The 72,089-nt window shown below is 41.4% G+C and overlaps 1 protein-coding gene and 1 long non-coding RNA gene across 4 annotated transcripts in view; both read left to right on the top strand.

Annotated features, from left to right (window-relative positions):
- LOC135092388 (uncharacterized) overlaps positions 1–3,947 on the top strand; it is a 120,149-nt gene extending 116,202 nt beyond the window's left edge. For all 3 annotated transcript variants that reach the window (XM_063990853.1, XM_063990851.1, XM_063990850.1), the window contains one exon: positions 2,253–3,947. In XM_063990853.1, the coding sequence (XP_063846923.1) occupies positions 2,253–2,306 (54 nt within the window). In that variant the 3' untranslated portion in view covers positions 2,307–3,947. The remainder of the gene's footprint in view (positions 1–2,252) is intronic.
- A 16,110-nt stretch (positions 3,948–20,057) lies between these two features.
- LOC135092387 (uncharacterized) lies at positions 20,058–48,016 on the top strand. Its single transcript, XR_010262835.1, has 2 exons — positions 20,058–20,334; positions 47,410–48,016. It is a non-coding gene; the product is annotated as an uncharacterized LOC135092387 (long non-coding RNA).
- Positions 48,017–72,089: the final 24,073 nt, after the last annotated feature.

The raw sequence follows: 72,089 nt of genomic DNA, 5'->3' as shown, positions 1-72,089 counted from the left end.
AATACCAAGTTTGCTCTGCCCCAATCAGAAATTTTAGAAAGATCAGAAGTCAGGTGTTCTGTGGCTTTCCTGTGTGAAATGTTTACTTCCTGAAGGGTTGGATGTCTATGAAAAGATGTGGAAAAGTGCAGGGTGGTATCATCAGTGTAGGAGTGGATAGGACAAGAAGTTTGTTTTAGGTCATTGGTGAATAGGATGAGAGTGGGTAACAGGACAGAATCCTGAGGAACATCACTGTCAATAGATTTAACCCGTAAACTGCGCCAGACATCTTAAGATGCTGTTCGACCAACTGCGCGAGACATCTTAAGATGACAGGTTTTCTAAGCTGCATTTCAAAAGTTCCCGCACAGCCACCGTAAAATCCAATGAACATCATTTGGCAACATCATCTCTCTTTCGCTCCATATAGGCATTATTGTCTCAGTCAGCCTTAGGCAGTCATGGAAGACTGGCCAGCATCTTCCGATGCTGGCCAGCCTCCTGGCTCCCACATTCATGGCCATGGGGGAGGCAGATGTCGTAAAAAGAAGAAGATAGTAAAAAGAAAGCTTGGACTAGGCCCTGATGATGTAGATTATATACAGCAATCAACTTCTGGTGCTGTGAGAAAGCCCAAGAAATCCCGTAAACACACTCCTGCCTCTCAAGGTCAGGAGCACGCTGCCGCTGCCTCACTGCCAGGCAAAGCCCGTAATATGCCATTGACACCATCAAAATTTTTACCATTGATAGAAGATTCTGAGGAATCACTCTCAACACTTTCTGATGATTCACACTGGCAGAAAGAACAGGAAAATGACAGTGGAGGTATAGGAGAAGAATCAACAGATGAGCTGAGTGAGGAAGAGATGTCAGCTGATCAGAGAGAGGAGGAGGAGGAGGAGGAGGTGGTAGTGGTGGAGAGGGAATGGGAACCTCAGAGTCGTGAGACGATGCATCCGTCATTCATCTGGTCTGATGGATCAGATTTTGTGCCAGATATCCCTGACTTTGATAGAAATATATCTGGTGTAACTAATGACTGGCCTCTTGATGATGATGCACAAGAAGCTGATTATTTTGAAACATACATGGATAACCAAGTAATGCACATTGTTGTGTCAGAAACAAACAGGTACTATAAATACACTATGGAACATGAGACATTCACCCCTAAGTCACGTGTTCATCGCTGGTCAGACACAAACAAAGAAGAAATGTATGTTCTTTTTGCTCTCTTACTGCTGATGCCACATATAAAGAAACATGTGATAACTGATTTTTGGAGAAATGATCCTTTGATTCCAACACCAATTTTTGGTAAATTCATGAAAAGAGACAGATTCCTTTTATTGCTAAGGTTTATACATTTTGAAGATAATGATATGGGTGATAAAAATGATTGCTTGTGGAAAGTTCGAAGAGTAATTACCATGATTACTGACAAATACAGACAATTCTTTTATCCTTTTCGCAAGCTTGTCATAGACGAAAGCCTAGTATTATTCAAGGGAAGACTTGTGCAGTATGATCTCTTTGACACCTTCCCGGCTCCCGTGTCGCTGGCCCCCAGCCACTTCCCAAAGAACTTCAGCCATCCATCACTGCCACACAATGTATTTTTTTTCATTTTTTATTTCACATTTCAGTGCTCTACTTGTCTCCTTTGAGTTTCAAAAGATCAAAGATAGTTTTCAAGCAAGTTGATTTTTTGCCATTTATTTTAGCTATCCTGAAATCATAATTGCGCAGTTTAAGGGTTAAGAGAAGAACAGTGACTGTCTGCCACAACAGCAATAGGCTGCAACTGCATTTTGTGTCAGTGTGACATGAAAGAGACATGGAACACAGGAAAGATCAGCAGCAGGTTTGCAGCAACCCCTCTCCCCTATGCATGCACCTCCTTGGGAGTGACAGCTGTTGGGTATATATGTTTGCATATGTATGTAATGTATGATTGATTATTTTCATAATTGTTTAATAAATAACTTTTGCAGCATATTTGCTATTTTGTACATTATCAGTTTGCATTTTCAGATGGTGTTATTATTAGTTGTGATTCCATAGCTTTTTTTATTTCTGAATTTGAGGAAACTGAATCTGGCAGTAGGCTTGTCACATTTGTAATTAAATAATGGTTTCTGAATTAGATGTCAACAAGAGATCCTTACCCATTAAACCTAAAGGTAGACACCGTTATAAAGCAAGATTATTTCATTATGGCAGTATTTATTCTTATACTTCTAAGACATGGCTTTTTTTCTTTCTAGGTTTGTGCTGAGAAGGTGAAGCAATACATTGCAAAATTTGCAGAACTGAAGTAACCCAGCAAAGACATGCACAAGGAAATGAAAAATCTACATTCAAAATTGTTGTTTAGATGAAAAATTAATCTTGTTAAAAATAGTATTTTTCCAGTAGGGCATATATGTTAAAAAAAAAAGTACATTTCAGATAGGGTATAAATAGTACATACAGTAAACCCTTGTTATATCAGACTAATTGGGGGAAAGGCACTTACAATAAAAGTGAAGACCCGATAAAAGTGGCAATGTGAGTAATTCTACTTCATAAAATAAACTAATGGTAATAAATATAAAAAGATTGATATAGTTATGACTATTAATAAAAATTTTAATTTACCACACTTTCTTTCTCATGAAAACAACTAAAACACTATATTTAGGCAAAAACGTACTTAAGTTAAGCCACACACCCATGTATATATGGCAATGATTTAATTTTCACTCCCAAACCCCTCCCTCACTCCATTCTTGACTTGCTTGACCCATGACTCACCACTTAGGAACTTCCTTTTCTGCCCTGACTATCCATAGGTATGAAAATACAGTACAGTAACAAGATTTCATAAAAAAAAATATATATATATATATATATATATATATATATATATATATATATATATATATATATATATATATATATATATATATATATATATATATATATATATATATGGCATATGTTAGACAATGTATGGCAGATGGCAGACAAACACCAAATTATGACAGAAATACCACTATTATGCCAGACAGAGCAACCCTGGTGGGTGCATTGTGTGCTCACCACAAGCAGCACCACACTCTCCCTCCCTCCCTTCCACCTTCACTCACTTCCTTGCCGCTGCCACTGCTGACTGGAAGTTCTGCCTCATTTACTGATATTTGTCTGATAAATCAGATGGATGTCTGTAGGCCATATATGTACAATAAATGCAAAATCCAACATGATGGGGTCTGATGTAATGAGGTTTACTATATTAACAAAAAGTAGTACATTTCGGGTAGGGTATAAATAATATATATTAACAAAAATAGTACATTCTAGTAAGGGCATAAATATTGGCAAAAATGGTGCATTCCAGGAAGAGTATATAGAATTTATATGGTACTGAGGTTGTGTTGATGGTGCTGTGAGAGGAAGTAGTGAAGATAGGCATTGGCAATGCTGTAGTGGGCTTCTGTGTGGTAGTGTTGGTGATGGGCCTGAGATGCAGGTCGATGTGGAGGCGCTGGTTTGCTGGAGTTTGCTGTGAGCCAAGTCAATGTGCTGCCAGAGAGACAGTGAGAGAGTGCCTGTTCCTACCTACACAACACTGACATTTGCCACTTCCCACTCTGTGACTCTGCGCCCCAAAGCACATTGTGAGGATTACATGTGCTGGCAGGTTGAGACAGCAACTGCCTGAAGTTGTGCACAATACCTATGTAGCCTGTGATGGTGCAGACTGCAAGTGGAGGCAGTTGTGCAACGCTGCCTGCATGGTGCGATGCTACCTGTGTACTGTTATGCTACCTGTGTGGTGAGACACATTACTCTGCGATACTGGATGCTGTGCTCTGGTGAGGCCATTGGGGTGTGTGTTTTGTGTGTATTGTGACGTATACTGTGTGCCATGTGCCCTGTAGTGCTGCTCTGTGCTATAAATAAAGACAGGATTGTCAGGTGAAACTGTCTCGTTATCCTCCTCCCTTAGTTGTCTGTTGAGTCCAGACAGTGTGTGCCTGCCTTTCACTTTCTCTTTGCTAGCCAAACAGATCCGACTATGGTGTGAATTCCTGTTGTGTTCTAACTGCCTCTTGGCTGCTGATGCTGCAGTGAATACCTGAAGGTGCCTGAAGGCAGCCAACACAATATATATATATATATATATATATATATATATATATATATATATATATATATATATATATATATATATATATATATATATATATATATATATATACAGAGTGTAACATGAGTTTCGGCAAATACTGAAAGAGGTGAAAGAATGTGTAATTCTAAGTAGAAAATGTTATATACACATATGCATTTCAAGGCTTTGTTTACCTGTCAGAGGAGTTAAAAATGTATGGGTGTGCTCTGCATGTAGCTATAAGGTAATGGACAGATGGTTGTATTGTCGCAGCCTCGGAGGTGCCACTTGCTCAAATTACAAATGGTTTAATCTTATTTTTTGCAGGCTGCAGAATATTACAGTATCTTGTAACAAGACAAATGGTATTAAAAAGCATATAATTTACCAATAAGCAATACACGACAACATTATTGTGGTGATTAAAAGTACTCCTGTAGAATGCTAAGTGGCATCATCACTCAGCTGTCTTCAAGATATATATATATATATATATATATATATATATATATATATATATATATATATATATATATATATATATATATATATATATATATATATATATATATATATATATATATATATATTCTTGCCACTGGCATGACAAACGGCTGAGTAGGGGAACATAAATGGTGTTGCAGCTTGGGATAAACCTGTGTGCAAAAACATTCCTAAAAACTCAAAAACTAAGTGAAAAACATGGGTGAGTGAAAACACCAAACATTGTGGAACGGAGTGAGTGAACAAAGCATTAGAGAAAGTGAGGAGTGAACTGGTAATGAGAACCACAAGCAGTACTATTTCACTGTGGTTAGCACAACATATTCAAAACAGTGGCCTTGTTTACCGCTCGAGGGGTTCCACTTGCACTACTCTCACTTGACGAGATTAACCCTTATAAACTCTCTAATAAGTGCTTCTTTCCCTCCACCCCACCGCCCATGGCATTCCACAACCGCACATACGGTGCCACACCTATCTTAACCTACAAACTCAGTTTTGTATGGAGTAATTTACTGCAAGAGGATTGCGGTCCTTGTGTAGGAGTACATAGATACACCATTAGAAGTTCGAAGTAGGTTCCAGTAATGCGGTTTACACCTCGTTGGGTACTGCCACGGTCTCGGTCATCTGGCTGACTGGACACCTACCTAAAACACCACACACTCACGCCTGCAATGGTTTTCCTTTATTGTGATTTAAGCACCACCTGGAGTTTGGGCCTCTGTTGTATACTTGCTGTGACTGTGTCTGGGGAATCTAACTGCGCCTGTGAACAGCGCCCGCAAATAAACTCACGGCACCTGTCTGGAAGTTTCTGTACCGATCCCTGCTCTACAAGTGGTGACCCCGGAGTGACCAGACGTAATGTGATCATCGTGGAGCAGGGACGGCCTACGGACTGTGGTGATTGGTGGCAGACTATAACTACACAGTGACTATATGCTGGTCGTCCAGGTACTCTATTATTTTACTTTTGCCCTGTTTGGAATCTATGCCCTTGGAACTAAGCCGAACCAGGATGAGGGTTCGCTACTTACATCGCTGTCTGGTCAAAATGCCGGCGTTACAAAATGCCAACACCGGTATTTTGACTCAACAACAACGTCGGCATTTTGTCTCAAAATAATAAGTCGGCTAGACCAAAATGCCGATGTCGGCATTATGACAAAGGGATATATTTTTAGTAGATATTTATTTCAGTACATATTTATTTAAACTCATTATGTCTTATTATTTAAAAACGTATATAGGATATACATATGACAAAGCAGGGATATTTTTAATCAGATATTATTTAAACACAGTCTGCTGGTCTGATGAAGTTGGAAAGCTTCCTTAACATGTTTGTAGGCGTTATTTCCTTCATTCTGTACTGGTCCCACAGTTCAAAAATCTTTTGTTGGTGTTTTATGTAGGTTTTTCTCTGATACCGGCGTAATTTTTCATCAGCCACTAGTTGGCACTGTGTGGAAATGAATGTGCACTCTTTGTGCAAAGCTTCAATTAGCACATATATATTTACATTTTCACGTGCACATATGTGGTTCAAGTGGTAATGCCAACCTTCAACGTCGTTGTTGGTCCTCACACTTTGCCCAAATACGCTCCAGCTTTCAGGTGTCCACACTGGTCCATCGATCCATGTTTCTTCAATGTACTGTAGAAGCTGATGGAGTGATTGTGGATGGTGAGGCTCAAGAAGATCCAAAAATTCTTTAAAAACTGGTGGGATATGTTCAAAGGGAAGAAACGGTAAACACATTAGTTCCCGTAAAAACTTATGCGTGCTTCGCTTCTCTCTATAGGTTGGTGCCAAACCTAAATCTTGGATCTTCCTCCAAACGGCTTGCCCCCAGTGGAAGCTGCAACCACGCAAGATCACTCCTGGAAAAACTGATCTGAAGGCACCCCATACAGCCGCCTCAAAGTCCATGACGACACACTGTACAGATGAGTTAATCAAAATCCCCTGCAGATAATTAAGCACACTCATGTAGTCATCTTTCATACAGCGAGACATCAGTACAAATACCAGTGGGATCTGTTTCATGGCATCATTTTGCTGAATAAATGCATGGATACTCCAAAGTTGCTGAAACGGCTTCTTTACAGCTTTAAACATGGCATCCACGTACCAAGTTTTTTGCATTAACAAATAAATTAAGCAGAAGTGTAGTGAACATTACCACATGACGTGCTGTGCCAACTCTCAAGTCCTGCTGTACAAAGTTCTCTGGTAATGCTTCTTGCACCCAATCGAAGGAAAGGTCAGTGGGATGCTTTGGCCATCTGATCTGCCGTTGCCGATTTGTTGACCGTACTAGTGCTCCCATAGACGGCAGAGAAGTTGTAGGTGCATCTGACGGGAGGTGCTTCAGCAATGCTTCTTTTACTAATGTTGAACCAGAGGCAAACGGTCGAGCTTTACTTTCCTTCTTTAGGTGAAGTTTTATTTTGGCAGTATGCAGGGCAGATTCTTTAATTGGACAACTATGCGGTTGAGCGCCCCTTTTAAATTCATTGCCGTTTTGCATGACTGAAGCAAGACACTTCACTGTCTTGGTCCTGATGCTACATCTCCAGCGTTGTTGGCTGTTCCTGTTTGGTTTGCCATCTTTGACAAATGTGTATCCTTCGTTTTCTACGAGTATATCAGATCCCTTTGCTGATCCACCTTTGATAATTTGAAATGTGGGTGTGTCTGGTGTGTCTGTTATGTAAGTGGCCGGACTAGGAATGACTGCTTCTAGGTTCGACTCCTGTATTGAAGGGTTTTCAGTAAATTCACCTAGGTCTCTTGCTGGTAACAGGTTTACATCTGGTCCGTTGGGTGAAGCAGAACTAACACTCATTGGTGAGGTATTCATTGAATGTGAAGACTCTTCATCAGAGTCATACAAGGGTTGTTGAGGTGGAGGCGTAACTGGAGGATCTAGGGTCGGTTCAGGGGAAAGTGAAGTGAATGCAGTTGATGCAGCAACAGAGCAATCTTTGCAGACCCAGTCGATTGTACCGGTTTTAACTGCACTCCTGTATTGCACCTGACTGACTGCAGTATCGCAGGTACGGTGCTGCCATCTGCAGCAGCCATCACATTGGAGTGCTTCTTGTCTTGCCCTTACTTCACGCAAGCATTTTATGCAAGGAAAGGGGATAGCAGACCTGCAAAGCGAATAAAAACGAGTCTTAAAATCCCTTACACTACCTTAAAATCATGAGTAAACTCCTAAAGCAAAATGAATAAAAACAAGTCTTAAAATCCCTTACACTACCTTAAAATCATGAGTAAACTCCTAAAGCAAAATGAATAAAAATGAGTCTTAAAATCCCTTACACTACCTTAAAATCATGAGTAAACTCCTAAAGCAAAATAAATAAAAACGAGTCTTAAAATCCCTTACACTACCTTAAAATCATGAGTAAATGGTGTGGGTGTAGTGAAAGACAAGGTGTAGTAATGGTGTGGGTGTAGTAAAAGACAGGGTGTAGTAATATGGTGTGGGTGTAGTGTAGAAAGGGTGTATTTAACTATCATTATAAACAAGTAAGTTACCTGGAGTAGTGATCAGCTGTGGGCAGTTTAGGGCGAACAGCGCGATGACTTCATGTTTCCATGATGAGGCTTTCCAAAATGATTCCACCAACAGACCTGGTCTTGACCTCACCTATAGTTGTTCTTTTGACCTAGCATTTAAATCAATTAACCAGCAAACTGGCAAACGAGGTTTGGATTACACCTAGATATTTGTACACACACACACACACACACACACACACACACACACATTGTAATATACTGATTCATACATATTTATCGAAAAATGCAATAAATGTGTCATATCAGAATTTTATTACAATTATTAGTTACATTTTAATATGGCATTAATTAATTTAATCAACCAGCAAACTGGCAAACAAGACTATCTTGTTCGTCAAACTGGCAAAAGAGGCTTGGATTCGACCTGTTTGTAAACACACACTGGTTCCCTCAGGATTAGGCTAAAGCACCAAACTTGAACAGGTAGGACGAAATTGTATATGCTGTGTTAACTGAGAGGTGACTATTAATGTGTCTGATGTTCCATTATCGAGTAGAAAAATATATATTTGTGAGACAAAATGCCGACCCGTAAGACACAATGCTGACCCGTGAGACACATTGCCGAAAGTCAAAATACCGGTACCGGTATTTTGACATACCAGCATTCTGTCTAGCAAGCCTTACATCTAGTGCGTCACAGGATAGTATTTCTTCCGTGACCGCAGGTGTTGCCGTCAAACCACCACCCTTTGATGAGACTTCAGTAACACACTGGTTTACAGTAATTGAATCACAGTTTGTTCTTGCCAAGATCACTGTTTCAAGTACTAAATTTCACCATATATTATCAAATTTGCCACTTAGAGTAATCAATCAATTGAGTGATGAAATCATCAATTCTTCAGACTATGATGAATTAAAGCAGTCTTTGATATCTCTTTTCACCAGGTCAAAACCTGAACTTTTTGACTCTCTTGTAAATCAAAATAACATAATGTGTGACAGACCTTCACGTATTTGAGAGAGTTGCGTAAAGGTAGGCGCACACTTGTTCGCATCGTACGGACGGCACGCATCGTACTCATCGGATTGTTTTTGGGGTCAGTGCACATTGGTTCGCATCGTACGGACGGCACGCATCGGACGGATCGGATTTTCTGCGCACATTGTCGGCATTGGACCATTCACCACCCGCAGTTGTGAAGCTGAGCTCTCTCTGGAAGGACATACTCCATCCGCATCGTTCGTACGCATCGGATTGAATGCTCTTTCGGGGATCCTCGTCGGCATTGCCGATGTCCGATGCGTACGACGCGGTCAAATGCGCGCAGACCCATTTGAAATAATGTAAAGAATACTAAAATCCGATGCGTACGATGCGTGCCGTCCGTACGATGCGAACAAGTGTGCGCCTACCTTAAAATAGCTGCTCAACTAGGGGTGGATGATTCCTTTATAAAGTTAAAATTTTTGAAAGCATTACCTAGTAGCATCAGACCTCTCCTAGTGACATATGAGGAGAGCTCTCCACTAGAGGAACTGGCTCGTGTAGCTGAGACATTATTGGCCTATGGTTCAAGTAATGCGAGTGTAAACAACAGCGCTAATGTTTCCATGGTGGAAGGTGGACAAGGGTTCAGGCCTGCGAGCCGGAACAGAGATAATGATAATAGAGGCCCAAATTTCACTTCAGCTTGTCAGGATAACGTATTTTCTAGAACTTGTGTTCCCATTGGAGTGCACGCCTTTCATGAAGGTCAGCGTCCTCAGGTGTGCAGGTACCATCTGTATTATGGTAACAGGGCAAAATCATGTAAATGATGGTGTATACTTTCTTCTACAGCTTCTAATATTTTGCCAGATTCTCGCCCTAATTCTCGTTCTTCTTCCCCCGCTCGCGTATTCCACCAGGCGGGAAACTAGTAGGGCAGTCCGTAGAAATATCAGTTGCGACCGTTGGACTGCCACTTAGAGTAAGTGCCACAATCGGTTGCAAGAATTACCAATTTTTGATAGATACTGGTTCATCACTTTCGCTGCTTCCTAATGAATCAGAACTTACTCCATTCCTCAGGCCAACTGCTGTTACTCTTACTAATGCTTCAGGTAAACCCATACGTTGTTATGGTGAAGTCGATGTAGACCTTGGGATACGATGTATTAGGCGTTCTTTCCCTTGGTCTTTCGTCATTGCTGACGTTATGCATCCAATTTTGGGAACCAATTTTCATGCAGCTAACTCACTAATAGTAGACTGTAAAAACCAGTCGCTAATAGGCTCCCCTACCCAATGTAAGATTCCTCTTGAAGTTTCTTATTCTCCTATTTCTTCATATTTGGTTAATTATAATGGGGTAGACTCAAAAGCTGTTGAACTCCTTTCTCAGTTTCCGGTTCTCACTCCACCTTTGCAATTGTCAGCTACTACACCTCCTGTGGAAACTATACACCATCGTATTGATACAGGTGACTCACCTCCTATACATTTCAAAGCAAGACCTTTGACAGGTGAGAAGTTCAAAGCGGCTAAAGATGAATTTCAGTTTTTGCTTAATGCCGGAATCATTCGGCGCTCTAACGCTCCTTGGGCGTCTCCTCTGCACCTCGTGCCTAAGAAGGAGCCCGGTGCTTGGAGACCTTGTGGTGACTGTCGCGGACTCAATAACGTAACTGTGAATGATAAATATCCCATACCACATTTGCGCTGTCTCACCATGTCACTTAAGGGTAAGACCATATTTTCAAAGATCGATCAACAGCGTGCATACTTACAGATCCCTGTGGCCAAAGATGATGTACCTAAGACTGCAGTATGCACACCGTTTGGTCTGTTTGAATTTTTGTATATGCCCTTTGGTCTAAAAAACGCAGGTTCCACTTTTCAGCGCTTCATTGACACCATATTGGTTAATGTTAAGAACACTTTCACCTACTTGGATGACATCTTAGTAGCTAGTACAACTCTTGAAGAACACATTGCTGATGTTAAGACTGTTCTTTCTACTTTAGCAAAACACAACTTAAGACTATTTATAGATAAATGTGAATTTTTCAAGTCCTCGCTCACCTTCCTTGGCTATGAGGTCAGTGCTCATGGAATTAGACCACCTCAAAACCGCGTCACTGCAATTTCAGAGTTTCCTTTACCTCAAACTTCAACTGCATTGCGCCGTTTTATGGGGATGCTAAATTTCATTAGACCAATGATCCCTAATTTTGCCGATGTTGCTTATTCATTGACAGAACTCTTACGGCATAATCCATCTTCTAAATCTCTCTCATGGACAGATGTTGCAAGGGGCTCCTTCAACAATTTGAAGCAAGCCCTAGTCACTTGTCCTACCCTCGCCTATCCCTCTCAGAAGGCAACTGATTACCAGCTTGTGACTGACAGCTCAAGCTTCGCAGTTGGCGCAGCTCTATACCAGATAATAGATGACACGCCTACGCCTTTAGGATTTTATTCCAAAAAGCTCTCTGACACTCAGAAAACCTATTCCACTTATGACAGAGAACTCTTAGCTTCTTATTTGGCTGTCATTCACTTTAAAACACTCATTGATGGCCACTCGGTCACCTTGTTCCTTGACCATAAACCTTTAGTTTCTGCCTTTCATTCTAAGTCAGTTGCAAAGTCTGATAGGCAACAACGGCAACTTTCTTTAATCTCTGAATATGTATCATCAGTAGTGTACATCCGTGGGGACAACAATGTTGTTGCCAATTGTTTATCAAGACCATCATGTGCAATTTCAGTTGATTCTTTCGACTTGTGTGGCATAGCTCGTTCCCAGGAAGGTGACACCGAGGTCGGTTTGTACAAGGAGAGATTATCCAATTATACCTTGCCCTCTAATCTTGCTCTATGGTGCGACACATCTACCAACGCACCAAGACCGTTTGTTCCTTCTTCTCTTAGGATAAATGTCATTCATTCATTACACGATCTATCTCATCCTGGTATTAAAACCACTGCTAAAATAATTAAACAACGTTATTTCTGGCCTTGTATGGACAAAGATATAAAGGAATTTGTATCGAATTGTCTTAAATGTCAACAAGCTAAAACACACAGACACACAATATCACCAGTTTCTCCTATTTCTACTCCTACTGATCGCTTCCAGACTTTTCATATAGATATTGTTGGACCATTGCCTCCTGCTACTCTTCCTAACTACCCATACTCTCTCCCATACAGTTACCTTCTCACTTGCATTGACAGAGCGACAAGATGGACGGAAGCTATACCTGTAATAGATACCACCGCGAGCTCCGTCGCTATTGCATTCGTGGCTGGTTGGATTTCTCGTTTTGGAGTACCGCTACAGGTAGTGACAGACAGAGGTGCTCAATTTGAAAGTGAGTTGTTTTCCGAGCTTTCCTCAATTATTGGCTTCCATCACATGCGAACAACTGCTTATTATCCTCAAGCAAAGGGTATCATTGAACGCCATCACCGCTCTCTAAAATCAGCGATACGTGCTAGACAAGAGAACTGGTTTTATGCTTTGCCCATAGTCTTACTTGGATATCGCTTGACACCTAATATAACCAGTTACTCGCCATTCACTGCTGTCACAGGAACTCATATGTTGTGTCCTTCTGCAATTATCACTAAAGACTCGCCAATATCAACGAACAAAGATACTATACACCGCTTGATTAAAGAAATGCAGGCCATTGATTTTTATAACGTTTCATCAGGTGAACGTCACTCCTCATCTAAACAATATGTTCCTAACGTTCTGTTTTCATATTCAAAGGTCTGGGTGTGGATTGACAGAGTTCGCAAAAGTTTAGAAGCTCCTTATTCGGGATCTTATGAAGTAATACAACGTGACCCAAAATATTTCATCCTCAGACTTCCTCAGGGTGACAAGTCTGTATCTATTGACCGTTTGAAGCCAGCTTATATACCAATCACCAGACAAGCACCATCTAATGATAGAGATGACCTGACTACGCCTACCTTAGACTCTAATTCATCTCCTTTGCCTGATATCTCTGCTTTTACACCTTCCCCTTCTGCTCATTTCCAGTCTGATCTTCCTCGCCATACCATACCTAACTTCCCTCGTACAACTCGTTCAGGGAGGACAGTGTATTTCAATCAACACCCTCACTATTTATATTACTAGGTGAACTCCGTTCTTGAGGGGGGAGTATTGTAGGAGTACATAGATACACCATTAGAAGTTCAAGGTAGGTTCCAGTAATGCGGTTTACACCTCGTTGGGTACTGCCACGGTCTCGGTCATTCGGCTGACTGGACGCCTACCTAAAACACCACACACTCATGCCTGCAATGGTTTTCCTTTATTGTGATTTAAGCACCACCTGGAGTTTGGGCCTCTGTTGTATACTTGCTGTGACCGTGTCTGGGGAATCTAACTGCGCCTGTGAACAGCGCCTGCAAATAAACTCACGGCACCTTATTGGAAGTTTCTGTACCGATCCCTGCTCTACACTTGCTTACATGAGGTGAGGACCTGGGAGGCTGTATGAATTCACAAGGGAGAACGAGCTGTCCTGTCTACCCTGCCTCGCCTCGTGGTGCGGCTTCCATTCCTGGCACCTGGACTGCCTCGCCCCATGTCCAGTTCTTGCCATCCCTGCCTCATTATACCTTGTCCATTCCTATATAATTTTATTTGCCATGCCATTGATATTACTTTACTTACTTTCGCATACTTTTGAAAATTCTGCCCGTTAACGGCAGGGCTGAAGTCGGCTTCCGCCCGTCCCCGTCGATCCCACTGTCTCTTCCCTTTCCTGTTCCTGGAGTACTTCAGGCAAGGTGTTGTGGTGGCAGCTGGGGTATCCTGGTATTGGTGGATGGTCTGGTAGCCCTTCTAACTACTTATCTAGGTTTCTTTTAAAGGTTTCAGGGCTAGTTCCACTCAGATCTCTGAGTTCTTGGGGGAGGCAGTTAAACAGACGAGGTCCATTGTGGGTGAAGGAGTTGTGGGTCAGTGTCCTCACTCGTTGTATGGAGCCTTGGACACCCTTGATGAAGCAGAGTCTCCCTTTCCTCGGATGTTGGTTTACTATGATCCCCACGTTTGGTACTCTGTCCTCTAATATTTTCCACACGTACAGTATACAGTATCGCTCCCTTCTTTGCTGTAGCGAGTACAATTTCAGCTCACTGAGCCGTTCCCAGTAGTCCAAGTGCTGTACCTCCTGGATTCTTGCAGTGAAGGCTCTTTGGATGGCTTCTAGGGTAGTAATTTCTTGGATCTTGTGTGGGGACCAGAGTTGACAGCAATACTCCAGCCTTGGGAGTACCAGAGATTTCCATAGAGTCTTCAGGCACTGCCCATCCCTGGAGGCAAAGGTTCTCAGCACCCACCCACTCATGCTCTTTCCTGCTTCAGCTATTTTGTTGATGTGGTGGGAAAAAGTTGCGTCGCTGCTCATATGGACTCCCAGATCCTTGACATGCTCTTTGTCTTCTATTGGCTGATTGTTATATTCATAGCATGTTGAGTTTTTAAGGACTTCGTTTCTCCCGTAGCGTATCAGTTCAAATTTGTTGCCATTAAGGAGCATGTTGTTGGTTGATGCCCAGTTGAGTATTTTGTGCAAATCTCCCTGAATATTGTCTGCATCTTCTGGGCATGTTATTTGATGTTTTATCCTGGTATCGTCTGCAAAGGAGGATGCTTCAGCGTGTTCCAGGTTGTCGTCAATGTCTCCTACATGGATTATAAATAGGAGTGGTCCCAGCACTAAGCCTTGGGGCACTCTGCTCCGTACAATGCTCAGTTCAGAGAGTTCACCTTGGACTGATACTTGTTGGGTCCTCCCAGTCAGAAAGCTGTGTAGCCATCTTCCAAGTGGGCCCACTATTCCATGTTTTCGGAGTTTGTACAGGAGTATCCTGTGGTCCACTTTATCGAAAGCTTTCGCAAAATCCAAATATATCACATCAGCATTGTGGCCATCTTGTATACTTTCTAGGATCCTCTCATAATGTTGTAGTAGCTGGGACAGGCATGAGCGGCCCTGTCTGAAACCATGTTGTCCATTGTTAAAGGCTTTCTTTTTGTCTAGGAATTCCACCATCCTCTTCCGTACTATTCTCTCACAGATCTTGATGAGGTGGGATGTCAGGGAAACTGGTCTGTATTTACTGGCTAGGCCTCTGCTGCGTCCCTTGTGTATGGGTGTGATGATGGCAGACTTGAGGGCTGCAGGCACTGTTCCAGATTGCAGTGAGAGTGACCACAGCATTTGGAGTGGTTTGGCTAGTTCCTGGCTGCAGTTTCTTAGCAGTTGGGCATGAAAGCCGTCGGGTCCAGCTACTGCATCAGGGGCTATGGCTTTTATTGCCTCTGTTATGTCCTTCTCACTGATGCTGATTGAGGAAAGTGTTTGGGGGGTGTTGGAAGAGTCAGTGAAAAAAGGTCCTGGGCTGGTTATCCTCTTTTCCTCATTTGGGTTGCTGAAGACACTCTCATATTGGCTCCTCAGTATATTTGCCATTTGTTTGGGGTCTGCAGTCGGTTCTCCATCCACTCCATAGTGGTCCAACCACCGATTTGGCCTTCAGTTTCTTTCTTGCATAGGAGAAAAAGTACCTTGGGTTCTCCTTAATATGGGATACTGCTTCTTTTTCTTCTCTCTGTTGTTGTTCCTCATGAGATAGTTTAAGCTTGGTTTCTACCTCTTCAATTAGAGATTTGATTTTTCTTTGGCAGGTGTGAAGCTTGTTCTCCTAAGCTTGTTACAGAGTGAGTGTCTCCTTCTCATGAGGATTTTACGGTCTCGGGGAATTATGTTTTTGTCTTTTTTTCTTGCTTTCTGTGGTATGTGTCTGAGGCAGATTTCGCGACACCTTGCTACTATTTCCTTAAGGAGGTCATCTACATTGGTCATATGTAGTCGATGCTCCCAATTTGTGGCTCTCATTTCTGCTCTGACTTGTTCCCAGTTGATATTAGGGTTGTAGAAGTTCAGGTTGCCTATGTGGTCTTCAGCTGCTGCTCTCCTTTCGTAGTAATAGTCCTTAGGCTTGTCTGTGCTGGTTGTTTTTACATAAATGTAGTTGTGGTCGGACAGGATAGTTTCGCAGATTTCGTATGAGTGGATTAGGTTGTGGCTATTTGTGAGGATTAGGTCCAAAATGTTATTCCCCCTGGTAGGTTCCTTTATTATTTGGGAAAGGAAGTGCTTCACCATCAGGTTTTTAAGGGCTATAGCTTGTTGTTTGTCTTCAAGGCTGCCCCCGGTAATCCTCATATCCTCCCAGTTTATGTATGGGAAGTTAAAATCCCCAAGAATCAATACTTCTGTGGTCTGTCTTGGGAGGGAGTCTAGTATTTCTTTCATCCTTAAAATTACCTCTTCGAACCGTTCTGATGATGTGTTTGGAGGTCTATATGCTGTAATTACCAGCTGATCTAGCTTTTTCAGGTAGATTGTCAGTAGCTCTGTTGTTCCGTTGGAAAATGTGCCCATATTCTCGGCACTTGCCGCCATGTCATTCCTAATATAATTTATGACTCCTCCGTGGCTTCTGTTTATTCTGTCTGCTCTGAAGATGGTGTAGCCGTCAATGGCGATTTCTGCATCCAGGTGATCTCTGGTCAAGTGGGTCTCTGTTAGTGTTAGGAACACTGAATTTTCTTGATGGGCTAGTTCCTTTAGCATTGGGAGTTTGACCTGGTTTGACTTTGGACAGAGACCTCTGATGTTTGCATAAGAGAAAGAGATTAGTGGTACATTCGGTTGCACCCCCTGTCCCTCATCTCCAGTCTTTCCAGTCTGTCCATTAGGTAGCCTATGGTTTTCTGTTGTTGTTTCTCCATTTCTGTTATTTTCTGGAAGACTTTGTCTAAAAAAAGATTCTGTTCTGTCTCCATGGTTTGGGACTGGTTTGCTGTGGCATTCTGTCTATCCTGCTGCTTTTTCATCGTAGGGTTCACCTTTACTTGCTCCTTTGGGGTGTTGTTCCGCTGAGGATGAGTTATGATGTCGTCCTCTCTATTTCGTGTTGTTCCTTTTGGGTGCGGGTACCGACATTTTTCTTCGAAGCAAGTTTGGGTCCGGATGGCATTTCGGCAGATGATTGGGTGGTAGTCCTGACACCTCCTGCCAAGCGTGCATCCTAATTTCTTATCCAGGCCATGCCTTAAAAGCTTGGTGCATGCTTTTGGATGGTTGTGGCTACAGCCTTCTCCCCTAACTCCAAATTTGCAAATATTCTTCCTATAGTATCTGCAGGTCTTGAGATGCTTTATGGGGTTGTCTACCTGGGTGGCGTCGGCAGGAGGAGGAGGAGTAATAGTAGTGGATTCAGTAGTTATGGTGCTTGGCCTAGCTTCATCACCTTTCTGATCTTTAGATTCTGTACTCTCCCCTTTTCCAGTGCTTTGTGTTGTTTCTGAACTAGGTAAATCTTGGGAGCCTAAAGGAGTGTTTTCATTTTTCTTGCTGTCTTCTATTTCTTCTGCCTGAGTGTCATAATCTGAATAGTTAAGTTTTACACAGGACAGACATGTGTATCTCCTATTGGATTTAGTCAGCACCACTACATAATAGGTTGGCAGCTCTGTGCATACGTAGTGAGTCCACATGCTGCAGTTATTGCACTTAATACCTGTATTGCAATGTTTTTGGCATTTTGTACATGGGTAAATATCAGTCTTACTTTATTATTAACACCATGCTAATAATATCACTCCTAAGACTCATTGTGAGGAAATAGTGAACTGACTGGCTACGGCTGGTTGACAGGGCCTCAGTTAGTCACTGACAATTCCCTCAACTTTGAGTCACAATTAAGATCAACACACACACCCACGCTCCTCTTCCTGAAACTAAAGTTGTCCATACTCAGTCTAGTATAAATACTAATTTTATATGAGGATTATTTTAGCAACTGTTGATTTTTCCTGTGGCCCACTGCTAGATCTGAGACAGCACTTCCCCAGGCAATCAAGCTGTCCAAGGTGACTCAGCGTCCTGACATAGCAGGCACTGAGGAACATAAAGGAAGACAGGAAAACTACTAGAGTAACAACTCCAGTAGGTGAACTTATAACACATATTAGCTGACACTTCAATAGATACTAATAATATCAATATTAATAATATATTAATAACATCACTTGTTCTTACCCATGTGGCCTTAGTGAAGAATTACTTAATTATTTTACACTTTAATTAGTAAAGAAATATTTTATATAAAATATTTTTGTCTGAAAAATTACAGCTTGTGTTTCCTTTTAGTAAAGCTCATTATCATTTCATATAATATTTATATAATTTCATGTAATGAATATTTTTACTAATCATTCATAACAACTCAATGTATTCTTCCTTTTTACTCTATTAGTGTTGTAATTTTCTTTGAAAAACTCAAGATTTTCTGGACTTAAAAGAAAGTTATATTTATACAGCACCATAATTCTAACTTATCGCATAGCACCTCCATGTTTAAAAAAGGGAAATTAGAGCAGTTAGCTGGGGAATTTGATCAACTGCGTATTTTTCAGGCTGTTTCCCCTCCCCTTAGAAGATAGTAAGTTTTTAGAGCTGAGTAATGCGGAGGATGAGTCTAGCGAGAGTGATGACCACCGTGAACTAAGGAGTGGTACTTGACACCGCTGACTTCCTAAAGAAACCATGTCTAAATCACCTACAAACATCACGTTTACCGCAACTAATACAGCCACTACTCCCATGTGTTGGACCACAGTTCACGCAAGGTACAATTAGAGTTCTTCTTAAAGTACTCTCTACCACCATTGATGTGGTCCCATTTTCAGGAACAGATTCAGGTTGCTCAGTCCGAAAATAAATTGTTCAGTGCAAGGATGTAATGACTGAGGCTTGTATCACTAAGTCGGGTGATAAAATTTCTTTTGTCAGATCAAAACTTCAGCCTGGCTCTCTGGTCCATTATTTAATGGACTCAAGTACATTCATAGAGCAAACAAAGGACCAAGATATGATACATTTAAAAGTCACTTCCTGGAAACATTTGACGAGTATGCCAAAACTCATGTGGTCCAGGATATAAATGCAGTCTGTGAGCGCCTGGCTCAATCCACTTTTGCGAAAGGAAGACTAAAGGCACAAGTCATTGCTAGTCAAACAGCTGCAGACATTGTAAGAATCCAAAGGGACTATGGGTGGATTAATCAAGACACCCTTAGTGTCAACGATCATCAAAAATTTTAGGGGATTTTGACGTACATACTAATTTTAAAGGGTGGGAAACGCAAGGATCTATTTTCCTTTGAATTTAAGCATGGTGACAATCTCCATGAATTTTCTAAAAAATTAAAAACCAAACTAGATGAAAGCGCAACAAATGCTTGTTATACTGCATTTACTGTCACCACCACTCGACCAGCATCTCCAGGACAAGACCCAGATGTGGAGTCATGTGCTGCTGCTGTCAGAGGCAACACAGCTGTGCTGATGTGTCTTTATTGTACTAAACCCGGACACACAGCAAACAGGTGCTTTGCCAAACAGAAGGGCAAGAAAAAACTTGGGAAGGCACCACAAACCAATGTCAATCCTCAGCCTTCGGCAACGCTAGGAGAAAATGGGTTAAGTTCCAGCCTCAAGAGCAAGGGAATGATGGTGCTATTTGTCCTAAGAGGACCTCAGTGGCTGACCGAGTAGTTAACAGCAGCAACACTCAAGGAAATGCTACCACATCTTCTGGTGTAACTGTTAAATACTGCCATGTGCACAACACCAACACCCATTCTACTGATGAGTGTAATGCAGTGGAAAACTTGCTGTAGGATAGTATTTCATACAGTACTTGTGAGAGGCAGCGATGCGTTTACAATGTTATACAATAAAGCCGAGTTGGCACCTTAGTTCCCGCGCATCGCACCTCAGTGCTCTCACGGCTTGCCTCGGGACAGCAGCGTCCCCTCGCAACCCGGCCTGTACTTTCTTCCTAGCATAGAATAAAGGACCTACTTTACTTCGGTGTGTCCATTGCCTTCCCCACGACGTAGATGGCACATGGGCACCTACACGACGAGCAAGTCGTCCCACACTTGCAACAAAGGGTGCAGACTAGTGACACTTCAGGAGGTACCCAGTTGGGGAAAGCCATGCACCCCATCTGGACCAAACCAGGTTAAACATCAAGAGAACAAAATTGCAGGTGAGAATTGCTGAACCAGCTGGAGAGGCGATTCGTGCTTCCCTAGTTGCTACCTGTACTCAGACGAGTGCCTCTGACGTTTTGCCTCTGCTAGTTGGGGGGACCTGAGGAGATGTTTTGCTGATTTTCCTTAGAATGACTACTGATTCCATGTCAGAGACCCGTCTTTGTGTGCTGATTGTCAATATGGGTTCCGTCAAGGCCGCTCTACTGGTGATCTTCTGGCTTTCCTTACTGAGTCTTGGTCATTCTCTTTTAGAGATTTTGGTGAAACTTTTGCTGTTGCCTTGGACATATCAAAAGCTTTTGATAGAGTCTGGCACAAAGCTTTGATTTCCAAACTACGGCTTCTATATATATATATATATATATATATATATATATATATATATATATATATATATATATATATATATATATATATAACACCTCACCTCCCTGTGAGCAATGGATTAGTAGAACGTTCCAACAGAAAAATCCTGGAGGTGCTGTAACCAGAGGTAGGAAATTTATTAAACACCTGAGAAGACTGTTTACCACATGTTGCCTCCTGTATAAATGGCAGCATTTGTGAGTCAACAGGACATACTCCCCATTATATTGTGTTTGGCAAGAGTTGAGGCTCCTGTATGATCTCAACAAACTCAGTCTCCTGCGTATAATGCGGATGATTATGAGAAAGCTCATTTTCAAGTTTTCTCGACATCCATAGGGAGGTGAAAAAAGTAGAGCTACATCCAGGTGAGTCAGTAATGATCCACGTCCCCTAAATTATCTCCTAAATTTGAAGGCCCTCATCTAGTACTTAAATGGCTCCATGGCAGTAAATTTGAAGTTTTTGACGTGAATTTGAATTTTTGACGTGTAAATTTGAAGTTTTGAAGTGGTGCATGATGACAGACTTAAACAGACCAACAGTAAGGTGAATGTGAGCTTAGCCAAAGGTACTTGCCTTGCACGAGCTTTGTGTCTTGATTCTCCTATACATACTCATAACTACAATCTATGAAACTGTACTAACCAACTTTCTAAAATATTCCTTTTTGCATGTTTGAGAGATGTTTGTCCTACTCCTTCTCTTCATCTTCCCCTCTCTTCGAGCCAGAGACCCAGACCACCTCAGACCAGGAGCTCTTACTGCCTTTATTGGCCATGCATCCTTGGTGGAAGACTACTTATGGGTTAGATATCCACACATTGACTTGACTGAAGTACCTCCCAAAAATTGTCAGAATTAGTAGATCTACTGGTAGTCTCCACAAATGACTTGGGAAACGAACACCCTAATAGCCAATACTCTAACAGTCTCAAACTTTTACTTGGGGACAGACTTAAGTTTGTAAAAGATACTGTTTTGGATGCTCTGAATAATTATGAGACCCTTATGTCTGCTCAACGCTCCAAGAGAGGGCTGGTAGATGGAACTGGACAACTATTTCACATGCTTTTTGGAATTGGCTTAGATAGCGATGTAAATGATTCACAGAATCGTTAAACTGAACTGGTTGTAGCAGCTATGTCAACAAATAAGATGGTTCAATTAAATTGCAAAAATATTGAATGCTTAAATCATAACGTACATACCTTGCTTAATTACACTAACCAATTTCAAACTTTCACTAGTGAAGCTTTTGCTAGGTTACACGAGCAGTATGCTTTTCACAAAGTTTCCTTATTATTTTCTGCTTTGAAAACCTTTGTTACCTCCATCATGCATACTAATGAATTAATTCTCAGGAATGTGGTAGATGCTTCCCGTAGTAGAGTTACTTTTTTTGCTTTTGCCTGTTAAGGATTTATTTCATGTATTCACTTATGAAAAGGTAATTTCTCCCTTCTACCTATATTTACTAGAGCAAATGTCCTTCATTACTACCCACTCACTCCTTAGTTCCATGGTCATTTCAGATGCAATTGTGGTCCATGTTCCTTTTCAGTCACACAGGGCCTACAATGCTTATCACATTGAACCGTTTCCTTTTATGGTAAATACTACTATCCTGACTTTAAAGTTCCCATGGTCACTCATTCTTGAAGACACTGATGGTCTCCAATACTCTGTCAGGAATCCTTACGGTCTTTTTGATTGCAAAACAGAACAAGTGGGCCTTTATTCTGGTCTGGCTTCATTTTTTGTCTTTGTACCATTAACAAAATCAACGTGTGGGAGCTATCACTGATACATAAAGTTGCTTCAAGGAGTTTGTCTCTGTGGCCTGATTCTCATTTAGCACCAACATCTTACTTTCATAAAAGCTTCATGGGTCATCATTACTTCTTTCCTGAACCCATGTTTGTCTCTATGTAATGTGTGAAGGGTTGTCACTCTTCCACAGTGTCAGGACACTTTTCCATAACACTTTTCAAAACTGTGTTCTTTATCTTCTTGCAAGGTGACTACTCATTCAGAAACACAAAGATTTTCAAAAGAATCTATACCTGGAAAATGAATATTTCCTCTGTAAAGTATGTCACCAACTCTATTTCTTAGTAATCTTTTGCAAATTTCTCTGAGTTAGAGTCAGCTGTCCATGATTCTCTGCTTTCCTACTTAAAGCCTCATACTCATTATCTTTCCTTCATCATAGCATTTGTCATATGACTGGTTTAAATGATTCCCCTGTAATGTCTTCTTAGATGGATTTTGTATAAATTCCTTAAGACCAAAGTCTCTCTACAGGAAACAGGCCACGACACCAGTGTATGGCATGGATAGGTACATGTCTCTAAACTTGTTTCTCGAAAGGGCGCTCAAGGCAGATGACCGAGCGATGTACTCATATGTAGGTAAGGATAGGTAAGGTAGGAACAGGTAGGATTTTTATTCATGTAGTGTAGGAAACTTCCATGGTGGAAATTTCCATTGTTTTGCATCTGTTGAGATGTCGCCATCTAACACAGACTGATCATGGGTTGCTGATGATATGTCTATGTCCACTGCTTTTGCCAGCAGCACCTTCCTGAGGCAGTTAGGAGATGGCTGGCTGTGCAACAGGAGTAGTGCTACCAAGCAAGCCTGCCAGTGTATCTTTGCTGAACTCAGTGCTGCGAGTGTGTACACAAACTCTAAACAAACTGTAAAACTAAGTGAAGTAATGTCACTGTTTCACTGATAACAGAACACAGTGACGTATTGTTAGTCTCTCCAGTAATCAGGTACTGTACACCACCACGTTACTACAATACCCCGTAGCAAGTAAACTCTTGTTAGTGTAAATAAATTGGATATATTGAGTTGATTCAAACTTTCTCTCAAGCCTACTCATATCAAACCACCTTAAATCAAATGTTCTTTCCACTGGCGTGACAAATAGCTGAGTAGGGGAACATGATTTCTATGGAGAAAATAAATTCGGTTTTTTAACATTTCAGATTTTGAACACCATCCAGGAATGAATTAAGTTCTAGAATTGAGGTTCCATTGTATATATATATATATATATATATATATATATATATATATATATATATATATATATATATATATATATATATATATATATATATATATATATATGAAACAAAAATAGTACTTTCCATTTAGGCCCAATACACACACATGCACACACTGCGGCAGCAGAGCTGACAAGAATTGTTTCCTAGTGCTCTACATATAGAAAAAAGAAATAACACAGATTGCTCACAGTGGAACAAGATATGTTATGAAGGTTCAGAAATATCCAGGTGGTAAACAGGGAAGGGAGAAACAGTACACGAGTATAGTTATCCCTTCTCTAGGAGTTTGGTTGGTTTCTTTACACTTTGGACAAAATGGCGGAGGGCGGCACCCCAAAAGAATGGGTATCCTTTGAAGGTTTTACTGGTGAGAAAAGAGAACTAAATTATAGATTGCAGTGTAGAAAAAAAACTTTATATATGGAAGAAATGTTGGACAAGTTATTGGAGAGAATAAAGACATTGGAGGCACACCAGAAGGAGACAGGTGAGGAGTTGGTGATTATTAGGGCAAAGGTGATGGAGATGGAAGATAAAAATGAGAAGTTAAAAGTGGAAAATGACTGTTTAAAGAAACAAATAAAAGAAGTAGAAGCTGTTCAGAAAGGAAATGAGGAAATGAAGACAAGTGTGAAGGATGTGGAAATGATGCAAAATAAGTGGTTAAATGAATGTAAATTTGAAGAATCACTAAAGAAAATAACAGAACAAGAAAATGAGAAACAAAACCTGAGACAAAAAGTGGTAAATGTTATTAAAGAAGAGAAAAAGTTAGTGAGAGACATTATAGAAAAATATGAACAAGTAATTGTATTTGGTTTAAAGGAAGAGAAAATAGTAAGCATAATTCAAAGAGTGGAAAAGGAAAAGAAAATGTTGAATAAGTTACTGAAGAAAGTAACAGGTGAAGACAGCCAGACAGTAAAGCAAGTGGAAGAGTTCCATAGAAACATGAAGAAAAATGAGACCCATAAGAATAAGGTTTACAACACAGCTACAAGCAGAAGTAATTAATGGGTCTTGAAGGTTGTCTGGAGATGAAGAATATAAGAATGTATGGATAAACAGGGATATGGATGAGACTGAAAGATTGAAGCAAAAGGAGCTGGTAAATGAGGCTAAAAAAAAAAAAAAAAGTCAAAGTGGAGAAGGTAACAAGTGAAGACAGGTCTGAAATTCTACAAGATTAGAAGTGGAAATGGAAGGATAGTGAATTATGTAGGAGTGTATGTGCCACCTATAACCAATGCTTGGCGAAAAGAAGAGCATAAAGAAATGTTGGTAGATGTGTTAAAAGGTCTTGAAAAGACAGTGATGGAAAGTAGTGATATAGTTATTGTTGGTGATTTTAACTGTAAGGATATAAATTGGGAGACACTGACAACTACTGGAAGTGAGAGCTCATGGAGTAATAGACTATTGAACTGGGCGGTGAAAAACTTCATGACTCAATGGGTTAATTGTGATACCAGATTTAGTGGAAGAGATAAACCATCAAGACTTGATTTAATGTTTACCAAGGACATGGAAATTATTGAAACTATACACTATGATAGCCCACTAGGTAAAAGTAATCATGCGTCGATGGAATTTAATAAAAAAAAAAAAAATGTAATCACTGATGAAAATTATAAGGTAAGATTCAAATATAGTAAAGCTGGCTTTGAAAAATTAAGAAAGTACTTTGTTGCCTTGGACTGGAAAGACTTTGAAAATGTAGAAGATGCTTGGAAAAGATGGGATGAATTTATAAGGATATGTAATTCTGCTGTGGAGAAATTTGTACCTGAAAGAGGAGCGAGATGTAGAAAGGGTAAAGAGTGGTTCAATACAAAATGCAAAGGCTAGAAATCGTAAATCAAATGCTTGGAATAGATGGAAGAATAGGAAAACTGAGAGCAGATGGGAGGAATATATTGATGCTAGAAAGAAGTACATTGAGGTAATAAGAATGGAGAGAAGAAATTATGAAAGAGATATAATAGATAAGTGTATAAATGAACGCAAACTATTCTTTAGACATATTAATAGGAAGATGAAGCAGGAAGGTGTATCAAGACTGAAAGCTGAAGGAAGAATCTATGATGATGCACAGGATATGGTGGAGGTTATGAACAATAGCTTCAGATCGGTATTTACTGTGGAAGGGGAGTTTGATGTTGGAAGGGATAAGTTGGTTAGAAATATACTAAGTATAGTCCCAGTCAGTTATGAAGAAATATTTAAGATGATGGAGGAACTTGAAGTGAATAAAGTAACTAGTCCAGATGGAGTATCAAACTGGATATTGAAGGAATGTAGAGAACAACTAGCTAATAAAATTCATAGTCTATTGATGACATCACTATCATAGGGAAGAATACCAAAAGATTGGAAGAGAGCAAATATTACTCCAATACACAAAGGAGGAAATAAGGAAAATCCACTAAATTATAGACCAGTGTCCTTGACTAATGTTGTAGGAAAATTATGAGAAAGAACAATAAAGGAAAGATGGTTGGAACACTTGGAAAGAGATAAAGTCTTAGTAAATTGTCAATTAGAATTTAGGAGGAAAAGATCATGCTCCATGAACTTATTGTCCTTTTATTCAAAGGTAGTTGATATTGTGTAAGAGAAAGACAGATGGATGGTGTCTACTTAGACTTGAAGAAGGCATTTGACTAAGTACCACACTGAAGATTGCTATGGAAGATAAAAAAAAAATTATGGAAAAATTGGGGGAAGACTGCTGGAGTGGATGGAGGATTATCTGTATGATAGAGAAATGAGAACTGTAATATAAGACCAAAATGCATCTTGGCTGAAAGTAACTAGTGATGTCCCTCAGGGGTTAGTGTTGGGACTGATAATGTTTGTAAGATAGGTGAATGACATAAATGAAGAAATAGATAGTTATATGAACTTATTTGCCATTGATGCTAAGCTGATGATAAGGGTAGAAAATGTAAATGACTATGGTACTGCAAGATGATTTAAATAAGATAAACAGATAGAGTAAATCTTGGCAAATGGAATCCAATTTAAGTAAATATAAGGTAATGGAGTTTGGTAAGAGTAAGAAAAGAGTACAATATCATTATGAGATGGAAGGTGTGAAGTTAAAGAAGTCAAAAGAGGAAGTGGATTTGGGAGTAACAGTTACCGAAAATTTGACTCCAGACAGACACAGATGATGAATTTGTTAAAAAGAGTAAGAATGGCATTTTCATATCTGGATAAAGAAATGATAAAAAGTTGTTGATTTCCATGATAAGACCAAGATTGGAATATGTGGCAATGGTGTGGTGTCCTCATACAAAGAGGAATATTATACAATTAGAAAGAATACAAAGACCAATCACTAAGATGGTTCCAGAGTTGAGTAAATTGACATATGAAGAGAGATTAAGAATGTTGGAAATTCCTACCCTTGAAAATAGGAGAGAGAGAGAGAGGAGATTTAATAAACATCTATAGAATGATAAATGGTATGGAAAATGTGGACAAAGAAGGTTTTATAAATTTAGACTAAGAGGGTACAAGGGGACACAATAAGAAGTTGAAGAAAATTAACTGTAGAAGAGACATTAAGTATAGTTTTCCTCACAGAAGTGTGAACAAATGGAATGAACTTAGTGAAGACATTGTAAATGCTGAAACTGTCAGTGCTTTTAAGACCAAACTAGATAGATATAAAGATGGGATGCTATGAGATTACTCCCTTCCCATAAACCACAACTAGGTAAATACACACACACACACACACACACAGAGAGAGAGAGAGAGAGAGAGAGAGAGAGAGAGAGAGAGAGAGAGAGAGAGAGAGAGAGAGAGGCAGGCAGGCTGGGGATGAGACTTGGACGTGTCCCTGACATGTAGCCTACCCAGCCTGAAGCTTCTAGTATATTATATTATGTTAGTCACTCATATTTTTTTACATAAATTTCTTTACTTCTTATTGTCCATTCAACCTATGTCTCACCCAATATTTAGTAGAGTTGCTCTTGACAATGAAGTAATCAGTATTCATCTAGCCCCCCTAGTGTAATCATTAGAATTTTCAAAAGTGAAATGTCTTATTCACATAAGCCAATGTGGGGAAGCAGATCAGGAAGCTGGTGGTTGTATGTATGTATGTTATGTATGTTGTCATCCCCCATCCCAATAATGCAGAGGGGGAGTGTGTTTGGCACATTTTCCCATGCTCAGTCACTACCCAGTGCTTAGATGGAGCAGATGTATTGAGACAGGCAATAATATCTTACAGAGACTGAGGTGGGATTAGTTAGTTGGGTCAGTTGCTTTAAGGGTATAAGTGAGTCATTACCAGCCATATGCCCAGGCCTACTTACATAGTACAGGAGTCTCCTTAGTAGCCTGCCAGGGAGTGTAGTTGCACATAACACCATACCCAGGGAAGTGACTCCTTGGCTGTGTGTGTGTGTGTGTGTGTGTGTGTGTGTGGGCCTGAGTAGCGATGAATTACCCTCTTGTGTGTTCTATAGTTGTTTCCCTTGTCAGTGAGCTAGTTGTGTTAAATGTTACTGTTGGCTGATGCTGTTCAGCTGCAGAGGACTTAAGTATATAGCTGTGTAGTGAACTCTACTCCCTTCTCAAGTATATAGCTGTGTAGTGAACTCTACTCCCTTCTCAGGTGATAACAAGGCCTGCTGTCCAGGAGGCAGTAAACGATACTACTTGGCTTGAAGATATAACATGATGTTGGACAGTGGGAGGATTTATTATGAGGACGATTGTCCAATGAGGTTTTGTACCTTGGCCACATATGTGTTATTGCTTGTTAAAATTGTTTCTCCCTAGATGTGGTTGTTGATCCTCTCACAGTTGTGGGAACTAATTGCTGTCAGAGTATTTCCCTTGTCTGTAGGTGGGTAAAACAGACTGGTGACCTCAATTAGCTTGACCTGGCGTTATGACTGTTGTTAAGAAGGGTGCATGAGTCAAGAGTGGACCTTGTAATCCATATTAAGCCCTGCATCCAGTCATGTAGGAGGTGACAAGGAAGAAGCTAGTCCAGGTGTGGCAGCTTTGTGAAGGGGCTGGGAACTGTGGTTGTAATAATAATAATAATAATTATATATATATATATATATATATATATATATATATATATATATATATATATATATATATATATATATATATATATATATATATATATATATATATATATATATATATATATATATATATATATATATATATATATATATATATATACACACACACACAGTGGAACTTTGGTTACCAAACAACTCCCTTTTTTTAACAAATAGGTTTTCAGACAAAATGACTGATATTAATTCCTTAACTGAATATTCATTACCTTTTTGATACTGGCCTTTAATTTTCAACTCTATGTTCTATTCAACTCCAGGGTGCAATGGATCTGTTATTACTTCATAAATACCATTCTGCAGAAGACGTTAGGCATATGAAAGGTGGAATGTACTATTTTTATTGATATACAGTAGAACCTCAGTTACCGAATGCCTCCCTTTTCAAACAAATCAGTTTTCAAACAAAATTTTGAGGTCATTATTACTTTAGTTGTGGTACCATAGGTCAGTACTCAAACAGAGTTACTTGATATCAAATATTAAAACACAGCAAAAGCTGTTGTTTATTACTAATTTATAGTTTTTATAAATATTTATTTCATTTTTATATATTTGGAGGAGAGACAGAGAGTGTAAGAGTAATTCAATCTTTGAAATAAGGTAAATGTGATCCCAGTGAGAAGCCTCGATGTAAACAAACAGTTTTTGGCACTCAGGAGTAGTCCCTAACCAATTGTGGCTCTCTCAATGACCCCCAACGCCATCACTACTGCACAATTGCATTTTTCCTGTAGCTTTTCCCAGCAGCAAGATGTCTAAATGTTATGATTACCTGCATTTTGGGAGTAAGTCACCCTTTTTAGGAGTAAGCTGAATGTAGGCAAACTTCCAGCAAAAAGAAAAGGTAGATGTTGATGGACAGAGTTGAAAGAGTTTGACTCAGCAAGGTGCAAGCATGTAGGCGCAGTTTCAGAGAACAATAGGAGGGACACCATCAGGTCCATAAGCCTTCCGAGGGTTTAGGCCAGCAGGAGTATGGAAAACATCATTATGAAGAATTTCAATTGGTAGTGTGAAGTAGTCAAAAGGTTGGAGGAGAGGGAGGAACAAGCCATGAATCATGAGTACTTTTTAGCAAAGGTTTGAGCAAAGAGTTCAGCTTCAGAGATAAATAAGATGGCAATGGTGCCATCTGGTTGAAATAAAAGAGGGAAAGAAGAAGAAGCAAAGTTATAGGAGATATTTTTGGCTAGATTCCAGAAGTCACGAGGGGAGTTAAATCTTAAAAGATCTGATGTAATTTTTGGCTAGTTAGAGAACAGACTTGGCATGGTTCCTGCCAGGAATATAAAGTGCATGAGATTCTGGTGATAGAAGGCTCAAGTACCATCTGTGAGGCACCTCTCTATCATATATAGCATAAGAACAGGCAGTGTTAAACCAAGGTTTGGAAGGTTTAAGTTGAGAAAAAGAGTGAGGAATGTATGCCTCCATACCAGACACTATCACCTCTGTTATGCCCTTGGCACACAGAGATGGGTCTCTGACATGGAAGCAGCAGTCATTCCAAAGAAAATCACCAAAATACCTCCTCAGCTCTCCCCAACTAGCAGAGGCAAAATGTCAGTCACTTCCACTTAGGGGGATCCTGAGGAGGGATTGGATCAACAGGACAAGATACAGGTAAGAGATTGTGATCAGAGGAACCTAAAGGGTAAGAGAGGGTAACAGCATAAGCAGAATGATTAGAGGTTAGGAAAAAAGTTAAGAATGTTGGACCTATCTCCAAGATGATCAGGAAGGTGAGTAGGGTGTTGCACCAATTGCTCTTGGTCGTAGAGGATAGCAAAATTAAAGGCTAGTCCACCAGGATGGTCAGTGAAAGGAGAGGAAAGCCAAAGCTGGTGGTGAAGTCTAAAAGAATGGAGGTCTCTGCAAAAGGGAAGAAAGTCAGAATGTGCTCCACTTTGGAAGTTAAGTAGTCAAAGAATTTCTTATAGTCAGAGGAGTTGAGAGGTATGCAGCACAGACAAAATTTTGTTTGAGGGTGACTCTGTAGTTGTAGCCAAATGGTGGAAAACTTGGAAGATTCAAGAGTGTGGGCATGAGAGCAGGTTAAATTGCTGCACAAATAGATGCAACATCCAGCTTCGGATTGAAAATGAGGATAGAGAAAGTGGGAGGGAACAGAAAAGGGGCTACTGTCTTTTGCCTCAGACACCTGTGTTTCAGTGAGGAAAAGATGAGATTTAGTAGAGGAGAGGTGGTGTTCTACAGATTGAAAATTAGATCTAGGACCACGAATGTTCCAGAAGTTAATGAAGAAAAAGACACTTAGGGTTGATATTAGAAGAGCAGTCCAATCTTGGGACATTTGTGGTCCCTTCCCCAGATGGGGACTCTGAGGCTGGTGTAGGAGTCGCAATGATAATTTTGAATTTTGAGTGAAAGGTGTGTGCACAATTATGTGCTTGTAGTTTTGTGCGAAGAAAGAGAGTTGTCTTTAGAGAGCAGACTGTGACTGTCTCCTTGTGTTGTGAGACACAAAGGGAAATGTTCAATGAGGTCACAGCTAGGTTTAATGATAGGTTCACAGCACCCACTGATCCAATGCTTCAGACCTCACTGGGAGTAACTATTGTTTTGGCAGGTGCCTACTGCCTCCTCCTCCCTCCTGCCTCTGACAGTGTATCTGTTGATAACTATTGGCATCTCATACCAATAGGAAATGAAAGAAATGACTGAAAGACAAAAGAGTGTCCTCCATCATCGTTCATGGCATTGATGTCACAGATAAATCCCTTTTTAAGATAACATTAAGTCAGTGTCACAGTACTTGACTGGAAACAGCTGAGTTCACAGACCTCTCTCTTGCATCAGTAGGACCAAGAAACTGTACAGAATGAACATTCTTGAAAGTGATGTAAGGAAATCTTTTTTAGACAATGGTAAGTCTCTTAAAGGGTCTCAATTTGATGGTATTTATATCAATAGGGACCTGATTTTTAGTGCAACGTCAGGAACTGGCCAGTTGCATCACAGACAGGAACATGAATCTTAGCATCAGCAAACTATGACTTGTACATGTGGATCTGAGGTTGAAAATGACAGGAATGCTAAGGCTGAAAATTATAGGAATGCTGGTGGAACCTACTCCTGAGGTGCAAGGAAAAGGGCAACAGCACAAACATGGGCACCAACCCGGGAGCATGAGAACACTCCTTTAAACTAGGAAAGAACTTTAACCAGCCAACAACTGATTAAAAAAGAATTCTGTAGTGTTAGAATGTGTTTATGCAATATTAATAGTTTAGTTAATAAGCTTAATGAAATTTCTCATCTCATGCATAACCATAACATAGATATCATGGCCATTACAGAATCCTGGTTCCTTCCTAGTATTCCTGACTCCTTTCGTTCTGTACATGGTTATCATCCATTAGCCTGTAATGATGTTGTTGGAGATGTTCAAAACCATGGTGTCTGTGTTTATATCAAGAACAATCTCTCCTTTATTTCCTTGGGCAGCAACTGCCCAAATGTTCACAGTGCACCTAAATTGTTCTATAATACTTGTGTACTGACCTCCACCAAATTATGCTGAGGATAATTTAAGGCTGATAAACTACTTGCAACAATTCTGCACAAATAAGGAAGTTCTAATACTGGGTGACTTCAGTTTGCCTGCCATTGGTTGGACTAGGGATGATGCAATGTTCCTTGATTCTCTGCTGCTTTTACAAGTTGCTTTAATCCCATCAGCCTACATCAGTGGATTGATTTCCCAACCTTCATACCTTCAGGCAACATCCTTGACCTAATCTTGTCAACAGAAGAGGACAGAAAAGGCAATGTATGGTCTTTTTGCCCTCTTCCTGGCTGTTGACATGTCCCCATACTTTTCAATTATCACTTTGTGTTTGATTCTGGTTAGGATAACAGTAATTGTTCTCATAAGGGATCCTGGGCTAAAAGCAAATGTAACATCATTGATGACCACTTATCTGGGTGCATTTGGGACTATGAGTTCTGTCATCACTCAGAAGATGCACTGTTGCTCAGACATTTGGGAGTTCTTACTCCACTGATGAAATTCTACATACCTTTCTGTACAAAACCTATCCCTGGTTCTTTTTCACATCCTCCTGCTGCTCAAAAAAAGAGAGAGAATGAGAGGATGGCAACTCTTTAAGAACACTAGAAGATTCTTTCCAAGGCCTTGGGTTACTACATCAACATTAACCAAAGTTATAAACACTACTGTGCCCATTCCCAGATAGCCTTTGAAAGGTCTAATTGACAAACTTAAGATAACCCTAAAGCTTTCCATCAGTACATTTGGAGTAAAAAAATTGGCGCTTCTTCTGTGGATCCCCTAATGCATCTTGACGGTTTGCTTGTTGTCAGCTCTATTACTATGGGTGAAATTTTTGTTAGCAACTTTGCTTCTGTATTTAAAGACAGCTTCCATAACCCTTTCTCCCCATCAGATTTTCCAGTGAGTTCTCTACTACATCAATTTTACTCTCTGATGTAAAAAAAGAAAAAAAGCTTGCAGCACTTGATCTCAGCACAAGTATAGGATCAGATGGCCTGCACCCCAGACTATTAAGATTATGTCCATCCCCGGCCTACCTCATATTCAAAATCTTCACCATCAGCATGAGCGAAGGCACTCCTTGTATTGAGGAAGGTCTCAAATGTAGTTCCCACGTACAAGAAAAGTTCCTGCTCTAACCCACCAAATTATAGACCAATAAGTCTTACTTCTCTATGTTGTAAGTCCATGGAAAAAACTGTAGCTGATTGTATTTACTCCTACCTTGTGCAAAATTCTATACTCACTGCTGACCAGTATGGTTTTTGATGTGGCAGGACAGCTGATGATCAGCTGTTACTGACCTATGATTTTGTAACTCAAGGGTTAGACATCGGAAGTGTGGAGGATCTGATACTATTTGACTTCTCCAAAGCTTTCGATGTGGTAAATTATGCAGTTCTGCTTCATAAACTCCAGTGCATTGGTATCATAGGCCTGTTGCTGCACTGGATCATCTCATTTCTACAAGGCAGGACAATGAGTGTGTCTGTCTTAGGTGTCAACAGTAGTTCCAGAAATGTCACAAGTGGCATGCACCAGGGCTCTGTCCTGGGACCTCAGCTTTTCTTGTTATATTTCAACCACTTACTGTCCTCAATTTCTAACAACTGTAAAACTTTTGCTGATGATCTCAAACTCTGCTTAAAATACAAGTCTTCTCCTCCCCTGTCTTTGGCCCCAGGTATTTCGTCATGCCAGAATGATATTGACAATATGTGCAGTGTTGCAAATTCATGGGGCCTTGCTCTCAATAAGGACAAGTGCATTGTCTTGAAGTTCCAACATGGGTCTGTGGCCTGGTAGCATAATGGTTCTTTATCTGAATATTATCTTCAAGGTCATACTTTATATCTGATCAACTCTCACAAAGATCTTTGTGTTTCATCCATCAGCACATCAGGTCAATTGTCAATAGGGCCTCTGGGTTGTCTAACAACCTTAAATGTACATGTTGCAAGTCACAGGACTTTATGCTCACTCTATACAAAACTCATGTAAGACCTGAACTAGAATATGCTTCCTGTGTGTGGAACACTGGTTTTCTGGGGATAGCTTGCTGGAATCAGTCCAGAGAACTTGGATCTGTCATATTGAAGGTCTGTCTGACTTACCTTACTGTGAGCGTCTCAGGATTCTGAACTTGCACACTATCCAAGGACACCTGTTGTGTGCTGATATCCTTAAGTACTGGAAAATCCTCCATCAGGAGTGTAGTACATGTCTCCAAAATGAAATATTCTCCCTGGCTCCCCCAGTGGGTATAAGGTGGCACAGATTTAAGATCTTACATACCCGCAGCTATCTTGAGGCCAAAAGAAGATTCTTTTCATAAGATGTGTGAGATTCTGGAATTTCCTACCAGATGAAACAGTTGCTCTAGAATCAATTTCCTTATTCAAGAAAGCCTTGCACTCTACTCTTGGCACTCTACTCTTGGCCTTTATCAGTTTGTAGACTTGTCCCGCACTCTCATTCCACCACAGATCATCACAGATTATTATATTATACTAACTTGTGATATCTGTGATATAGTATTATACTAACCTACACTACCTCATTATACAGTATTACTCCTTGATCTCATAACTGTTAATACATATTTTTTTCCTATCTCAATATTCTGCATAAGATACACAATCATTATTATTAGAACAGCTTGCCACAGTATTGGAATCTTGCTGACTGGCGTACCTGCAGATCCGTGCTGCCCTTATATTCATAGATATAACCTCTACCTGTCTATACACAAATGTCATGAAAGAGTAGCCAGCCAGGTGAGTCAACCAAGTGAGACCCATATCCCATGCTCTGAAGTCTAAAGGATATGTAATTTACCCTGGAAGGGAAGGTCTCAATTCACTCTCTTGCTGCTGCAGGTCATGTACTATCGTGAATTTGTGACTACACTCTGTTTGGGTGGGCTTCTATATGTGGCAGCAGTGTCCAGGGTTTTAAAAATAAAAAATTCCTTTAAATTAACATCACACAAGGATGAAGGTAGCTGCAATCCTCTCTCTCTCTCTCTCTCTCTCTCTCTCTCTCTCTCTCTCTCTCTCTCTCTCTCTCTCTCTCTCTCTCTCTCTCTCTCTCTCTCTCTCTCTCTCTCTCTCTGGCAGTTGAGATTTTATAAAAAAAAATTAAAAGAATAAAAATCCTATTATTTACAACTCCTTCGTTACAATTTTAATGGCAGGATGGTGTCTTGTAGCTTTTGTTTCTTCCTTTCTCTCCAGTAACTAATCCGTAGACCCAAGGGAATGTTGATCTCTCACCTTTACCTTGTACCTAGTTGTAATGTATAGGAGGGAAGCTATGCTTGTGCTGTCCCATCTTTGTATCTCATTGTGTCTAACATGGCCTTAATTTCATGTATCATCTCTGTACGCTCTACTTCCTCATCCAGTCCATTCCATATATATATATATATATATATATATATATATATATATATATATATATATATATATATATATATATATATATATATATATATATATATATATATATATATATATATATATATATATATATATATATATATATATATATATATATATATATATATATATATATATATATATATATATATATATACTATTCTTTTTTTTTTTAATGTAGGAGGTGCACCAGCTAAGGGTAATAAAACTGCAATAATAATAATAATAAAAAAAAAAAACTGATGCGCCGATCCCTGAACAGTCAAAAAGTAGTAGTAAAAAATTACAGAAGTCTTGAAACCTCCCTCTTGAAAGAGTTCAAATCACAGGAAGGTTAATTAACCCATGCATTAGAGAGATAAACAGAGTTGGGATGAGAGAAAGATGAATCTTGTGCAGCGAGGCCATGGAAGGATGGGAGGCATGCAGTTAGCAAGATCAGAAGAACAGTTGGCATGAAAATAGCAGTAGAAGATAGCAAGTGATGCAACATTGCAGCAATGAGAAAGAGACTGAAGACAGTCAGTTACAGGAGAGGAGTTGATAAGACAAAAAGCTTTTGATTCCATCCTGTCTAAAAGAGCAGTATGAGTAGAACCCGCCATACATATGAAGCATACTCCATAAGGTCCCTGTACAGAGTTAGCAGCTGGTGGGGGTGGGGTGGGGTGAGAAAAAAAACTAGCAGGGATACCTAACTTCATAGAAGCTGTTTTAGCAAGAGATGAGATGTGAAGTTTCCCTTTTGCAGAGATCTCCATTCTTGGAGACTTCAATGTTCACCACCAGCTTTGGCTTTCCTCTCCCTTCACTGACCATCTTGGTGAACTAGCCTACAACTTTGCTATCCTCCATGACCTAGAGCAATTGGTATTCCTGACCGTCTTGGAAATACACCCAACATTCTTGACCATTTCCTGACCTCTAATCTTTCTGCTTATGCTGTCACCCTTTCTTCTCCGTTGGGCTCCTCCAATCACAATCTCATATCTTTATCTTGTCCTATCACTCCAATCCCTCCTCAGGATCCCCCTAAGCGAAGGTGCTTCTGGCGTTTTGCCTCTGCTAGTTGGGGGGACCTGAGGAGGTATTTTGCTGATTTTCCTTGGAATGACTACTGCTTCCGTGTCAGAGACCCGTCTTTGTGTGCTGAGCGCATAACAGAGGTAATAGTGTCTGGCATGGAGGCGTACATTCCTCACTCTTTTTCTTGTCCTAAACCTTCTAAACCTTGGTTTAACACAGCTTGTTCTCGTGCTATACATGATAGAGAGGTGGCCCACAAAAGGTACTTAAGCCTTCCATCACCAGAATCTCGTGCACTTTATATTTCTGCCCGGAACCATGCCAAGTCTGTTCTCCAACTAGCCAAAAACTCCTTCATTAACAGAAAATGTCAAAACCTTTCAAGATCTAACTCCCCTCATGATTTCTGGCATCTAGCCAAAAATATCTCCAATAACTTTGCTTCTTCTTCTTTCCCTCCTCTACTTCAACCAGATGGCACCACTGCTATCACATCTATTTCTAAAGCTGAACTCTTTGCTCAAACCTTTGCTAAAAACGCTACCTTGGACGATTCTGGGCCTGTTCCTCCCTCTCCTCCACCCTCTGACTACTTCATGCCACGTATTAAAATTCTTCGTAATGATGTTTTCCATGCCCTCGCTGGCTTAAACCCTCGAAAGGCTTATGGACCTGATGGGGTCCCTTCTATTGTTCTCCGAAACTGTGCCTCTGTGCTTGCACCTTGCCTAGTCAAACTCTTTCAGCTCTGTCTGTCAACATCTACCTTTCCTTCTTGTTGGAAGTTTGCCTACATTCAACCTGTTCCTAAAAAGGGTGACCGCTCTAATCCCTCAAACTAACGTCCTATTGCTTTAATTTCCTGCTTATCCAAAGTTTTTGAATCTATCCTCAACAGGAAGATTCTTAAACATCTATCACTTCACAACCTTCTATCTGATCGCCAGTATGGGTTCCGTCAAGGCCGCTCTGCTGGTGATCTTCTGGCTTTCCTTACTGAGTCTTGGTCATCCTCTTTTAGAGACTTTGGTGAAACTTTTGCTGTTGCCTTGGACATATCAAAAGCCTTTGATAGAGTCTGGCACAAAGCTTTGATTTCCAAACTACCCTCCTACGGTTTCTATCCTTCTCTCTGTAACTTCATCTCAAGTTTCCTTTCTGACCGTTCTATTGTTGCTGTGGTAGACGGTCACTGTTCTTCTCCTAAATCTATTAACAGTGGTGTTCCTCAGGGTTCTGTCCTGTCACCCACTCTCTTCTTATTATTCATTAATGATCTTCTAAACCAAACTTCTTGTCCTATCCACTCCTATGCTGATGATACCACCCTGCACTTTTCCACGTCTTTTCATAGACGTCCAACCCTTCAGGAGGTAAACATATCACGCAGGGAAGCCACAGAACGCCTGACTTCTGATCTTTCTGAAATTTCTGATTGGGGCAGAGCAAACTTGGTATTGTTCAATGCCTCAAAAACTCAATTCCTCCATCTATCAACTCGACACAACCTTCCAGACAACTATCCCCTCTTCTTCAGTGACACTCAACTGTCCTCCTCTTCTACACTGAACATCCTCGGTCTGTCCTTTACTTATAATCTGAACTGGAAACTTCACATCTCATCTCTAGCTAAAACAGCTTCTATGAAGTTAGGTGTTCTGAGACGTCTCCGCCAGTTTTTTTCACCCCCCCAGCTGCTAACTCTGTACAAGGGCCTTATCCGTCCATGTATGGAGTATGCTTCACATGTCTGGGGGGGGGTTCCACTCATACTGCTCTTCTAGACAGGGTGGAATCAAAAGCTTTTCGTCTCATCAACTCCTCTCCTCTAACTGACTGTCTTCAGCCTCTCTCTCACCGCCGCAATGTTGCACATCTAGCTGTCTTCTACCGCTATTTTCATGCCAACTGCTCTTCTGATCTTGCTAACTGCATGCCTCCCCTCCTTCCGCGGCCTCGCTGCACAAGACTTTCTTCTTTCTCTCACCCCTATTCTGTCCACCTCTCTAACGCAAGAGTTAACCAGTATTCTCAATCATTCATCCCTTTCTCTGGTAAACTCTGGAACTTCCTGCCTGCTTCTGTGTTTCCACTTTCCTATGACTTGAATTCCTTCAAGAGGGAGGTTTCAAGACACTTATCCACCAAATTTTGACCACTGCTTTGACCCTTTTATGGGACTGGCATTTCAGTGGGCTTTTTTTTTTTTATTAGATTTTTGTTGCCCTTGGCCAGTATCCTTCCTACATAAAAAAAAAAAAAGAGAATATTCAGTATAGAAGAGGAGGACAGTTGAGTGTCATTAAAGAAGAAGGGTTAGTTGTTTGGAAGGTTGTGTTGAGTTGATAGATGGAAGAATTGAGTTTTTGAGGCACTGAACAATGCTAGGTTTGCTCCTCCTCAATCAGAAATTTTAGAAAGATCAGAATTCAGGCGCTATGTGGTTTCCCTGTGTGAAATGTTTACTTCCCGAAGGGTTGGACATCTGCAAAAAGACGTGGAAAAAATTCCAGGGTGGTATCATCAGCATAGGAATGGATAGGACAAGAAGTTTGGTTTAGAAGATCATTGATGAATAATAGGAAGAGAGTGGATGGCAAGACAGAACCGTGGAAAACACCAGTGTTAATAGATTTAGGAGAAGTAACTGTCTACCACAGCAGCAATAGAACGGTCAGAACTTGATATGAAGTTACAGAGAGGATAGAAGCAGTAGGAGGGTAGTTTGGAAATCAAAGTTTTGTGTCAGACACTATCAAAAGCTTTTGATGTCTAAGGCATCAGCAAAACTCCCAAAAATCTCTAAAATAGGATGACCAAGACTCAGTAGAGTGGCCCTGACAGAATCCATAATGGCGATCTGATAGAAGGTTGTGATGTTATACAGTGCTCGCCATAAACATTGTCGCACCCCTCTCCCACGCTGCGTCAGGTAATATAAACATGTACTGCATCCAAAGAAATTTATTGAGCTTACAACTAATACTTTCTTGGCTTCCCTTTTTCGTCTCCTGCACTCTTCCAAACGGGCCGGAAGGCTGTCTGCAAGCACCATGAGATGCTAGGGGCCGAATGTGCTCCAAAGGTGGTGAAGTGCAGCTTGGAGTTTGGCTACAGTTGAACAGTCTTTACTGCGTAACTCCCGTTTTGTTACCGTCCACACATTTTTTTATTGGGTTCAGTTCCGGGAATTAGCAGGCCAGTCTTAAGAAGACTGGCAGTCTCTGAGCCACTGCTTCACTGATTTAGCATATGGCACGGTGCACCGTCCTTCATGAAGGTGAAGGCCTGACACATCTCGAAAGACCCCGGTAGATGGTCACACAGAAGCTCGAGGTAATTCCCCCGATTCATTGTGGTGTTTTTTGGTAACACCACGAGGCTCCCCACCCCATAATAAAAAAAGCATCCCCACACCATCAACGAATCAGGGAATCTGACAGCAGGAGCAGTGTAGTGGGGGTCAAGGAGATCGCTGCCTGGACGCCGGTACACACGACCTTGACTGCTGGCTATCACTGTGAATCTTGACTCGTCGCTCCACAGCACGCCATGCCACTGCTCGATGGTCCAGTCTTTCATCCTCTCACAAAACGCAAGCCTCTTCTCTTGCTGGCTACAGTAACCACAGGCTTGGACTGCGCTGCATAGCTCAGATACTGGAGGTCGTCGTGGATGCGGCGCAATAATGTCCTCACAGACACATTACTCTGCAATCCCAAGTTGTCTTCCCTGATTTTCCTAGCAGATATTCGGGGATTACGTTCGACTTCAAAGTGTACCACTCTCAGGGTTCGCAGGGAAATTTTGCGGGTGTTTCTCTTCTTGGCGGGGTAAGTTGTTGCTGCCGAGTTCAGCCATACGCTTCACGTATCATTGAACTTGGCGGACACTGACACCCGTCTGGTCAGAGATAGTTTTTTGGAGAGCTGAGGCTGCGATGTCATCCCATGACAAAATCTGGTAGCGCACCATTGTCCAGGAAAACGGCTAAACAGCAGAGTAACTGCAAGCCAGTCTTGGGGTGGGGTAGCGCGGAAGGACAGCGACGGAACGCCCGCCAGTCGGAGTGATTGACAGGGGCCAATCACTTCCCACCTTTGCAAGCTGCCCGGCATCCAGGCTGAGATGACAGATATGTAATAATTAAATTTAAAGCACCTGATGCCCGCCAAGAAAAGCGCGCGCGTTTTGATCCTTCAAACGGATACCGTTTTCTCCGGCGACAATGTTTATGACGAGCACTGTAGATGTTTAACCCATACAATGTTATACTTTGTCAGAGAGGTATTGTGAGGTTGTTTTTTTTTTTTGTATATTTTTTTATTTATCTCATAAAATGAGAAAAAATAACAAATTGTTTCATATATATATATATATATATATATATATATATATATATATATATATATATATATATATATATATATATATATATATATATATATATATATTGTAAGATAGAGGCATCTGGCAACTGCGAGAGGCGACGCACTTTTTTCTGCCAAGGCACTGAGGCAGTTGTGCAGCTCCCGCTACAAGGTGTGCACCTTGTACGTGGATACTCATTAAAGCAACCTAAGGAGCCCTGCCTTTATCTTCAACCCTTCATGGCGCAGTGATCGGAGCTCAACCACACCTACAATGTCTTCACGATGCCCAGGAGCCACTACACCTCGAGGGAGCAGAATCAGGGCAGCACAACGCCCTGCCCTTACTGTAACAAGACCTGACCTGACGGGCCTGCTAAGCGGTATGATGTCCCTGATGACATGTTGCTCACCGAGCAGCAGACCACCTGCTGCTGCCACTCCAGAGAAGTGCAAGATGGAAATGACAGCTGCAGGATTTCGAATGTGGCGCCACTTGGTGGAGACGTGGCTACGTTTAGCTGCATGGCCCAATGAGGAGGCCATACTCCACATCTGGCTACTCTGTGTCCCTGACCTTTAGTGCGTCCTGGATACGAGGTTTGACACGGGACATTGGGAGACTCTGGAGCCCAAGGCCGCCCTGGATGATATAGGAAAGCTTGTGCTGCAGACTGCGAACCAGGCCATGAGATGGTCGGACTTTTTCAACATGAGCCAGACCCCAGGTGAGTCAGTGGGAGTATACATGACCAGGTGTGCCCAAGAGGCCCGTGAGTGCGACTTCCAGTGCCCTGACTGCCATAGTAACCTGTCCGAGTACATGCACATGCGTAAAGTGATGGTGGGCCTGCATGACCCCGCCCTAAAACAGGAAGTATTCCGCTGGTGTGACACATTCAAGGACTCAGACAGCCTACGCAGTTTTTGCTCCACCTTCGAAGCTGCCCAGCGCAACACAGCAAAATTTATGCAGGAAAGGGCAGTGGCGGGAGCTGACGTTACCATCGATCACGTCACTGAGGAGGAGGAGCCTCTGGTTGCTGTCTCGCGCCAGCCAGCATGCTCAGCCAAACATGGCTACTGCAGTGCTCCCGCTGATACCGGTACAGCAGCCAGGCAGTGCTACAATTGTGGTGAGAGGCACAGTGCAGACAAGACATCATGCCCAACATACACTCGCAAGTGTGTGGCATGTGGAAAGCGGGGCCATTTCAAGATGTGCAGGCCAGCCAGGACACAGGAGGCAGGTAAACTGGTGAGCAATGTTACCATCGGCGCGGCGAGCCTGAGCCATGAGCCTGTCTTGCAGGTGGTTGTGGGGCCACAATCCAGCGGGTTGACAGTGATAGTGACAGCTGTAGCTGACACGGGGGCACAAATGTGTGTTGCTGGTCCCCACTCTCATGGCTTTGCTCAGTCTCAAGCCTGCACAGTTAAAGCGTCAGGCTGTCATCCGAGACCTGGCAAAAATTCCCCTCACCAGTCTAGGCACTGCGCTGTGTCACATCAGCCTCTCCAGACGCTCTACCATTCAAGAGGTATACTTCATAGAGTCCATAGAGCGTATGTACCTGTCATTCACTACCTGCAAAGAACTGGATCTTGTCCATGCTAATTTTCCCCAGCCATTGCCGCTGGTCGCCGTTGTGGGGCTGGTGGGCGATGAAGTTAGCAGCGACATTCCATCAAGACCCACCTCGATGCCTCTCCAGCTTGAGGAAAATGTGGCATGTCTCGAGGAGTGGCCGTCACGACAGTTCTCATCCTCAACTTTCAACACTGACAGATATCCACTGTAGGTGATGCAGGACCCACTGCACCGCATCCACCTCAAGGAAGGCACCCAACCCCACACCTGCCACACACCAGCTTCCATCCCCAAGCACTGGGCAAATGAAGTGAAAAAACAACTCGATGTGGACGTCAAAAGAGAAGTGATTCATCCAGTACCCACAGGGGAGGCTACTAAATGGTGCGCTCGGATGGTTGCGGTTGCCAAGAAGTTAGCAAAGCCTAGAAGGACGGTCGACTTCCAGGAACTGAATTCCTGCTGCCTGCAAGAAACTCACCACACTCCAGCCTCCTTTGACATGGTGTCTGATGTACCTCCACATTCATACAAGACCATGGCCAACACGCACTGGGGGTTTCATCAGGTGGAGCTAGAGGAGGACAGCAGACACTTGACAACATTCATCACACCATGGGGGCGTTATCAGTACTGCCGCACACCCATGGGGGTTCTGCAACTGATGCCCATACCAAGAGGTTTGATGATGCCGTGGCTGACTTCCCTCACAGACATAAGTGTGTTGATAACACATTTCTTTAAGACTCCAGCATTGAGGGGGCCTTCTGGCACACATACAACTTCCTGGAGCTGTGTGCTAAAAAAGGTATTACCGTCAAGCCAGAGAAGTTCAGATTTTGTTGCCACGAAATGGAGTTTGTGGGCTTCCACCTTGGGTGGGAAGAGGACAGACTGGCAGCCATCCATGACTTCGCCATGCCGGCACAGCCCACCATCGCGGACATGAGGTCCTGGTTCGGTTTTGTTAACCAGCTAGCGTCATTCCTTGCCACTGCCCCCATAATTTCTCCCTTCAGGGACCTCCTCAAGAACCCTACAGGGAAAAAGATCTACTGGAATGAGCAACTCCGGCTGAAATTGAGGCAGGCCAAGGAGACTATATGCCAGCTGGTCAGGGATGGGCTGTCATACTATGACTAAACCAGACCCATGGTCTCCATCACTGACTGGAGCAAGGAGGGGATCAGATTCATGGTTCTCCCACAGTACTGTTCTTGTGTGCCAGCTGATGCACCATTTTGCTGCAAAGGCGGGTGGCACTTAACTCTCTGTGGCAGCTGCCACCTCACCACAGCAGAGACAAGATACGCTCCCATTGAGGGGGAGGCACTGGCGGTGGCCTGGTGCTTCCGTAAAGCCCGACTCTTCCTGCTGGGGTGCCCGAATCTAGTGTTAGTTACTGACCATTGCCCGCTGGTGGGATTGTTGGGTAACAAGGCTCTCACGGACATCATCAATCCACGCCTGTTCTGCCTGAAGGAGCAAACTCTGTGACATCGATTCACCATCCGCTACCTGCCTGGGAAGAGGAACTACGCTGCGGACTTTCTGTCACGATATCCATCGATGAAGACACCGTCGGATGTTACAGACGAGGAACAAGATGAGGAGCTAGTGGCCGCCATGGCTGCATCCTTGGTGACAGCCCTAGACCTTAGCGACAGCCTCACCCTCAACAAGGACATGGTGCTCCAGGCGTCACAGGACGACCCCGTCTACCAGCTGCTAGTAGCTAAGGTACTGGCTGGTGACTGGCATCCCCAGAGGGCCCAGGAACTAGCATGTCTCAGGCTGTACTATGGTGTAAGAGAAGGCTGGGCACATCACGAGGCCTGGTGACATATGTCTATGACCAGAACCACCCGCGCCTCATAATCCCAGACAACCTACACCAACAGGTGGCGGCACACCTCCACGGGGGTCACCAAGGCATTGACTCCATGTTGAGGAGGGCGCAACAAATGGTGTACTGGCTCGGCATTGAAGGGGATCTGCATCACCATTGTTCCTCCTGCGAGACCTGTAACACCCACGCACTGTCTCAGCCTCCGGAGCCTCTCCTACTCACACCGCCTCCTCGCTACCCCTTCCAACAGACAATGGCTGACATATGTCAGCTGGAGGGGCACCACTACCTGGTGTATGTAGACGACCTGACGTGGTGGTTGGAGGTGTCACACTTGGCAGAGGGCACGGCCTCGAGTGGGACGAAAGACTGTTTGCGACAGTACTTCATCTGCTGGGGCACTCCTCAACAACTCTATATGGATGGGGGAACCAACCTAGGGAGTGAGGAAATGCGGACATTCTTCAGGAAATGGGGAGTGACAATGCGGGTGTCATCAGCCACAATCAAATGGCAGGGCAGAGGCGGTGGTAAAGACTGCCAAAAGGGTACTGCATGGCAACACTGGGGCGGATGGAAGCCTAGACAATAACAAGGCATCACTCGCGCTCCTGCAATACTCAACATCACTCCGGGACATCGACAAGTCACATGCACAGCTGGCAACAGGTCAACAGTTACGAGATGGTGTGCCTGCTGTCACATGCAGGCTCAATGTCGACAGGTTCTGGGGACAAACGCTACGTCATCGAGAGCGTCAAATGGGGCAGCATATTGAGAGAGTGCTACAGAAGCGTGTGAACACTTGCCACCGTCCCTCTCTCATCCCCGGTGGCAGAGTGCTAGTACAGGATCGACACACCAATATATGGAACTGGGCAGGAACGGTCGTGGAGGACAGAGGGAACAGGCAATACCTCATCCGACTGGATGGCAGAGTATCTCTCAGGACTAGGGAACACCTACGCTCCAATCAGCTGATGAGCCAGGTATCACAAGCCAGGAAGCAGTCAATGCAGCACAACCACCAAGCTCCCTCCAGCAGTCTCAAGCGCGTGCCCCAGAGAGGAGACAAGCCATTGTGTCACGCCACGATGGCCTGAGGATTATACTGTGTAACACACACACACACTCACACACACACACACACATATACGCATACAGGCGGGCACACATGAAACAATTATGTAGCTCCTTTGTATATGTTTTTTACTTGATTACACAAAAAAAAATGATGTTACCAACGTAATGAGAAGATTAATTGTGCTCTTACTTTCTTTTCTGTTTGGAAGTACCATTATTTTGTGTTAAATGTATGACTGCACTCAGCAAAGATTGCCCGCGTGCAATCTTTGCAAACTGGATAACAAGTAACCTTCAGAACCAGAGTGGCCATTTATTTATTCGTTTTTTTATTGGCTATGCATAGATGACTTTATTCAGTTTCATGGGTGCTTTCATATAATCTGTAGGTTTTAAAATGTGTCTCCTGACTTCTCTGGTATATTAGTCTGAAATTTCAGATAATTTTGTATTATGAATAATCATTTCATTAAGAATCCAACATGTCAATCTGGATCTGAAGGCTAAACTTGAGCCAGCCAATAATGAATCAATTAAACTTATCGTAACCACTGTATTCATTTATTTTGGAAAGAAATATTACAGCACACTATTTAAGCCAATTCCAATCAACTGTATAGTTTGAGTTTGAAGGTGTAGACTAGCCTTTCCTATTTTCATGATTTATATGAAGTCTTTTTGCCATGCTACTGCACCGGCATTCACAAAGTAATCCTTAAATCTATCTCTTACTACCTTTGCAATTTCAGGATAGTTTCGTGATCCCTGACTGTGTTGCAAACCTGCTAAATAATTAGGATCTGCAGTTAAGCCTGGCAAAATCATCTTGCTTATTCTATCCTCCCTATAGAAGCAGTCCTCTGGGGACTAGTCTGAAGGGCATGCTTTCCGCAAATAGTTATGTAGCACAACACATGCCATGACAACTTTGTCAATACTTGTCAATTTGAGATTTATACAAGTGTGGAAAATTCTAAACCAGGAAGCCATAATGCCGAAGGCATTTTCTGCCACTCTCCGTGCTCTTGACAGCCTGTAGTTGAATACTCGCTTCTCACTATGTAGGTCCTTTTGAGAATAAGGTTTCAAGAAATCTGTCCTTAATGCAAATGTCTCATCTCCCACGAATACATATGGCAAAACACAATTTGAAGTAGCTGTTACTGACTCATGTGGGATGCAGAGCTTTTCATCTTTGAGTCGCTTACCAAATTCTGTATTATCAATGACTCCTCCATCTGATACGCGACCATTAATTCCAATGTCTGCCATAATGAATTCGTAGTTCGCATTTACAACTACCATTAACACAAGACTGTTATATCCTTTGTAATTCCAATAATAAGACCCTGATTCTGATGGCGGCTTTATCCATACATGCTTTCCATCAACAGCACCGAGACAGTGGGGAAAATTCCATCTAAACTCGAACTGTTCTCCAACAGTCTTCCACTCCTTTTCTGTTGCCGGAAACTGAAACAGATAAAAGATACAATGCTATGAGAGAGAGAGAGAGAGAGAGAGAGAGAGAGAGAGAGAGAGAGAGAGAGAGAGAGAGAGAGAGACTTGCACTATATTTATAGGTGTTCTCCTTTCTAGAGTGTTGCTGAGCCACCAGCTGATGATCAAATACCTCCATGCAGCAATGCTCCTGTAGTGAAACGGAGCAGGGAAAACACTACTAAGGCAGATTACATTTTAAACCTGGTCGCTCGTAACTTAGAAGAGAGATCTGAGAGACATGATACTCCTAATGAGACATTTGGGAAGTACGTAGGCCAAGCACTCGACTCCCTGGACAAGAAAACAGCAGGCTTTGCTAGGAAACTGATAAATGATGTTATTTTTGAAGCAGAGAGTGGGAATTTGTCTGCCTATTCTAAAATTGTAACTGACACATACCATTCACATGAATCATTTGCAACACCAGTACCACAGTCGTCAAGTTCCTTTCATGTAAGCGATAATTCTAATAGTGATTCCAATATATCACAATATTTTGCCAATTTTCAGCCCTTGTAACAATTTCATATGTGGCTGGCAATCAAAGAGTGAGATATAAAGGGTTATAATTTTGGATTGGTTTGGGTTTTGTCCCTTCGTTTGCCACTGTGGTTAGAAAGCATTGCACATTTCAACAGAAGGTTTCAGTATTTTTCACATATTATTACTATGTACTGATTTTCCTCAATAAATGAACATTACATATTGCATATCATAACCCACCTTTAAATAACCCTTCTTAAGTACTTTGTAGATGGCAACACAAGTTTCTGGTATAATCTTGGATAAGGTGCTAGTTCCCAATACAGCTGAAAATCTCAAGTCTTGCAGAGATTGGCCTGTTGCTAAGAAACGCAGTGTTGCGATCAGCCGTTCATGAGGGCTAATGGACTTCCTCATTACGGTGTCTTTACATGTAATGAATGGAGTGACCATATTCAAAAGTTCTAAATATGTTGATTCATCCATGCGCATATAATTGCGCCATTCATCTGGGTCTAATTTCAGCTCTTTCATTAAATTGGTATGTGAAATTTGGTCCCTTTTCAGCAACCAGTCCTTTGTCCACTTTGAACGCTTCCTTTTCTTTTCGTTGAGGGCAATCACTATCCCGAATGCCATCACCTCGTCTTGGGTAAGTGACATGTTGCTCCTTCTCCTTTTGGCACCGACTGAGGTTGTCTGTCAGTTTGGTTTGAACGTGTAAACACTCTTCAAACATGTTGTGTTGGAGGTTTGATGAGCGTGTTGGCCAACATGCTTGACCGTGTAAAACCCCCATTAAAGGGGGAAGTTGTAGGATAGAGACATCTGGCAACTGCGAGAGGCGACGCTCTGTTTCCTTGCCAAGGCACTGAGGCAGTTGTTCAGCTCCCGCTACATGTAGGTGTGTTCCCTACATATGTATACTCAGTAAAGCAACCTAAGGAGCCCTGCTTTATATTCAACCCTTTATATATATATATATATATATATATATATATATATATATATATATATATATATATATATATATATATATATATATATATATATATATATATATATATAATTTTTTTTCCATGCCATGAGTGGAAGTGTAGGTACTATTCAATTTTGTTTCTTGGATTTTTTCCCTTCTCAGAGCTCAGAGTCTGACATCAGACTATGGATGCGGAATTTTATTTTTATATTTTTAAAGCTTTTATTCTCATCTTTACATTACAAACACCTATAAATAAACAAGAAGTGTACATTCAACAAAATGGTTGGATGTACATCTGGCAACACCCCACGTCTTAAGGCCGTGGCTACTACATCTGCAGTTCTCAAGAAAAGAAAATATTATGAATTTTACAACTTTCAGTTTTCCTTTCCAATCACTCTAAAGTCTCGTTTCCTATTTCTGATACCTTACTGATTGTATATTTGAGAAGTAACTTCCTAGGAGAATGTAACTTACCTTTTTTATGTGATGATTTTTGAGGAAACAGCAACCCGCCCTGTATAGCGAACTCCACAACATTGTCAGCGTGCCAAAACATTTATAACGAAAATCTATATCCCTCTCCAATACCGTAGCTTTCAATTTAATTTTATTGCTTTGATATTATATGTATAAAAAGAAAAAAAAAATTCCCAAATATGTCTCAGTTCCCACAGAAGTATTCAGTCCATAATACCTCCGAGCCCAAAAGATAGGTATGTATATGAAAACATTCACTCCTGACTTGTCAAAATATTCTTTGCTACTGTTAGTGACACGTCTTATATATATACAAACAAAATTGAAGGCCATAATATGGCTAAAAAACTAAATCGTATATATATATATATATATATATATATATATATATATATATATATATATATATATATATATATATATATATATACTAAACACTTCCTAAAGATGTACGTACATCTACGTACTAAACACTGTACAGGTTAAGAATCTTCCTGTTGAGGATAGATTAAAAAAAAAAAAAGACATTTTTTTTTTTTTTTTTTTTATGTAGGAAGGATACTGGCCAAGGGCAACAAAAATCTAATAAAAAAAAAATGCCCACTGAAATGCCAGTCCCTTAAAAGGGTCAAAGCAGTGGTCAAAAATTGGTGGATAAGTGTCTTGAAACCTCCCTCTTGAAGGAATTCAAGTCATAGGAAGGTGGAAATACAGAAGCAGGCAAGGAGTTCCAGAGTTTACCAGAGAAAGGGATGAATGATTGAGAATACTGGTTAACTCTTGCGTTAGAGAGGTGGACAGAATAGGAGTGAGAGAAAGAAGAAAGTCTTGTGCAGCGAGGCCGCGGAAGGAGGGGAGGCATGCAGTTAGCAAGATCAGAAGAGCAGTTAGCATGAAAATAGCGGTAGAAGACAGCTAGAGATGCAACATTGCGGCGGTGAGAGAGAGGCTGAAGACAGTCAGTTAGAGGAGAGGAGTTGATGAGACGAAAAGCTTTTGATTCCACCCTGTCTAGAACAGCAGTATGAGTGGAACCCCCCCAGACATGTGAAGCATACTCCATACATGGACGGATAAGGCCCTTGTACAGAGTTAGCAGCTGGGGGGATGAGAAAAACTGGCGGAGACGTCTCAGAATACCTAACTTCATAGAAGCTGTTTTAGCTAGAGATGAGATGTGAAGTTTCCAGTTCAGATTATAAGTAAAGGACAGACCGAGGATGTTCAGTGTAGAAGAGGGGGACAGTTGAGTATCATCGAAGAAGAGGGGATAGTTGTCTGGAAGATTGTGTCGAGTTGATAGATGGAGGAATTGAGTTTTTGAGGCATTGAACAATACCAAGTTTGCTCTGCCCCAATCAGAAATTTTAGAAAGATCAGAAGTCAGGCGTTCTGTGGCTTCCCTGCGTGATATGTTTACCTCCTGAAGGGTTGGACGTCTATGAAAAGACGTGGAAAAGTGCAGGGTGGTATCATCAGCATAGGAGTGGATAGGACAAGAAGTTTGGTTTAGAAGATCATTAATGAATAATAAGAAGAGAGTGGGTGACAGAACAGAACCCTGAGGAACACCACTGTTAATAGATTTAGGAGAAGAACAGTGACCGTCTACCACAGCAGCAATAGAACGGTCAGAAAGGAAACTTGAGATGAAGTTACAGAGAGAAGGATAGAAACCGTAGGAGGGTAGTTTGGAAATCAAAGCTTTGTGCCAGACTCTATCAAAGGCTTTTGATATGTCCAAGGCAACAGCAAAAGTTTCACCAAAGTCTCTAAAAGAGGATGACCAAGACTCAGTAAGGAAAGCCAGAAGATCACCAGTAGAGCGGCCTTGACGGAACCCATACTGGCGATCAGATAGAAGGTTGTGAAGTGATAGATGTTTAAGAATCTATGATATGATGTTTAAGAATTATGATAGGCAGGATATTAAAGGAATAGGATGGTAGTAGGAGGGATAAGAACGGTCACCCTTTTTAGGACCAGTCTGAATGTAGGAAAACTTCCAGAAAAAAAGGGAAGTTAGATGTTGATAGATGAAGTTGAAAGAGTGAGTAGGCAAGGTGCAAGCGCGGAGGCACAATTTTGGGGAACAATAGAGGGACCGCATTAGGTCTATAAGCCTTCTTAGAGTTTATGCTACTGAGGGCATGGAAAACATCACTGCAAATGATCTTAATGGAGTAGTCAGAGGGTAGACGAGAGGTGAGGAACAAGTAGAGTTTTTAGCAAATGTTTGGGTAAAGAGTTTAGCTCTAGAAATAGATGAGATGGCAATGGTGCCATCAGGTTGATATAAAGGAGGGAAAGACGAAGAAGCAAAGTTATTGGAGATGTTTTTGCTAGGTACTAGAAATCATGAGAGAAGTTAGATCTTGAAAGATTTTGACAGTCTATGAATGAAGGAGTTTTTGACTAGTTGGAGAACAGACTTGGCATGATTCTAGACAAAAATATAAAGCGCATGGGAATCAGGTGATGGAAGGCCCAAGTATCTTTAGTGGGCTACCTCTATCATGTACCTCCTTAGTGAGAACCGCTTTGTCGATGTGGGGATGGCTTGTGCGTCCCTATGGGCTGGCGAGTGAGGCTAGAGGGGGCTTCAGCTAATGCTCTACCCTTTTTAGAGGGAGAGGGCTACTCATGGTAGCTAGTTCACCAGTCAGGGACCAGACTAAATGTTTCCCAGAGTTAGGCTGCCAGTATGGTTCATTGGTGCTGCTCACCAGTGGGGCCACATTTTGAGGTCGTCCTGTGTTGGATGGTTGGGTGTCAGGGCTAGGATGCGTTGTGGGGGAGGTCTTAGCTCTGTCATGGACAAACTTTCGAATTATGAGAGGCCTCTTTTTAAAATGAGTGGCCCCATATGGATGAGGTATCCCATTTACGGCGGCCAGCTCTCACTCCCTTCATTGTCTCAGTAGGCGGTCTCCATTGGTCCTTGGAGCCAATTTACTTTTATAGTATGTGAGGAGGAAGCAGTAGGCACTTGCCGAAACGATAATTACTCCCAGTTAGGTTTAAAGCACTGGATCAGGGGGTGCTGTGAACTTATCACTAAACCCAGTTGTGAACTCGCTGAACGTTTACCTTTGTGTCTCACAACACAAGAGGGTAGTCACAGCCTGCCCTCTAAAGACAACTCTCTTCCTTTACACAAAACTGCTACACCGACTACTACACTACAATTCCTACACTAAACTTGGAGTCCCCATCTAGGGAGAAGACCACAAATGTCCTAAGGTCAGATTTTTCTTCTGGTATCGACCATAGGTGTCTTGACACACCCCTCAACTTTTTTTTCTTTAACTTTTGCAACATTCGTGGCCTTAGATCTAATTTCCAATCTGTAGAACACCACCTTTCCTCTACTAAACATCATCTTCTTTTCCTCACTGAAACACAGGTGTCTGAGGCAACTGACAGTAGCCTCTTTTCTGTTCCCTCCTACTTTCTCTATTCTCATTTTCAATACAAAGCTGGATGTTGCATCTATGGGCACAATGACTTAACCTGCTCTTGTGCCCATGCTCTTGAGTCTTCCAAGATTTCCACCATCTGGCTATGACTACAGAGTCACTCTCAAACTAAATTTATATGTGCTGTATACCTCTCACCTAACTCCTCTAACTGTAAGAAATTCTTTGACTACTTAACTTCCAAAGTGGAGCACATTCTGACTCTCTTTCTCTTTTGGGGAGGAGATCTCAATTCGTTGAGACTTCAATGTTCACCACCAGCTTTGGCTTTCCTCTCCCTTTACTGACCATCTTGGTGAACTTGCCTTTAACTTTGCTATCCTCCATGACCTAGAGCATTTGGCAAAACACCCTACTCATATTCCTGACCTGTCTTGGAGATACGCCCAACATTCTTGACCTTTTCCAAACCTCTAATCGTTCTGCTTATGCTGTTACCTTCTCTTCTCTGATGGGCTCCTCCAATCACAATCTCACATCTGTATCTTGTCCTATTGCTCCAATCCCTCCTCAGGGTCCCCATAAGCAGAAGTGCCTCTAGTGTTTTGTCTCTGCTAGTTGGGGGGACCTGAGGAAGTATTTTAGTGATTTTCTTTGGAATGACTACTGCTTCCATGTTAGATACCCGTCTCTATGTGCCAAGCACATAACAGAGATGATAGTGTCTGGCATAGGGGCGTACATTCCTTACTCTTTTATTTTTACCTAAACCTTACAAACCTTGGTTTAACACAGACTGTTCTCATGATATACATGATAGAGGTGGCCCATGTAAGGTACATGAGCCTTCCATCACCAGAATCTCATGCACTTTATATTTCTGGCAGGAACCATGCCAAGTCTGTTCTCCAAGTAACCAAAAACTCCATTAATAGAAAGTGTCAAAATATTTGGCATCTAGCCAAAAACATCTCCAATAACTTTGGTTCTTCTTTCCCTCCTTTATTTCAACTAGATTGCACCACTGCTATCACATCTATCTCTAAAGCTGAACTCTTCGCTCAAACCTTTGCTAAAAACTCTATCTTAGATGATTCAGGGCTTGTTTCTACCTCACCTCCACCCTCTGACTACTGCATGCTACCTATTAAAATTCTTCGCAATTATGTTTTCCATGCCCTTGCTGGCCTAAACCCTCGAAAGGCTTATGGACCTGATGGGGTCCCTCCTATTGTTCTCTGAAACTGCGTCCCCGTGCATGCACCTTGCCTAGTCGAACTCTTTTAACTCTGTATGTCAACCTTTCTTTCTTGCTGGAAGTTTGCCTACATCCAGTCTGTTTCTGAAAAGGGTGACCGTTCTAATCCCTCAAATTATTGTCCTATTTCTTTAACTTCCTTCCTATCTTAAGTTTTTGAATTTATCATCAACAGGAAGATTCTTAAACATCTATCACTTCACAACCTTCTATCTGATCGCCAGTAAGGGTTCCATCAAGTCCGCTCTACTGGTGATCTTATAGCTTTCGTTACTGAGTCTTGGTCATCCTCTTCTAGATGTTTTGGTGAAACTTTTGCTGTTGTCTTGGACATATCAAAAGCTTTTGATAGAATCTGGCACAAAGCTTTGATTTCCATACTATCCTCCTACGGCTTCTATCCTTCTCTCTGTAACTTCATCTCAAGTTTCCTTTCTGACCGTTCTGGTTCACACTAAACTCGTGGTGTCATTGTAATGTCATTTATTTCAACCTGTGAAGATCACTACAGTTAATATGCCTTCCAAGTCAAAGCATAAACTAATATATAAAGAAAGGACCCCCAACATCAAACTTGAAGTTTGCAATATTATAGTGACATATTTGCTGTATTTATGTACTCAATAAATGCAAACATATCACTCACGTTGTAACCTCCGAAAGTTTAGTGAGAAACGATAAGGGCCATGTTCACTACCCTCCACCAATCACCTGTAGGTCCTGCCAACATGATACAGTTCGCTATACTAACTTATACCTAAAAGTATAAAAAAAATAGTCATTGACAGTAAATAACACAAGGGCCATGCGCACTACCCTCCACAAATCATCATACAGTTTCCTTTGCTAGTATGTACATATATAAAAGTAATAATGTGACACTAAAGAACGTATCATATAACTCTTACTCCAACAATCAGATACATTACCTGCACTTTCCCTCGTCACGCCTAGCCAGTGCTCAAACCATCGGAACAGCTGTCTGGCTTGCTAGTCCAACTCTGCGTGGCCACCTCTCCACTCAACCAACAAGACAAATGCGCAGTGACACGCATGATAAACCACAACTAACCATTATTGTACATGTGGATTATAGAGTATACCACCAATAACATGTATAAAAAATTGATATACAAATAAATTAACAGATATTACATACAATAGACACCAAATAGTTACAAAATAAAGATGTGCCGTTAAAAACAAAACATAGGTAATCACCTCTTCCGTTAACTATCATCACAGTGATGATACACTCCCCACCCCACCAATGCTTGTATCACTGATACTCTACAGGTAGGATGACAGCCAAACGATGAACAGATCTTCTAACCTTTACATCACTTGTACCTTCATACTTTGATCCTGATTGCTGATTCTTGTATCTAACAATTGAGGCGCGCGGCGCAACAACGACGTAACCGAGAAATGGAAGTTTTGAGAAAAACGCGCTCAAAGTTAAACACTGATTGCGCACAATAGGATACCCTTAAATAAGTAAGTATTATACATCATTTGAAAGGTCTTGGGTAGTTCTGTTTGGGGATGTAGGTTTCGAAGTGATAGGTGACGATTTTGGGTGGATGACTTACGCGTTAATTAACGCGTATACCGTAGGTAATAATTTTTTTTCCCGATAGTTTTCATTTGTTAATAATGTGTTAGAGCCTATTACACATAGTATTAGGTGAAAGTTTCATGAAGATTGGTACATAAATAAATTTTTTATGAATTTTTTTCCGAGCGTAAAAAATAAAACTTACTCATTACCGGCACGTTATTACTCCTACCATAACTTTGACGTCCTGCTATGACTAACAGTGTGTAATGCTGATAATTTTATGTTTGTGCATGCATTCTGGTAAGTATTAATGGAAAGCCGCTATGTCAAGAACATTATGAAGAAACGAATTTTTTTTTTTTTTTGTATTCAATGAATATAGTTGGCTCTCATCCTTTACACTGGCTTGAGACAGTTAAGTTGATTACCAGGATACGTCTGTTTGATCCTGGCAATGCCCTTAGCGGATTTACCAACCCTTTAAATCCCCCTTCAACCCACTAAGTCGGGTTGACTGGGGATTTAAAAAACTTACGTAAGGCTGGTGGCCACAGCAAGATGCTGTGACACTTTCGTCTGCACTCTAGTAGCCATAGTTGCGTAAAGAGTCACGAGAAAGGTAGCGTGCGTCTGTGCTCGGGCGTGTTAAAGGGCAGAGTGGATGAGCACATGGTGAGTGTGTTGTCACCATGGCAACGGCGCTGGTAAACATGGCAGCGGTGCTGTGATTGGCTCGCCCGCGCCGGGCGGTTGCAACCGCGCCGCTGATTGGCCATACGCACGTGAGGCTGGGAGGAGCAGGTTGCGTCGTTGTTGTACCGCTTTCGAGATGTTAGTCCAGAGAAATTTTCTCCGCACTACGCTCGACTTTGAGCCTTGGTACGGGTGCTTAGATGGTCGAATATGACTTGGCCGACATCACCACGAGACTTTTACACCCTTCTACCACACGGAGCAGGCAAAAACACGAAATCTCAAATTTCACGGTTACGTCGTTGTTGCGCCGCGCGCCTCAATTAATCTCTTACCAACCCATCACGCCCAGTCTGTGTTGCATCAACCTGTGCTAACCTCCAAACCCCTCTTACAGCATTGCTGTCTTGTACCAACATCAAATCACCTGTAATTACATTTCTTTTAGCAGTATGCCATTTTTGCTGTACTACAAGACTGGGGAAGAAGTCCCGTTGCCACTTCCTCCAAAATGCTGTTACAATATTACTTACGAAATCCATTCTTTTGTTAGTATCCCCTTCTAACCACACACCTACTGGAGCATGGTTAGATGCTCGACCTAACAGAAGTTCATTTGGACATAGATAACTTCCAGCGTTCACATCTGATCATGGTTTAAGTCCTATTGGACGTTCATTAAATAGGTTGGCTACCTCAAACAGCAAACTTCCAGCGTTCACATCTGATCACGGTTTAAGTCCTATTGGACGTTCATTAAGTAGGTTGGCTACCTCAAACAGCACAGTCTGTAATCCAGCAAATGACAACATGTTTTCCCCTATCGACACATTCAAAGCTCTCTTTACACTCTTGATCAAAGCCTAACTTATGCCATTCTGCCAAGAGGCGTCTGATGATTTAGTGAATATCTACTCCATACCTTTGTCTCTACCAAAATTGCGGATATTGCTTAAATCCAATTCACCAAACATTTGTTTGATCTCCTTTTCAGCTGACACAAACTGAGGACCTCTATCTGAATACATACTGCAGGGGTAGCCCCTTATGGACACGAATTGTCTGAAAAGCATCAGAAAGCTCTATGTGTCATAACCCTCCAGTAAGTCTAAGTAAACACTTCTGGTGGACAAACAAATGAATATTATTCCATAAGCCTTGCCAAAGGTTCTACGCTTAACTGCATCACGAATTCTGAAAGGGCCAAATATATCACAAGCCGTGTGGTAAAATGGTGGCGATGGCTTAAGCCTTTCCTCTAATAATTCACCCATTTTCTGACCTTCACACTTGGGTGACAGTCTTTTTACAAGATTTCACAATCTTACATACACCAGATACCCAAAATTTCCTCTGTAATTTAGCAATAGTTGTATCTACTCCAGCATGATCAATATGATGTAAATGAAATACATACAAGTATGTAAACCTATGCCTGGGAGACAAGAGCATATATGTATCATTATTTCAGTTCTTCCTAAGCAATGATTTAATTCTGTTCCCTAACGTGATTATGCCATCCTTGTCGATTGCAGGCCCTAGTTTTACAAACCTCTTAGGCCAATCCCTTGAGTATTCTCTCTGTACTTCCAAAGCCTTTCAGCTTCTTGCATGTCTTGACTAGTGATATTTTTAGCAGTTGCCAGAAACGATTTTGCCTTTATTACTGCCATTACCCTACTGGTGACCTGAACAATTTTGTGTGCTTTTGAACCTATTCAAGTTGAAAAAAAAAAAAATAATGTCAGGAGGTGTTTTGTCATTATGCAGAACTGTCGATTCAATCTCACATGCTAATGTTTGACCAGTCGTGTCTGGCAATTCTGTTTCAGTGGTTTGCTTTACAGGCCATTTTTTAATAGATAACTTAAAAAATTCTGGGCCATTCTGCCATACTGAGTTACCACCCATTTGCTGAGTAGTCACTGGATGTGTTAACATGTCAGTGGGATTAATTTCAGATCTAATCTACTACCATTCACTGGGATTTTATTTTCTCAGTGTCTCAGTGATTCTCGTTTCCATGTATGATTTTGATTTATCGGAATCCTTCTGAATTTGATCCTTTACTATAGCAGAGTCCACCAGGTGATAAAGAGACCCAAACTGCCAGTCCAATTCATGCTGTATTATCTCCCATAGACGACATGATAACATGGCAGCACACAATTCAACCCTAGGTATAGTGACCTGTTTAGCTAGGGTAATCTTACTCTTAGCTACTATGAGAACAGTTTCATAATTTCCAGATAGTGTCGAAAAACGACAATATGCAACAGCTCCATAAGCATGCTTAGAACCATTAGAAAAGATAATCAAGCTTGGATTCCCTACTGCATCGCTAGGTTTGATTGCCTGCCTAATCTCGAAGTCTTCTCAAGTATACAATTCCTTAAGAATAATTGCTCCATTTCATGCTGTAATCTTCATTAATAGGATCCTCCTTTTTCACTCTTTATGATAATTTCTCTCATGAGCAATTTAGCTGATAAAGTGAAAGGTTGTATCAATCCCAAGGGATCAAATATTGATGCTATTTGGCGAGTACAATAAGACTTATGAGAACTGTTAGAAATTTATATTCTAGTTCACCAAGTGATACATTCATTGGGCTCTGTGTGTAACATCTTAAATTTTGGAGAAAAGCTTATCTTGATTTTGTAAAAGAAATGGTCATCCCTAATATCCCACAACATTCCTAGCACTTTTTCTGTCTCACTCTCTAACAACTTAATTCCATAGCTGTCAACACTTCCCGAGACCACCCAGTGTTTTACCACAAACCCTCCTGTAGATAATATGCACCCTGCATCCCTGATTAGCTTGGACGCATCTTTCTCACTGGAAACAGATTGTATCATATCATCCACTTATGTGTTCTTCATAATCATGTGAGCAGCCTCTGGGTATTAATCCACATATTTTCTGCAGTTTTTCTGAGTGCCAAGGTTGATATGATCCCACTAGGTCAATTCCCAAATGTGACTCTAGTCAAGGCATAATGCTCTGGTGATTTAGATAAATCCAGATTCCTCCAGATGAACCTGTGAGTATGCTGATCCCTTTCATCTAACCAAATGGTATGGTACATTCTTGAAATATCTCCAATTACAACTATCTTCTCTTACCTCATTCTCAATAACACACCCAATAATGAGTTTAAAATGTCTGGTATTTTGGCCCAATAAGAATTAAGTTGATGTCTTTGATAAGTCGCTGATGAATCAAATACAATTCTAACTGGCGTAATGACGAACCTGGCTTAATAACTTCATAATGGTGTAAATAGTGGACTGGACCCTGGTACGATGAGACTTCTTCCCCTGTGAGTTTCCTTGCTACACCTTTGTCAATCATGTCATTGATTTGCTCTTTATATAATCTACAGTGCTCAGGGACAAGCTTGATTAACCTTTTTTCTGTTGCTTTCAATCTATGGACAGCAGGGAGAAAGTTATCAGGCAAATTTATGGGGTCTTTCATCCAGGGATACTTCACCACCCAAAAGTTGTTAGCTTGATCATAAACTATTTCTATTAATTCCAATTCTCCTTTCTCCTTTATGGTGTGATCATCTACAATACCCTGTTTGCAAGTGCATGTTTCATGACCATGATACAAATTGCTATCAAGCACACTATCTAAGGAAAATTTTAAACTGGGTATCTCAGAATCATCAATATCATAATCTTTAACACCAGCAGTGACATGATTCAAAGTGATGTAAACATTATTACAGCTTTGATGTTTCCCATAATCTATGCTACCTCTTACACAGTACCCAAATTGGTTTTCCAATAACTGAAGGTTGTGGACTGTTTTCACTACTTTTGGGAGTAACTGACAACAATCCGATCCGATGAGCGTATCACCTTGTCTACAGGTCTGACCAACAAATGGGACTGAAAATGCAAAATTTTACTTAGTTTCTGTGAATCAACCTCTCATAAGAACATAAGAACATAAGAAAGAAGGGAAGCTGCAAGAAGCGACCAGGTTTACACGTGGCAGTCCCTGTATGAAACACACCTACCTATTTCCATCTGCTATCCCCATCCATAAACTTGTCTAATCTTCTCTTAAAGCTCTCTAGTGTCCTAGCACTAACTACATGATTACTGAGTCCGTTCCACTCATCTACCACTCTATTTGAGAACCAATTTTTTCCTATCTCCTTCCTAAACCTAAATTTTTCAAGCTTAAACCCGTTATTTCTTGTTCTATCCTGGTTGCTGATCCTAAGAATTTTGCTTACATCTCCCTTGTTATAACCCTTATACCACTTAAAGACTTCTATCAGGTCCCCTCTTAACCTACGTCTCTCTAAAGAATGTAAATTTAACAGCTTCAACCTCGCCTCATAAGGAATACTCCTCATCCCCTGTATCCTTTTAGTCATTCTCCTCTGTACTGATTCTAATAGACCTATATCTTTCCTGTAATGTGGGGACCAGAACTGTACCGCGTAGTCTAGATGAGGTCTGACCAGCGCCAAGTATAACTTTAATATTACTTCCGGCCTTCTACTTTTAACACTCCTAAAAATGAATCCTAGTACCCTATTTGCCTTGTTTCTGGCTTCTATGCATTGTTTCCCTAGACGGAGTTCAGAGCTAACTATAACTCCTAAATCTTTCTCGTACCCTGTACCTACCAGAGTTTGGTTGTCTAATGTGTACCTATTGTGTGGGTTTCCTCTACCTACGCTAAGCACTTTGCATTTATTGATATTAAATTGCATTTGCCATCTATCCGTCCATTCATTCATTCTATCTAAGTCTGCCTGCAAGGCGATGGCATCCGATTCTGACCTAATTAATCTACCTATCTTTGTGTCATCCGCAAATTTACTAACATCACTACTAATTCCACTATCCAAGTCATTGATATACATTAGAAATAACAATGGCCCTAATACTGATCCCTGTGGCACCCCACTAATTACATGACCCCACTCGGATTTCGAGCCGTTTATTACTACTCTCTGTCGCCTGTTACTAAGCCATGACACTATCCAGCCTAACACCTTCCCATCTATCCCGTGTGCCCTAACCTTTCCCAGGAGCCTTTGATGGGGTACCTTGTCAAATGCTTTACTAAAGTCCAGATATAAGATATCATAACTATCACCATTATCTACTGCCTCGTACACCCTACTGTAAAAACTTAACAAGTTTGTCAGGCAAGACTTCCCCTTCGTGAAGCCATGCTGTGACTGATTGATCAAGTTATGGTTGTCTAAATGTTCCCTAATGTTCCTCGCTATTATTGACTCTAACATTTTACCTACAACTGAAGTTAAGCTGAAAGGTCTATAATTAGACGCTAAAGTTTTATTTCCTTTCTTAAAGATGGGTACTACATTAGCCTGCCTCCACATTACTGGTACCTCACCCGACTCCAGTGATTTCCTAAAGACAGAAACTAACGGCTCACTAATAATCTCTTTACATTCCTTAAGTACTCTGGGATATATTTCATCAGGTCCTGGTGACTTGAACTTTTCTAGCCTATCTATCTCCTGTTCCACTATCTCCCTAGTTATGGAAATATCTGTCAGCTTCTCATTCTCATCTGCTCTAAACACCTGTTCACTATCTGGCATATCCTGCATGTTTTCCTGGGTGAAGACAGTTAAAAAATAATCATTCAGAAGTTTACTAATCTCCTCCCCAGAACTAACCAGCTCCCCATCTGCTGCCCTTAATGGACCTACAGTATCCTTATTCTTTGTCCTGTATACCTGATAAAATCCCTTGGGGTCCGTCTTCACCTGGCTGGCTACCTTTGATTCATAATTTTCCTTAGCTTTCCTCGTTAACTTCCTGACTGTTCTAACTAATTCATTATATTGTGTCCTTAAAACTTCTTCACCTGCCCTTAATCTCCTATATATACTTCTCTTACGCCCTATATAATGCTTTAACCTAGCAGTCATCCATTTAGGGTCATTTTTTTGTGATCTTATTGTCATACATCAGATGTTATTTTCTCCAAGCTGTAAGCTTTGATCTGCCATATTTTACCAAGACGGTCCGTTAGAACAATGGTGTACTACTTGCTGACACAGGTTTCCACCACATTCCCTACTTTGATTATGGTCATCTGAATGTCTCTTCCTGTCAATCCTAACTTTTTTTTGCCATTGAGTGGGTAATGAATGTAATGTCTGATCCACTGTCCCGCAAGGTTGTTATAGGGATGCCATTGTGGTACACAGAACTAACCATTAGCATTATTCTAGACCTCTTATGGTCATTTACCATCTTGCTAGTGTGATACATGACGCCATTTACCCGTGCCCAATGTAATAATGGGTGGTGCCACAGGCCACAAGCTTTGTTGCCTATCATTACACTACAACCCTCTCCTTGTATAATCTCGTTCCATATGTTGACCACTTTTGCAACAGTAACACAGTCCCTTCTTTTTTAGCATATCTAATTTATCTTCATGACTTAATGACTTCAAATGATAACAGTCCTGTGTGTCATGAGTGTTGGTTTTATGAAACCAACAACTGTATGATGCTTGAGTTGAGGTGTCATTTGTGGGTCTTTTGGTATTGCCAGCTAAATCAGTTAGTGGCCTTTGTAATTAAGTAGCTGTCTCTCCATATTTGTCTGATTATTATGCATGTTTTTGATTAGAGCCTGTATATCAGTTTCCTGAACTCCTGCATTTGATATACTGTTTATGTTTGATCTAGTACTAGACATTTCTAACTGCAGATCCCATGTATTCAGTTCTTTTCTGAGTCAATAAGTTATCCAATAACTTTTTAAAACTCAATTTGCAGGCATTCTTATTTTTGACAGCTTCTTCATCCATTATTGCCACCCATTCTCTTTTCTGTGTGTGGCAAAACTCTTTCTACCAGTCCTAAGACATTAGTGGAATCCATCTCGGCTTCTAATTTAATTTTCTTTAAGTCTAGGTAGCATCTCTCAGCTACTTCCAGTTTTAATTAATCCTTTATCATGACCCTCTACCAATGGTTTTAATGCACGCAAATCACTGATAATCAAGTCAACTATCTTTCTGTGGTTACCATACTTTTGTTCTAGCCTGCTGAACATCTCTTAGTAATTGTTCTCTGATCCCTTTGATTGCAATGCCTCACCTACCAAACATTGTCTTAAAGCATATGGATCCTGTCCATATGTGGGCACAACTCGTCTCTCATAATCATCTTTAAAGTTGGGGAAATCCCTTAAATCAGCAGAAAAAATGGAGGGATCAAGTTTTTTCACAGTAAGTTTCTTGGGTAGTGTTCATAATGAGGCTTGCTAAATCTGATTCTGTTGAGCAGACTTTACATTTTCCAAATCTATTTTGAATTTAATTTTCCTTGCTTCCAACTCTGAAACATACTAATCAGCCTCCTCTGTTAAATCCTTTTCTTCATGCTAAATAACTCAATTAGTTCATAACTGATGTCTTCAACATTCTCAAATGCCAACTCAATCTCTTCATAAATAACCTGTAGTACTGTGACAGGTGCCTGATCATCGTGTGCTGTGGTGAAGAAGTTGGCCTTCCTGATGAACTTGCCCCTGGCCAATGCCCTTTTCCTTTTCAGCGCCTCAATCTCGTCTTCCTTACCCATCATGGAATAACGTTGAAATGATTAATACTAAACTTGTGGTGTCGTTGTAATGTCATTTATTTCAACTTGTGAAGATTATAACAGTCAATATGCATTCCAGGTCAAAGCATAAACTAAGATATAAAGAAAGGACCCTCAACATCAAACTAGAAGATTGTAATATTATAGTCACATATTTCACACAATTTTAATATGCATTCAATAAATCTAAACATATCACTCACGTTGTAATCTCCGAGAGTTTAGTGAAAAAACGATAAGGGCCATGTTCACTACCCTCCACCAATCACCTGTAGGTCCTGCCAACATGATACAGTTCGCTATGCTAACTTATACCTACATGGATAAAAAAAAAAAAAAAAAAAATCAGACACTGAATAACACAAGGTTCATGCACACTACCCTCTACAAATCATCTGTAGGTCCTGGCAACACAATACAGTTTTCTATGCTAGCAAGTACATGTATAACAGTAATATATGACACTAAAGAACATATCATATAACACTTACTCCAGCACTCAGATACATTACCTGCACTTTCCTTCATCACGCCTGCCTAGTGCTCAAACAATCCGAACAGCCGTCTGGCATGCTAGTCCATCTCCACGCGGCCACCTCTCCACCCAGTCAACAAGACAAATGCGCAGCGACATGCGTGATAAACCACAACTAACCATCATTATACGCATGGATTATATAGTATACCACCAAGAACATGGATAAAAATAGACATATAAATAAATGAATAGATATTACATACAACAGACACCAAATAGCTACACAATAAAGATGTGCCATTAAAAACAAAACATAGGTAATCACCTCTTCCGTTAACTATCATCACAGTGATAATACACGTTCTATTGCTGCTGTGGTTGACGGTCACTGTTCTCCTAAATCTATTAACAATGGTGTTCCTCAGTGTTCTATCCTGTCACCCACTTTCTTCCTATTATTCATGAATGATCTTCTAAACCAAACTTCTTGTCCTATCCACTCCTATGCTGATGATACCATGTCTTCTTTGTCCAATCCTTCAGGAAGTAAACAGTTCATGCAAGGAAGCCACAGAACGCCTGACTTCTGATCTCTCTAAAATTTCTGATTGGGGCAGAGCAAACTTTGTATTGTTCAGTGCCTCAAAAACTCAATTCCTCTATCTATTAACTTGACAAGATCTTCCAGACAACTATCCCCTCTTCTTCAAAGACACTCAACTCTCCCCATCTTCTACACTGAACATCCCGGTCTGTCCTTTTTTTTTTTTTTTTTTAATCTAAGCTGAAACCTCACATTTCATCTCTAGGTACAACAGCCTCTATGAAGTTAGGCGTTCTGAGACACTGCCAATTTTTCTCACCCCCTCTGTACTAACTCTGTACAGGGGCCCTATTCGTCCATGTATGGAGTATGCTTCACATGTCTGGGGGGATTCCACTTATACTGCTCTTCTAGACGGGGTGAAATCAAAACCTTTTCGTCACATCAACTCCTCTCCTCTAACTGACTGTCTTCACTCTCTTTCTTATCGCTGCAATGTTGCATCTGTTGCTGTCTTCTACTACTATTTTCATGATGACTACTCTTCTGATTTTGCTAACTGTATGCCCCCATTCATCCCGCGGCCTCGCTGCATAATACTTTCTTCTTTCTCAGATCCCTATTCTGTCCACCTTCTACTCTAGTTCTTCTACCTTTATCACAGGTAATAAGGCTGCAGCACCTTCCCACCTTTCTCAACCATCAACTGTTTTTTCCTTTTCCTGTGAGAATGTCGCTCCTTCACTTACCATCTGCAGCAGGTTTTCTGTTTTGGAAAGTGTCACCTCCTCTGCATTTTCAACCAAACCCTCCACTACATCTTCAGCAAAGCCCTCCATTGCATGTTCACCAGCTATATCACAGACTCCTCGTACAACAGTACATATTGTTGAAGTCCACACCCTCATGGATTACCAACCATGAACGACTTCCAAGACTTTCAAGCAGCCACGTACAAAAAATTCTCCCACACTTTCTTCTCAGCCCTACCAGAAACGTTCCCAGAGGTCTGCTGAGTGCCTAGACTCAACGGGCGTCCCTCCTACAAAGATCCCTGTGGGAGCGTCAGATGTCTCTGAGCCAAATGTAATCAATCAAAGTGATTCATCCAATTCTGATATGAATATAGAGGGTTTCTCTGCCTGTCATCCAAATAAATCATCCTCCAAGAGCGATACCGATACGTCTTTCTTGAGGAATCCTCCTCCCCTCTTCAGGAGTTGCGGGTAGTTATCCCCACACAATCTCAGGTTTCTGTGCCTACAAGCCTCATCGGTCGAGTAAAGTAACTAGTCACGTTAGGAAAGGGAAGCTTCTCTCTGTGGCTTCCCTGAAAATCCCCCTGAAAACGTGTTGTGACCCATTTCCGCAGTCAAACTAATACTTTTACAACAATAGATCTCTCTCTCTGTAACTTTAATTATTTTATCGATTTTTAACTGGAACGTTTTACCAGACCTGTAAGAAAGCGATCACTTCCCAATTTTATTGGAGTCAACTGATTCTGCACCACAGTCATGTCTTCCCCAATGGCGGGTAGATAAGGCGGATTGGCACCTATTCAAGAAATTCAGCATCCCTGCCTACTCAATGAATGAGATGACAAACTGTGATGAGGCTGCAACATACTTCACTAATGTCTTGCACTCGGTGTTATTCAGTCCATCCCTAAGGCCTCTGGCCGGTTTCCTAAACGTCCTGTTCCATGGTGGAATGCAGATTGTACAGCTGCTGTTCAAGAAAAGCGTGCTGCCTTTTCTTGACTTCGACGACATCATGGGTACGTCTACTAGTCTACTAGGTTTTTTGACGAGTGCGTGCCTATGCTCACTGCACCTTAAAGAGGGCTTCGGCAGAGTCTTGGAAGAGTTATATCTCTTCCATCACAATTCAAACACCACTCATCGATGTCTTCAATAGAGTCCGCAAAATATCTGGGAAGTACTCTGTTCCTATCCTACCTGTTTTATCTCGTGATGGGGGCACAGTGGCAGACCCAAAGACAGTTGCCGACCTGTTTGTTGAGCACTTGGCAAGTGTCACTAGAAAGGATCCAACTACACCTTTGGTACTTCATCGTTGACATCTGGAATCTGCTGGCATCAATTTTGCCTTCCTTGGTGGAGAGTCTCATAATGTCCCATTTTCTCGGTCTGAGCTACGCATGGCTTTGTCCCAGTGCCATCATTCATCCATGAGTCCTGATGACATCCCATATTCATTTTGCGCCACACGTCTGATGAAGCTTTTATCTTTTACTTGACCTCTCTAACTTTACTTGGAATACCGGTGGTTTTCCTTCTTCCTGGGGTGTTCTGTAATTATTCACATTCCAAAACTTGGAAAAGATCATCAGTTAGCGACCAATTACCGTCCAATTTCGTTAACTCGTGTATTTGTAAGTGGCAGGCTTATGTGGTACTTGGAGAGAGGGAATTACCTGTCACCTGTTCAGTATGGTTTTAGGAAAATGAAGTCTATGTCTAATGCTTTATTATCTCTGGAATCTTCCATTTGTGAAGCATTTGCTAATAATCAATATTATGTCACAATCTTTTTTGATTTAGAGAAAGCTTACAACACAGCCTGGCATCATGGCATTTTACCTAGTCTTTTCGAGTTTGGTCTCCGTGGCCGACTCCGTATTTTTATACAACAGTTTTTTATCTCAATTTTTTTTTTTTTTTTTTTTTTATGGGTATGGGTTGGTGGCGATCTGTCAGGAATTTGCCCACTTTAAGATGACGTGCCGCAAGGAAGTCTACTTAGTGTCATACTTTTCGCTGTAGCTATAAACAGTGTAATTGGTGTACTTCTGAAAGGAGTTCATGGTAGCTTATATGTCGATGACTTGTCGATCTCCTTTTCTGCGGCGCAGATGCTTTTGACTGAGAGGAAATTGCAGTTAGCAATTAATGGGATTTCTTATTGGGCAATGACTCGGGGATTTAATTTCTCAGCTTCAAAGACTGTATCCATACATTTTTGCCGCCTTCGTGGTGTTCACCCTGACTCAAATCTATATCTGTATGATCGAAGAATCTCTTGTGTGGAGGAAACCCGTTTCCTCAGCCTTGTATTTGACAAATGCCTGACTTGGGTACCTCATCTTTGTTACATTAAGGCAGCATGTGTGAAGGCGCTGTCACTCATATCTCTTGGGGAGCTGATAGACAAACCCTCCTTCTCTTGCACCGAACTCTTACTCTTTCAAAGTTGGAGTATGGTTTAGAGATTTATTCCTCTGCTACTGAGGCTCAGCTTCGTGTGTTGGACTCGGTGCACCATGATGATGTTCGCTTGTCAGTTGGTGCATTCCGCTCATCACCAGTCCCCAGCTTACTGGTGGATGCTGGTGTCCTTCTGCTGGACTTGTGTCGCCAGTCTATATTACTGAGGTGCTGGTATTGTGTTCAACATCTTTCTGACTCTATTCATTGTGTGGCTGTCTCCCATGATTCACGTTCCCATTTATATGTGTCTCACCCGAGTTTGTTTAAAATTTTTGGTGTTAGAGTTGCATCTACTATGGCAGCATTAAATGTACCCTCTGTTTCTGTAAGTCCTTGTGAATATCGTAGGGTTGGTTACTGGCAACTCCCAGATATTTCTGTCTGTGGCCCTGCTATCCCGAATAAGAACTTATTACCGGATTATGGGTCCTGTGCATGTCTTGGAACACTATTCTACACATTCTGACTCCATTCCTGTATTTACAAACGATTCAAAATCCGAAGATGGAGTTGGATTTGGTGTTATCTTTCCTTCATTCTGTCGAGGCGGTAGTCTCCCCAATGTTGCCTCCGTTTTTGTGGCAGAACTATCTCACATTATTTTAGCTTTAAGAATTATTTTACTCTTCCTACCTCATCTACAATTTTTAGTGATTCTTGCATTTTTTTTTTTTTTTTTCGCTATTCGAGATTTGAGCCCTTCTTCCGTTCATCCGCTTTTATCAATTCTTGAATGGCTGTACCTTATTACAGCACAGAAGCTATCACGTCGCATTTTGCTGGTTCCCTGCACATGTTGGAGTTCAGGGGAAAGAGAGGGCAGATAGGCTGGATAAAGAGGTTGCTCCTTCCAACCCCATTCCCTTTCATGACTCATACTCCAATATAAGGGTGGCAATTCTTGCCAGTTGGCAGGGCAGGTGGGAAGATGTGGTCGCCACCACTAAAATGGGTGAGATAATTTCTGTAACTTTCTGACCATGGACGTATGTCCATGTGCAGGGGGCACCGCTCAGAGACTGCACTGGTCCATCTCTGGATGGGCCACACATGTCTCACTCATGGCTACCTCATGTCCCAGGAAACCTAACGATTCTGTGATAACTGGTTAGTTCCCCTTACAGTGCGACGCTTTCTAGTGAAATGCCCCAGTCTGGTGGAGCTACAGAAGTGATATCTTTTCTGCTGTTGTGATGAGGATGGGACCCTCCAGATATCGCTGATACTTGGAGAGAGGGTTCCCTCCCCAGGACATGAGGTTCTTATGTTTCTAGAGAAGCCTGGTCTTTTAAACAAATTCTAGATTACCTTCTCTCGTCTTACTTGGGCTGTCTTTGCTTCTGGTGACATTCAGGTTTCGTTGGCTCCTGTTCCTTCCTTTCTGATCAAGAATGAATGGGAAGATCACCGACTTTCCCCATGATTGGTTTCACAGCAGAGTTCATCATCCTCTGTTACCTGTCTTTACTCTTCGCCAGTATCTTCTAGGTTTTGCTGGTTCTTCTTCAAATCATCTCTTTGTCTGGGCCGACTCTCACTGCCTCTGTTCTATGAACTGTATTCTACATAGTGCTTATGGTCGACCATAGCTAATCGTCAAAGCTAAAGAAAATTATGACCGTTAGTCTATGACCGTCAGAAGTTGTCTCTCAGTTACCTGTCTCAGTCACCATCTGCTGCTTGAAAGCACGCTCACAATTTGTCAACTTTAAATAAATTCTTTTCCTTAAATTATTTTCTTGGATTTAAATTATTTTGACTTCATAATATAACTTTTGGTGAGGTTAGACAGTGTATCTAATCAAAAGATATAGGAGAAGATCATGGTCAATAGCCCAGCACATGAAGCTGGTACAAGGCAAGGTTTGTTTATGCTTAGGAAAACTGATCGTACCGCTCCCAGCAATTATTTATAATTTATTGCCTCAAAGAAGGACATTATTTACTCATAATAGTAATATTTATTGTTATATTTTATAATGATCGTGTTATGGAACATACTGCCATGTTGTCATGATGTTGACAGATTTCTGATGGTCATAAGCGTCGCTAAGACAGGGTGAACCCTGTCATGGACGACAATAAGAGTTTATGACAGAGTTATGTCTGAAATGCGTTATTTTGTTTCGCTATGACTGACGGACTTAGCTATGAAAGTTTGTAGAATCTAGACCCAGTGTCCACATCGCACAGATTTTGTGCAATGTTATAAACCATGCAGACACAGGATATTGTCCCAGAGATCAGGATATCCGGAAAATGGCTTGACAGTTGCTCTTTTTTTTTCCTCCTTTGAGTTCTTTTTTGGCGAGTGTTTGTTGTGGATAACTGTCTGCTTGTATGTAGATGTTGCAGTTTGCCGGATCCCAACTTCCATCTCAAATGCGTTGATGCAAGTCTCATGTATAAAGCATTGGCATTCACTCAGTGCCACCAAAAGTAGATTTTTCATTTCCGTAAAAAATCCCCCTTTCTTTTTTTTTGTATCTTCCTTCCATGCACTTTTGTATCTCTCATGGCCCATTTTATTAGTTCTTCCCTATCAAACACCTCCATATTCTTCGTGATTATATAAATTGCTGTTGAGTCTCCTCTTTCCCTTCTTTGTTCCAGCATTGTTAATTGCAGTTTTTATAGTCTCTCCTCATATGACATTTCCGACAACCATGGACGCAGTTGGAGCGTTTGTTAGGGTCTGGAAAAACTGCCAGATTCACCAGCTGACTGAATTTTACACATAAAAGGCGGTCGACTGAAAAAAAAAAAAAAATCATTACATTTCTGTTATCAAACGAAGTAATAAAATGTTAGGAACATTTTTAGCCACCATCATCAAGCATGGAGCAAGAAATATGTCCACATTATCTATGGTGTGGGATATTTGATTGATTACCTTAGGACGAATACTATTTTTTCCTCTCTATATTTAAGTTATACAGTTAACATATCAATCTATATATCCAGGCACATATGAAAGAAACAACCGGTTATATTGTTTTGTCAAATCTTAGCGGGACACTGGCGAAGATTCTCTGTTTACATCATGTCTCCCTATGTCTTTTCCGGGTTGCTGCTTGTCTGTTTATATCGTGTCTCCCAATGTTTTCCTTAGTTGTTACTTTCTTCTTTAGATATACAACCCATCCTTTCATACCTTGGTTCTCCTTTCATGATAGATTCGTGCAATAAACCACAACACATCTATAGACTGGGGTTCTACAACAGCACTTCAAACTCATATCCCCTGCCTCGGTTTTGTTGGGTGTTTTAGAGAAGTCAGCGTGTCTGATATCGGCTAGTCTCTGTACAGTTTCGGTCGTCATAATTGTTATGTGGGGTAGCTTTTGGGACAGGACAGCCAGGAAGTTGCAGGTTCTTTATAGAAACACGTACAGACTGTGGTTTCTATATTAAGGCCAGGAACAAAGGAATAATACCATGACAGACCCTGAGCACGTGCCTACCTCAGAAGCACCAGCCAGACTGAGGATTACAGGGTTGCCAAGCGTACAATAAATGGAGGTACAATATGAAACATCGTGCAGTACATTATATATCCACACCTCCCTCCCCCCTCTCGCTCATAGCACTGTCTCGAGCGGAGCTCTTTTCTCTAAACCGCTGAGTAATTGGGGGAGTAATTGAACTGGACATGCTTTTCTTGTCCGAGCAAGGGACCACAGGGATATGGTGAAGGGGGTCGTCACTGCAGGGTGTCACTGACCGCAGGAACCAGAGGTTGCATCGCCAGACACGTCCACTAGGGAGACGTACCTTATAGTCCCTGTTCCTGCTGTGGCTCATGACGACACCAACCTTGTCCCAGCGGAGAGACGTCGGGTCCTGGATACAGACTGTGGCCCCGATGCTCAGCTTAGGGAGGTGTTGGGCATGCTGGTCATAGCGAACCTGCACCTGGGCAGCGCAGGCAGCAGCACGGCAGTCGCAGTCCTCCGTATTGGCCTGCCAGTCCGTGGAGAAGGATTCCTGGTGGGCAGAGACGCAGGAGCGAAGA

The sequence above is a fragment of the Scylla paramamosain genome, chromosome 40, assembly GCF_035594125.1.
Source record: "Scylla paramamosain isolate STU-SP2022 chromosome 40, ASM3559412v1, whole genome shotgun sequence".
NCBI classification, from domain to species: domain Eukaryota; kingdom Metazoa; phylum Arthropoda; class Malacostraca; order Decapoda; family Portunidae; genus Scylla; species Scylla paramamosain.
The sequence above is the reverse complement of the archived record's forward strand: the minus strand, read 5'-3'. Positions and strand labels throughout refer to the sequence as shown.